Here is a 63,762-nt window from a genome sequence, read left to right as displayed (position 1 = left end):
TGGTGCCAGCCCATCTTCAAAGAGGTGTGAAAGGTTCCCAGGTGCTTTGTAGTAGAAACTGTAGTGGACATTTGGTGTGGGGCGAAACAGGGGGGGGGGATTAAAGGATATAAGTCCTGGATCTGAGCTCTCTAGCTCAGATCCTGCTTTACATTGTTACTCTCCGTATCACCTGGAATAAACTGCTTTTGGACTTTCCTACGGTCTCTGTTATTTCCACGTTCGAGAGTCTGACATTAGCGTCCTCTCCTAATTTGGTGTCATTTGTAGATTTGATTGGCATGCCCTCTATTCCATCATCCAAGTCACTGATAAAAATATTGAACAGCACTGGGCCCAGGACAGATCCCTGTGGCACCCCACTAGTCACTTCTCTCCAGGATGAAGATGAGCCCTTGGTGAGCACCCTTTGGGTTCGGTCAATCAACCAATTACAAATTCACCAAACAGTAGCCTTGTCTAACCCACATTTTACCAGCTTGCTTGCAAGGAATGGGAGGATCTTGTCAAAGGCCTTACTACAATCAAGGTATGCTATACCCACAGCATTAAGATATGCTACAGTAGCCTTTGTCTACCAAACTCATCATTCTATTAGAAAAGATATAAGACTAGTCTAGCATGACTTGTTTTTGAGAAACTCATGTTGACTTTTAGTGATCACGGTATTCCCTTCTAAGTGCTTACAGAATGTCTAATGAGGGCATTATACCCTACTGAGGACTACATCCCAAACACAACAATCCACACACACACCCTGCAAATCTCCGGGGTCCCAGCCCAGGTTTGGCAACTCTAGAAACAGGTATTTCAGATATTTGGTCATGTATTATATTGTATTTGTAAATTATTGTGTTTTATCTGATGGAAGCTGCCCTGAGTGCAAAAGGGGAGTGGTGGCATCTAAATGCAATTTAAAAAGACGGACACTACCCGTTTTCCAGGAAAGGACAGGAAGACTCTAATAACGATTCTGCTTTCTAGTGAAAAATTTGAAATCACACTTAAAATAGTTAAATTTGCTTGGATTGTGTTCAAAATCAGGAATATATGGGACAACTGACAGAGTATTGTATTATCATTAACGTGGGACTAATATTGTTTTAACCAGATTGACAGAGAAATGTAATGTTATTTATTTGCGTCTGAGATAGTTATATTTAAATTGATTGTACTATATCAGTATAAACGTGACAGATTTTATAACTATTTTAATCATATATTTTACTACTACATGTTATTAGCATTTCAGAATAGTTTACACAAATTGGCTTTAACATTTTAATCGTTTGTTGTATTTATTTCCCAGTTCTTAAGTCACCTATTAAATGTAAATAAGATCTCCTTGGAACACTAACTATTTGTTATACATGGGGAATTCTAAGTTTTATGGATGGTCTATGGCTGCAATAAATAAACATACAATACAATGAAATACCGGAGGAGATTCCCCCCTTTGGCCAGCACTTCCTAGACTTGGCCTTCTGCACTCTGTGGTGTTTAATGTGCATTTAATGTTTGTTTTGCTTTCTGCTCTTGGGCCAGAGTACAGCCTCCTGCATTTATGCTGCGTTTGCGAGATGCGCATGAGTGGGAGGACGCTGTTAGCCTGACATGAAACACGCTGACCCTGTTCCCCTGGAGCATGAAACGTACACCTTGTGGCCGCCGAGAGGCAGAGCTCTCTTGCTTGCTGAAGGAACCGCAGCTCCTGGATATTTGCCTTATTATTCAAAGCAAGAGCTGGGTGCAAGAAGGGACAGAACAAACCAGATTCTGGACCCATGAAGTCTTTCTCTCACTACTGTGCAACTGCAACCATACAGATGTGACATATCCAGAATTAAGGGGCGGGCATCAGCAGGTGGTAGCCACCCGGCACCCCCAGGTGAACAAGTGGAGATTTTCCTGTGCCCAGAAATGCTTCTCCAATCTTAACAAATCAAGTGGATGGTAAAAGGCATAGGGGAAAAGAAACACGGCAGCCAAATGGGAGTGTAACCTCTGTCTGTGGGTTCTGTGGGGCAGAACTTGGAATGAGTTTGCAACAACAAATTTTAAAAACAAAATGGTTTACTTTCTTAACATATAACATCAACATTTAACATCACACTTCAAGGTCCTGTTCAGGTTGCATTTTCAAGTCCTTCTAGTTACAGTCTACTGATAACTGCCAAGTCCATTTCTTCTTTGCAAGTGGGTTGGCTCCTGAAGACTCCAAGGGCTTGGGGAACAGGATTCAACATGGTGAAGGTTTCCAGGAGAACTCTCACCCATTACAACCACAAAAAACCCTGAAACAATAAAGTCCAACATTTACAACATAGCAAAAATAAACAACTACCTTCCCAGTAGTTCCCAACAACATTGCAGTTACCTTAACAAGGTGTTAAGGGCTTATACAACCAAGGTCCGAGTCTGGTAGCCTTGTCTCCTCCAAACCACATGAGCTCTGCAGCCTCCTCCTGCTTTGGGTCTCCACCCCTTTCTGGGTCAACCCATTCTGAGCATGGGGGTTACAGGAGCTCAGGGTTTTTGTGCTGAGGGGGGTGGTCAGGTAGCAGCTTTTGACTTTCCCTGAGAGTTCGGCCTCCATTCACTCTTGGACTTCCTCTTTATTGACTTTTACCCAAGAACTCATGATACCTCCTGACCCTGGGAAGGGGCCACAGAGGGCCCTTGTGGTTCTGTTGGGCCAGGATGTTGGCACTTGGAAGGGGCTGTCCAACTGCTGCCTAAGCCAAGGAGCGAGGGGGTCCCTTCCTCCTCAAGCCAGAGGAAGGCGAGAGAGCAGCTTTCCAGCCAATGAGCCACAGCTAGTTTCAGAAACAGACAGAGCTCATTCCAACCAGCCAGGGCCTCGTCAGCACCAGGAGAGCTGCTCTGGACTGGCGGAAACCAGGGTTTTTCAGGGGTCTCAGCCGGGAACATCAAAGGAGGGAGGCATAATCATTTCAAAAGAATTATGGTTACATCAACTACATCAACTACTCAAATGTTCCCAAATAGTGTTGGCTGCTCACAAGGCGGCCATCAGGTGAAAATGGATCCAAACTGAATGTTACAAAGCGTTGAGTGTCTCGATGGAGAGACGGAAACATTTGGCTTCCAGAGTACCCAGAGAAGTACCCAGCTGAAGAGTACTCTTGCAAAACTGTCCAGAGGTCCTCCAGGGTATCTGGAAGGCGGTTTGACATACAAGGAAGCAAATGTATATTTATTTGGTTGCACCCTTGGGTCCCACGCCCTTTCAGAGGTCCTCCAGGGTATCTGGAAGGCGGGACTGGCAGAGGGCCCGTCACTTGGCGGCCAGTCTGCAGAAACTCTTCTTGGCTTTTCACTCCCAACAGTGGGAAAACAAATCTACATTCAACCCCTGATCCTCCCCACCGATCCAGCGTGTGTTTTTTAAAAAGGTGCACTTTCATGCAGGTTCTTTACAAACATGTGATAAGGAGGACAAGGAGCGCCAGAACCAGGATGAGTCTGTGTTCGGCAGCTAAACAGTGGGGAGTTCTTGCTGAAACCTGGATATTTCTCGTATCCCACGATTAATTGACCGTGGGGAATCGACCCAAGTCCAACCCCCTGCCATGCAGGAACACACAATCAAAACACTCCTGACAGATGGCCACCCAGCCTCTCTTTAAAAACCTCCAAAGAAGAAGACTCCACCACACTCCAAGGGAGGGAATTCCACTGTCGAACAGCCCTGATGGTCAGGAAGTTCTTCCTAATGTTTAGGTGGAATCTCTTTTCCTGCACTTTGAATTCATTACTTTGTTTCCTATTCTCGGAGGCAGCAGAAAACAAGCTTGTTTCCCCTTCGACATGGCACCCCTTCAAGTATTTAAACATGGCTATCATGTGTTCCCCACCCCCCACCCTTAACCTTCACTTCTCCAGACTAAACATTCCTAGTCTCTCTTCATAGTGTCCCCTGTTTGGTTTTCAAGGCAAGAGAGGTGGTTTGCCATTGCGTGCCTCTTCATTGGTGGTTTTCATCTAAGTCTTCTCGGTGGTCTTCATCTAACCCTAACCCTGCTCAGCTTTTGAGATCTGACAAGATCAGGCTGATCTACGTGATTCAGGTCAGGGTGCCCCAGACACAGGTGGCTTAAAAGGGGATTAATCAGACTCATGGAGGGCCGGTGTCGGGGTGGTTAGAAAAATTAGACATGATGACTAAATGGAACCTCCATGTTCAGAAACAGCTAGCTTCTGAATCCCAGTCCCAGGAGGCAACATCATGGAAAGGCTTTGCCCTGCTGCCCTGCTGTTGGGCCTCCAGAAGAACTGGTTGGCCACTGGGTCGACCGGATGCAGGACCAGATGGATCACCAGTCTGACTCGGCTGGTCTCTCAGCACCACGAGGAAGAATTATGTGGAAAGAGTCCACTGAAGGGAACAGCTTCCACAGCTGGTCTCCCCCTCCTAAATGAATCCAGCCTCCTTTCAAAGCCATCACCTCTGGTGGCCCTGTGCCCCAAGCCACTGGTACAGAGGTGTGTCTAGAGAAAATGTAGCCTGGGGCAAACTCTTTCATGCCCCCCCATGGGCAGCTGCCCTCCCCCACCACAACCAAACAACTTTTTTTGCACCAGGTCATCTCAAAATGCTTTGAAAGGAGGAGGGGTGTGGGGGTGATCTTCCACCCCCCACGAAACTAAATGGCCACAGTTCGGGGACATTTGACCCCATATGTCCCCCTAGGCCACAGGTGTCAAACTCGTGGCCCTCCAGATGTTATGGACTACAGTTCCCAACATTCCCTGCCAGCATGATGCTGGCAGGGGATGATGGGAACTGTAGTCCAAAACATCTGGAGGGCCACAAGTTTGACACCTATGCCCTAGGCCAGTGGTGGCGAACCTTTGGCACTCCAGATGTTATGGACTACAATTCCCATCAGCCCCTGCCAGCAAGGCCAATTGGAGTGCCAAAGGTTCGCCACCACAGCCCTAGGCAGTACAGGCCCGCAGTGATGTGTTGTGAGAAGAAATACTGTATCTGTTTTGAATCTATAGCCAACAACTTTATTGCCTGACACACACACACACACCTGAGCTTAAATATTACGTCATCGTTCCCCCACCCCCACCCCGATCTTTTATTGATATAACCCTCACCCACCCCACCCTGTTCATTTTTCTCTTGAAGGGAACTGGGAGAAGCAAGCAGTTTCCCCACTGGCCACTAGAGGGCAGAGCAAGACTTTGCATTGAAATTTTACAACCACTTTTAGCTGGGGTGGGGTCAGGGTGTATGGGAAGGAAGGTACTTGCCCATATATTTAAAATTAATTCCATCCCCAGAAAAAAAAAAACACCCAGTGGTGGGATTCAGCCGGTTCGCACCACTTCGGCAGAATCGGTTGTTAAAATGGTACTTGTAAACAACCAGTTGTTAAATTATTTGAATCCCACCACTGAAAACACCGCCTCCCCTTCTTCCACGCACTCTCAATGTATTCCGGCTCCTGGTCTTTCTGCTAAGAGTAGGTGCAAACCGAGGATTAAGTAGGGTTGCCAGAGCCCTTCAATGGTGGGTGGTCTATCAAATCTAATAAACAAATAAATAAATAAACCTGGAGAAACAGATATTTTCCCCCTTAACAGCAGCTCAAAGAGACGTTGGCTGTTGTAGGTTTTCTGACACCCTTCTCCAATGTGACCATCGTCCCGGGACATTCACACTTTTTAACAATTAGTCACGGGTCCCGAGGCGTTTTTAAAAGTCCCGCGTTTGTTGTTAAATTTTCTTCAGTTCGGCGAACCGGTTGTTAAAGATTAACTTCAACTCCTTTGATGAATCTTCCTCAGTTCTGCAAACTGCCGGTTAATGATTAACTTCAACTTCAACTGACCCAGCAAGTCTGTTAATGATTAATCCCCCTCCCATCCATGGGAGTTAGTGGTGAGAGGCTCTGTTTTTAAAAGGTTTCTGCGCCTGCTTAAGGATCGCCTGCTTAAGGATCTCCATGTCGGGGTGGGGGGTGGGGGGAACAGCCTGGCTGAAGAGGATCAGAATTCTGCAAAGCAGGAGCCACCCGGCACATGAAGAGTTAAGGTGATTTCTGCTTGATCAGAGTCAAAGGAAGCCCCTCTGCGGGAGCAGGCGGCCTCGAGCAGGGAAGCCCCTCTGCCCGAGCAGAGGGGGAATGGCAGCAGCGTCCTGCTCAGGGCCGCCTGCTCTCACGGCGCAGGGGCAGGCGGCGCTGAGCAGGGAACCCCATCTGCCCCAGGGAGATGGTGGTTGGTTTCTCCCTCGGGCAGAGGGGGAAACGGCGGCGGCGACCTGCTCGGTGGCCTCCAAAACTCCAGCCTGGGTATTTTTTAAGCCGAGAAAGGGTTGTCATAAAAAAACCTCAAACAAATGCAGAGGCTGGAGTTCCCCTCTCTGAGAGGAAAAGCTGGAGCCCCCTTTTCCCTGAGAGGCTACCTCTCAGAGAGAGTGGCGCTCCAGACTCCTTTGATCCATCCACCCCACACCCCCATCAAGCTTTCTCTGCCCATGGATCACAGGGTCCATGGGCATTACACATAAAGAATGACGAATTCCTCCCCAACCTCTTTACTCCTAGCCTACCCCCTAATCTAGGAGGACAATGCAACGTGACACACACTTGGCAACTCAATATTTATAAACATGTGAATGAAATAGCCACTCTATAAAATCTAGTGCACAAGCACTTACAGGCATAATATGCAATGGTAATGTGAAATACACAATCAAAGATATACTAATAACAGATTGAATAGCTAGTATAGCATAAAGTGACTCCGTCCCTGGAGCATAATGGCCAGAAGAAATAAATTGATTCACATAAGTTCATTCATAAATAAGTTCATTCATAAGTTCAATGATGATCCAAAAAAGGCTCTTGCTCAAACAATCTTCCAAACGGTATTTTGTTGTCCCCCTTCTATATATTGTACGTAATATTTCCAGGTCCTTTGAAATCTTGACCACGATGTTTCCTTAATTCTGGTGGAGATCTTATCGTGTTGGAGATATTCCGTCATTTTCAGGAACCATTCTTCTATTTTCGGTACTTTTTCTTTTCTCCAACGTTGTGCTATTATTATTCTCGCTGCGGTGGAACCGTAAAGAAAAAAATCGTTATTAATATTTAATGACGTTTTTAATCCTATTCCTAGTAGGTACAATTCTGGGGGCGCTTCAAACGAAATTTTAAGTATGTCTTGTATTGCTCTGTGTAATTGTTTCCAAAATTTCCTTATTTTAATACAGTCCCACCACATATGTAACAAAGTACCTGTCTTCTTCTTACATCTCCAGCATTTTGGAGATTGACCTTTATATATCTTTGCCAATATTGTAGGTGTTAGATACCATCTATGAGAGATCTTTAAAAAGTTTTCTCTCAATTCCAAACTGGCTGAGAAGGTTTTGTGCAGTTCCATGGTTCCTTCCCAGTCTTGCAATTGAATTTCTTTATTAAAATCTGTCGCCCATCTTATCATTGTTTCTTTCACTATTTCTGTTTCTAAAATCATAGATAATAATAGCTTATATATTTGACTCAATTTCTTTTTCGGTCTAAGGAATGTTATCTGGTCCAGTTCCGTGGGAGTATTGCTTATACCCCACTCTTTTAGATCTTGTTGCAGTTGTTGCTGAATTTGTTGATACGTGAACCAGTGGCATTCTTTTCCCTGAAATTTAATTTTATCTCTTTCTTTCAGTCTTACCGTATTCCCTTCACATACAATTATTTCCTTGTATCTCAACCGAGTGCCATTGTTTGCATTTTGTAAATTCTTGCAACTTTCTAAACGTGATACCCAATAAGGTATCTTGTTATAGATTTTATATTTATATTTTCCCCAGGTCGTTAATAAAGCTTTCCTAATTAGGTGGTTTTTGAATAATGTTAAATTCCCTTTTATATTTGGCCATAGATATTCGTGCCATCCTGAAATGTTGTTATAACCTTCAGGCTTAAAAGTTCATCATTTTCTAGTTGTATCCACTCTGTTATCCGTACCAACGCTGCCGCGTCATGGTATGTTTTAAGACCTGGGAGTGCAAAGCCTCCTATTTCCTTTATATCTATCAGGGATGTGTACTTGATCCTGGGTTTTTTCCCATTCCACACAAATTTCGTAAGTTGAATTAAATTTTCATACAGTTAGGTGATAATATATCAGTCCCTTTCTGATCATACTCACCTATTTCCTTAACCACTCTTACTATACTTACCTATTCGTTTCTGAGTTCTTATCTTACTTACCCTTTTATCGAATTTTTCATTGGCATGTTTAGTGGGAAAAGGAGGCGGTGGGGAGAAAAAAAGAATAGATAAAAGAAGCAAGAACAAGACAACCACAACCACGGAAAGATGCGATAAAATATTCATATATAAAGTGTATAGCCTTATACCCTAGCCTTATGCAGCCTCGTGGGCTGCTTCATTCATTCAGTAATCGCCGGAGGAAGCAAGCAGCAGCGTAAGTGGGGTTGATTTGGGGGGGGGGGGCCTGGGGCTCTGTTGGAGGTTTGGATTTTTTCCCCTGGCAGGTGGGAGGCAGCTGCCAGCGACTGGGGTGGGATATCCTGTTTTTGTCCTCTTTTTTATTTTAAGCTGTGGGTGCCGACGTTGGTGTGTGTGTGTGTGTGTCAGTGGTCCCCTCCCCCCGTGCGCCGAGCCCACTGCGATCTGCGGGACCGCGGCTGGGAAATCCCTTCCTTTTCTCCCTCTTTTTAAAAGTTTTTTTTCTGTTGGGGAGGTTCGTGCCGCTGCGGGGACTGGGTGGGTGGGTGCCTGGGTGCTTGGGTGGGTGGGTGGTTGTTTCTCTCCCCTCCGGCGATCCTTCCAGGAAGTGGCTAGCTGCCAGGTGCCAGCTGGCTGGTTCTTGCTTCCCCCAGCTGGCTCGGAGCAGCCGCTGCTCGGGGGAAGGGCCTGATCCGAACCAATGGCGTTCGGATCGCACCTAGTTTGGAGGGGTTAGGCTCGGGCCGTTGGCCCTCCAGGGGCCCCCGAACTAGCTGGGGTCGGCCCGAATTGTGTTTCCTGCCGATCTGAATCGCCAACTCTATCATCGATATATATATTGATTTTAATTGTTTTGTGTCTCTAAGTTTTTCCCCCCTCCCCTCCCTCCTTCTCTATTTCTCCTTTAAAAGCAAGACATCAAACATAAAGCAAAAAAATAAAATCCTGCTTGCTCCTATTTCAGTCGGTCTTTCTTATTCTTTTCCACAAATTCCATCATACCCTAAATTCCATCTATAGTCAGTGTCGATTGTATATTACCTGCTTGTATGAGTGAAGGATAGCCCCTCCTGCTTTTCCTCTTGTCCCGGGCAGAAGGGGGACTTCAAGAAGGTCGACCTGCATGGAAGAGAAGGAAGGCAGGCAGACCCTCCCATCAGCTCTCTGGGATCGGACTTGGGACTGGACGGGCACGAGAGGCCAGACCTGCTCCTGGGTTGGTGTCGCAAAGCGGCAGGTGACCCGGAAGGGATTTTCTCAAAAGACCCCTCTTGGCCCTCCCTGGGGTCATGTCGGCATTTCCAAGCCCAGCCCCTGGCGTGGCCCTTGCGACCACCTTTAGGGAAAACAGGGCAACCAACCCTCGGCCTACTCGGGACCAGTCCGGTATGGAAGAAGGGCAGGGTGGCCCTCCCGAGGCCGCGGTCCCGTCCCCACCCCTGCGTCCCTGGAAAGAGGCCTTACCGGTCCTTTGGACGAGGGCCTCGATCTCTTTCGGCACCTGCCTGCCCGTCTGAAGGTCGTACAAGAGGGCGGCCACGTCCCCCTTCAGGTAGTCCTCCTGGGGAAGGGGGGAAACAGTCCAAATGACCTCCGGTTGGTGCGTGCCCAGGGCTGGGGTGTTTCCACCATGCCCCCCACCCCACCCCACCCCCCAGAGTGCTTCCCCGATGATCCACTCACATCCTGCTCGGCCAGGAGTGGCCGCGCCTGATTGATGGAGGCGTAGAGGAGCAGAAGGCCGGCCTCCCTGGTCCACCTCCTTCCCTGAAACAGGGCGTGCTGCAGGGCGGCCTCCTGGAAGCAGAGCTGCTGTCCCTTGCTCAGGTGGGCCCGGAACACCTGGAATCAACCAGTCAGCCATTCAGTCCTCTCCTCTCCTGCCCTGCCCAAAGCCAAGCACGGGCACGAATCTTCTAGACAGCCCAGCCCCCGCCTTCCCTCCCTCAGCCCCCTCCCAGAAAGAGACTCAAAACAACTCCTCCACCTCCGGCAGGGCCTGGTCTCTTTGGCTCCTGCCCTTCCACTCTGGGCCAGGTGCCTTATGGGGCCAGGGAAGTCAGGAAGGAAGGAAGGAAGGAAGGACCAAAAGGGACTCTTGTCCGTGGTCTCGCTTCACACCAGCGGCAAAGGGTCCCCCCAGGTCCCTCCCTTGAAGAAACAACGGCCCCTTTGCCCCCCCCTCCCCAGAGATGCCCGTCCAGCAGCACGGAAGGCTCTCCTTACCTCAGCGGTGGTGAGCAGGTGGATGCAGCTCGCTCTCCAGGGCCGCTCGGGGTCACGCGCCCAAGGTAGCCGCCGGCGCTTCCCTCTGAGCCCTGACAAAGAGACGGCAGGAGCTGAGGAAGACAGCTGTGCTCCCTTCGGGCCTGGAGGCAGGAACTGCCCTGGAGGCTAGGGTCTCGGAGCCCCCCACCCTCAGCCCAACAGGGACGCTCTTGCAAGGGACCATCTGAGCTCAGCGGTGTCCTTCTCCACCTTTCCACCGGAGGGAGGGGCTGGGGCCCGTGGGACATGCGGGAAGAGCATCGTCCGGAAATGCATCTCATCAGCTGTGCGGGAAGCAGCTCCAATGCTGTGACGGGCAGAGCTCAGAGTGGGTGGGCTGGAGGGCCCCCAAAGGCTCCAGTGGAAAGGGGTCTCCTCCTGCCCAGCTCACTCACCCCGCCGCCGGTGGAGAAGCATGGTGAGCAGCTGGCTCATCACTTCCCTGGCCTTCTGCTGGATGCCTTCTTCCGGGTCGGCCAGGGAGACCGCCAGCTGCACCACGACGTGGCCGAGGACGTCCTCCTCCAGGATCTAGAGGGAAGGAGACGAAGAGGCCTCCCTTGCGAATCCCCAAGCAGCATTGGAACTCGGAGCCCTCTGAATGGTCCCCTCCCTGACCCCACCCGGAGACCCAACACAGAGCGAAGAGAATGTCCCAGGGTCAGACTCCGCAGCCTTTGGGAAGAGTCTTCTGGGAGGAAGGAGGCTCGGAGAACGGAGGGCCAGTCCTCAGCAGCCCCCTCCAAGAGTTGGGGCAGCCCCCCCTCGCTTTGCTCTGCACCCCTCAGACACAAGCCATGCCAAGCTGGGGGGGGGGGCAAGGAGGACTTACGCTGATGGAAGGCAGCTCCCTCATGATGCCCAGGAGGTTCGCGATGATGGTTGTGGACCGGTACCTGGGCGCCTCCCAGTCCACCTGGGCCCAGTAGACCAGTTGCTGAGGAAGGAACCTCAGTCTCAGTGTTCTGGGCCGGCCCACAGCACGGCCTCCTTGCCAGACTGATGTCAGCCGAGCTCACCGAGGACTTTACTCAGATGCACGGAAACCCCCTGGGAGCAGACCCCGACACCCCTTTCCCCGTGGGACAGCGGCCTGCACACATCCTCTGCTTGCCTCCTCGGGCAGAGAGGCCGGGGCAGTCGTCTGCCAGCCTGGCTGGCCTCGGTTGTAGCGGTGCAGGGGTTGGCTGCTGCACCAGAGAGGGGCGCGTGGGGCCAGTGGCTCTTCCTCAGCCTCCTTTGCCTCCTCACTGGGGGGCTGAGAGCATCAGAAGACCATCTAGGCAGTCCTGGAGCCAGAGGTGGGATCCAGCAGATTCTCACAGGATCCCGAGAGGAGGTGACTAATGATTTGTGTGTGCCGAGAGGGGGTTACTAATGGGTGATTTTGCCGCGTGATTTTGGCCTTAGTTACAACCCTCCTCTCAGCAGTAGCGCGCAGAACTTGAAGCAGTCTAGCAGGAGGTGCACCGGTGTGCGTGGCAGCCTGCGCCTACATGCATTCGTTTCCCGCCCGAGGACCGGCGCAGTCATTTGCCACAGCCCCGCCCAGGAATGCCCGGCCAGGCCCCCATCATGCCCCGCACAGCCCCATTGGCACTACGCCACAGTTTGAATCCCACCACCATGGGAACCTGTTACTAAAATTTTTGGATCCCACCACTGCCTGGAGCGCTTGGGAGGACGGCAGGGAGAGACAGATGGGGAGGAGGGCGGGGCCAGGCAGAGCCCTTCTCCCCAAGGTGCTCCTCTTTGCCCCGCTAGGTTCCCATTTGCACCCAGCCTGCCAGGGGACCTCCGTCCCACACGGTCTTTCCTCCGGGAACTTACTTCGAAGATGGAGGCCAGGTGCCCAGCAGACGGGTCTTCACGGAGGAGGCCCCCGAGCATTTGTAGGAGACCCTCCTCAGCCGCATCCCCTGGAGCCTGGAAGGAAGAGGGAGCCCGTGAGGGGTTGCCAACCACCCCCACCCTCCCCTTCATGGAGGGCCCCCGAGGCCACCCACTCCCTCTCCTGCCGGAAGCAGAGCCCTAGAACCCTGTCTCCACGGCCTCTTCCTGCACTCCCAGACGAATTCCACTCCCCGTCCATTGAGGAGCTGCGTCTCGGTCGCCCCAAGAACAGCCGGCCCCGGGCCCCGCAGGACCAGCAGGCATGTCTGCCACCCTCTCCCCGGCAGGGGGACCGGCCAGTGACATACCTGGCTTCCCTCCTCTCCTGGGCCTGAGCTCCTGCCCAGCACCAGGCGCAGCGCCCAGGTCTCCAGGGACCGGCGCAGTGGAGCGCTGAATGCCGGCTGGAATTTGCTGGCGGGAAGGAAGGGCGAGCATTAGACTCTGCGCTGCAAGGGAGGGGGGTGCTAATTGAGCCCCCCACTCCCCCCTCAGGCCAAGAGCCTCCCAATGCCCAGGACACAGCAGCGCCCCTCCCTTGGGGTGGGGCCGCTCTCTGTCTGGCGGCCCCCGTCTTTGCTGCTTCCAAAGGTTCCCTCCCCAACAGACAGACAGACAGACAGACGTACCTCAGGCGCTCCACTGCGGCCATGGCCGAGAGCAAGGTCGGGCCCACCTCCAGCAGGGAGCCCACCATGATGTCCTGGGAGAGGGCAAAAGAGGGCAGGTCAGTCAGGGCTCCTTAGACCCCATTATCCGCTGGCTCCTTCCTCCCCCCCCCCCCCCCGAGAGCGGCACGCAAATCCTTGGTGGCTGTCTGGGCTTCTCCCCTGCCCTGCACTGACAACTTCCAAGGCGATACACGCATCTGCCCGAAGACCAAACCAGGAACAGTGGTCAGAAGAAACAGCAAAACCCCCACTCCAGTGGTGGGATTCAAAAATTTTAGTAACAGGTTCCCATGGTGGTGGGATTCAAACAGTGGCGTAGCACCTGTGGGGCTGGGCGGGGCACGACGGGGGCGTGGCCGGGAATTCCAGGGGCGGGGCATTAATGATTTCTCTGTTACTGTAAAAAACTCGTACTGTAAAAAAAAAAGTTCCTAATTTCCAGCTGGGATCTTTCTGTCCATAATTTAAACTCATTATAGCAAGTCCTATCGTCTACTGCCGACAGAAACAACTACTTCTCCTCTCATTGACTGCCTGTGAAATACTTAATTCTTTCAAATACTTAAGTTTGTTTCTAGGAATCAAAAGAAGGATGCTTTCCTTAAACAAGGAACTTTACCATATTTCTAAAACATGTTTTTAAAACAGCCCAATGGGGAGAATTATCCCGTTTTCTACCTTCGCTAACCAGCCACATAGGAAACAACAATATGATTTTGGGACCTAATGGAATTTCTAACGGAAAAGCAGACCCAACTAGTAACCCTCTCTCGGCACACACAAATAATTAGTAGCCCACTCTCGGGAACTGGTGAGAACCGGCTGGATCCCACCTCTGCCTCACTCACAGTCCAGTCCCGGGGCCTGCCCCCCCAGCTCCTCCCCACTAGCAGGCTGGCCCTCACTCACCTTGATGGCCTCCCCCACCACCTCTTTGCAGAACAGAAGTCTTCTCCGCCCTCCCTGGCAGGCGGTCTTCACAGCCTCAAGGAACTCCAGATGGCGCTTCCGGTCCTGCAGGAGGCAAGTGTGTGTGGGGGGGTCAGCGGGGGAAGGAGAGTCCCCGTGCCCCCAGACGTGCATGCTTGACCGACAGAGGCAGTCTGGCAGCCAGGGTCCTTCCCAGAGGCCAGCCACAGGGCCTTCAAAGCCTGAAGCTCTGGGATTGTGGGTAACCCCTTTGCTGTCCTGCATCCGCGGGATGTGTGATGCAGCCCCCAGACTCCCAAGCCTGTCCTTGGAACACGGAGGGAGTGGGACCAAAGGGGACCCTTGGAGATGCCTCGGGGCCGGCCTGCTGGCCCCTATCCCCAAGGCATAGAAAGCGCCCGATGACCTCGGGTGCTTCGGGGGAGGGGGTTACCTGGTTCTTCTCGCGCAGGTAGGCTTCAATGGAGTTGTCGACGGTCTTCCTCGATGGGGCAGCTGTGGAGAGAAGACTCAGTTACAGCCGGGAGAGAGTCCGGTATCCTCCCACCTTCCAAGGCCGCTACCCCTTCCGCCTGTCCAGGCTGGTTTCCAGGTTCCCGCCTCTGCTCTAGCGTCCCTGGTGGGGGGTCTCCACGCAGAGGTCGGCCGGGCCAACTCTTCTCTGCCCATCTCCTTGGGCCTCTGGTTGCCCACTGCAGGGCAGCACCAGCAGCTCGTCGGCCCGAGGGAGGAGCTCCGCCAGGAGCCGCACAGAAGGTCAGTGCCTGTGGTCCGCGGTAGCCCCGTGGTCCCCCAGCACCAACAGTCGGCCGGGGGGGCACACAGGTGCACCGGAACGGGTGGCACTGCAAAGGGGGAGGAGTCAGAGTCCCGCTCTGGCCGAGTGGGTGGAGTCTCCTGCTCAAAGCTCCTCCTCCTCCCAGAAACAGCTGTTTGGGAATCATCTGTTCTCATCTGATGGTGTCCCTGGGCATGCGGTGTCTGCAGCTGGCCCTTCTGTTGTTCTAGGTTGGGACCCACAACGCCCTTCTCTAGACAAGCGCCTCCTTTCCCCCTCCTTTGAAATCAGCCCCCGAAAGGTTCAGCCTTTCCACACACACATCCCGCCCACCAGCCGCAGGCCAATCCCCCCTCCTCGTCTTTCGTGACCCCTCGCTCTGAGAAAAGGAGCAGTGAGTCGCCACAGCTGCTACCGAAACCAGTGGGGTCAGCTGGGAAGGCGCCTCTCGCTATTGGAGCCTCTGCAGCCCAGTCTCCTTCAGAGATACTCGGGGGGGCGGGGCACCTGAGCGTCAGGAGTGTGGCCGTCCTCCGTGGTTCTGCCTCTTCCCCCGCCCCTCCCTGTTGGCCATCCCAGGTGAGCCTTTTGCAGCGCCTCACCTGCAGGCCGCTGCCTGGGCTCTTTCCCCACAGATGCGAACGTCACTTTCCCTCTTCTTCGCCCAAAGAGGGCTCGCAGGCGTTGAAGGCTAGAGGAGAGGAGAGCAGAGAGAAGCTGGGGATTGGGACCCCACGTCCCCAATTCCCCACCTCACTGAAGGAGGGGTTCACTCAAGGGGGGTTCGGGTCTGCCGGGAAAGCCGGATCCTGAGGTTGTGGGGGGAGGGAGGGCGGGGCCAAACAGGGAGGGGAGCAATATCCCTGCTTACATGTTGGCTAGCTGGGCCGCCATCCCAAACAGGTGTGGGTGTTGATAGTAGGCCTTTGGAGAAGAAAACCTCTGATCCATTGAATCAAACCTCCTTCTCCTCCAACTGTCTCCAGCCCACAGAGCTTCCCCGGAGAGGAGGGGGCCACAGCAGCACAACACTGAGCCTGCCGTGGCAACGGCCCCCACCCGACATTCTGTTCCATTCGGTTCAACTGCCACAGCCCCCACCCCACCCGCAGGGTGCTTGTTGTGGGGGGGGGAGGTAGGGAAAGGAGCCGGTCAGCCCCTTTGAGCCTCTTTGCAGGAGAGAAAGGGGCAGCGGTGGGATTCAGATAATTTAACGGCTGGTTGATGACAAGCACCGTTTTAACAACCGGCTCTGCCGAAGTGGTGCGAACCGGCTGAATCCCACCACTGAAACTCTCTCTTTGGAAGGGACAAGAAGAGCCCCAAAGATCAATGCATTTGTGATTGTCGTTTAGATCGGATTGAGGCATTCCACCTTGTACTGTCCTATGCATTCCCATGTCCGGAATGTATATCTTTAAAACATTTTAGCCAAATTATCAGGTACTGAGGAGAATAAAGGCTAAGTTATAATCTGCAATATCGTACAAATGTCTTCGCTCTTAAGGCTTTGGTCTTTCATTTGTATGTCAGGTTTAGCGTTAAATTGTATGTGTGTGTCTCTTTGCTGATTTCTTATTGCCTCAATTTGAAGAAGAAGAAGAAGAGTTTGGATTTATATCCCCCCTTTCTCTCCTGTAGGAGACTCAAAGGGGCTGACAATCTCCTTGCCCTTCCCCCCTCACAACAAACACCCTGTGAGGTGGGTGGGGCTGAGAGAGCTCAGAAGAATTGTGACTAGCCCAAGGTCACCCAGCTGGCGTGTGTGGGAGTGCACAGGCTAATCTGAATTCCCCAGAGAAGCCTCCACAGCTCAGGCGGCAGAGCGGAGAATCAAACCCGGTTCCTCCAGATTAGATACACGAGCTCTTAACCTCCTCTGCCACTGCTGCTCCCAAGGCCATTGCTACCCAGTAAAGACTGACTGATTGACACTGTCACCCTCCTGTCAGCTCCTTTTCACACCAGGGGCGAGGGGGGCGGACTCCTGCGGCTGCCCCCACCACATTCCATGCCATCACGGGGATTTCGTTTCGTTTCTGCCCCGCTTTTCTCTCCAGGGGAGCCCCAAAGTGACTTTCCACCATCTCCCCTTCTGCAGTGTATCCTTGCAGCTATGGAGGGTGGCCATGGAGGTCTCATGGAATGACTGCTGATCTCCAGAGATAAATGTCCAAAGCAGGGCGAGGCTGCTTTGGAGGGCAGGTTCTGGGGATAATGTGTGTAGGGGATAATGTGCATAGGGTAAGCATACACGTCTACAGCTGTGCCTATAAATCTACATGCAGATATAATTTGTTCCTTAATTCCACACACACATTATTTGTTCTTTTCCATCTTATTGTGTTTTATGATTCTATTATCATAATTAATTGGAGATAATTAATGGGATATGTTATTAATTATATTAATAATACCAGCACTATGTGCTAGATTCTCCTTTAAAACAAGGCGTCTCTTGCAGAGGAAAACTGGCGACCCCAAAATTTCAGGGTAACTTTCCCCTTCAGGGGTGGCCAACCTCTGGCACTCCAGATGTGCATGGACTACAATTCCCATCAGCCCCTGCCAGCACGGCCATTGAAGTCCATGAACATCTGGAGTGCCATAGGTTGGCCACCCCTGCATGGGCAGTGGGCTCAGTCAAACTACAAGACCCAAGATGCAACGCGCTAACTCGCTTTGCCGCGGTTAAAACCGGAAACGGGTGGACTTTGCATGTATTAATACAAGAAGGACAAGCTTTCCTTTGGACAAGGAGGAAACAGTTGGTCTGTTTAACGCTGCTCTTCAGTGCCCCCACCGCTGGTGGTCAGAGGGCAGTATTGCAGCTAGCAATATAAAAATGATCAGACAGGAATCAATGGGGCCCCACTGACAGAGCTACCAATTTTGGCCTGGATCTTAGTTTGATAATCTTGTCACTCCGTTACCCCTAGCATAGCTCCCTGCTTGCTTCTCCCTGCAACCTCTTCATCCAATCCCTGAAGATGATATTTAAGCAGCAGTCGGTGTCAGGATCGAAAGAACTCATGCTATGGCACTATGTATGGGTGTGAAAGTTAGACAATGAAAAAAAGTTAGCAGGGAGAAAACTGATTCATTTGAAAGGTGGTGTTGGAGGGGACTTTTATGGATACCACGGAATACCCACAAGACAAACCAGTGGGTTCCAGATCAAATCCCTACAAGCTAAAATGACTAAACAGAGGCAATTGAACTTTGGTCATACCATGAGAAGACAAGAATTCCTGAAAAAGACAATAATGCTAGGAAAGACTGAAGGCAACAGGAATAAAGGAAGACCCAACCAGAGATGGATTGACTCTAGTTTGCAAAACCTGTTAACAACAGGACTTGGGGAGGACATTGTTTCATGAGGTTGCCATGAATCGGAAATACTTGGCGAACGTCTGCAGCAAAATGGAAGGGTAGAATGCCGAAGTAGTTTGATGGATGCATTTTAGAGTAGGAAAGGTAGGAAAATGTCATTCACGGCTGCTCTCCTGGGTTAAAAGCCTCCCTGAACATAGAAAACTCAACACAGCAGGCAAAAGGGGCCATTTCCCCTCATGGGTTAGTTTTCTAGTTGCAGGGAGTTTAAATATGAAAGAGTGTTAAGGTCACATTTTTCCAGAAGAAATGTAATCCCTTCTCTCACCTTCTTTCCACCTTATTCTGCCTAGCCTACTTTAGCAGGGATGTTAGTGCTCCAGGTCTACCCAGAAACCCGCCTGTAAAACATAAGACAAGAAAAGAACTACCAACCAGGAGAATGAGAGAGACAGAGAATACATTGTACAGTTTACAATACTTTGAAATGCTGAACGTGCTCTCCAATGGCTGAGCATTCATTTGCTTCTAGCGCTGCCACATTACCAGATAATTGGTTTAAAAGTCTCTGAATACTCAGGCATCATTCTAAAACTTGTCGTACTTTTTATTATAAAAGGGTGGGAACGTGAGCCCCTAAAACAGTGATGGTGAACCTTTTTGAGACCGTGCCCAAACTGCAACCCAAAACCCATTTATTTATCGCAAAGTGCCAACATGGCAATTTAACCTGAATACTGAGGTTTTAGTATAGAAAAAACGGTAGGCTTCAAGGCACACGTTACTCAGGAGTAAGCTTGGTGGTAGTCAGTGGCTGTGCTTTGAAGCAACTGTGCAACGCTTTGAATGGGTGAATCACGACCCTAGGAGGGTTAACTCAGAAGCAAACCCCATTGCCAGCAACCGAGCTTACTTCCAGGTGAAGGATCATGCTTTCCTGAAAATCAGTGGGGTTTAACAGTTTTACTAACTGCTTCCCCAAAACTAGGTCTTAGGTTTGATACTAATAATCTCCCTGAAATAATTACACTATTATCACTATTATCACATATCTCCCTGAAATAATTACACTATTATCACATGACGAACTCTGTGCACGCGTGCCCACAGAGAGGGCTCCGAGTGCCACCTCTGGCACCCGTGCCATAGGTTCGCCACCACTGCCCTAAAAGAAGGCTTCCCTCCTGTATGGGAGCTCTAATGAACCCCTCAGTGGACAGAGCACTTCAAACAGAACAGAGTCCTTTCCATTCCTTCATTACAACCCTTTTGTCAGATCCAAATGCATGTAACTGATGAACCGACTAACTGATATGATTGATCAGCTTTAAACATTGGGCAAAAGTGATTGGAGTTATGAATGACCTCTGCGAAAAATGTCTGCCTTTCCTCTGGAATGTGCAAACTATACGCACACACGCATGCCCTCCAGACGAGCTCTCTCTGCGACCACTGTGATCAGACACCTTGAGCCCATTGCAGAAATGGCAGGAGATAAACATTTTAAATAAGCAACTAAATGGGGGGTAAATGAATGGCTGTTGTGCCCCTGGACTGTTCAGTAACAAGACTTCCTGTCCATTCTTGGCTGTCCCAAAGAGAGGATCCCTCATCCTGGCCGGGAGACACAAGAGGAACGGGCCAGAACCGTCCAGATCAAGGATGTAGGTAAGGGGGGGGGTGTCCTGGGTTCAACCCCTCCCATTACACGTCCGAAGCTCCCCCCCCCTGGTTTGTGGTTTCTTTGTATTTTTAAGTGTTTTTTCACTTTTTGGCCAGCAGGGGGTGCAGTTTTTAGACTAGCGGCACCAACATTTCAGGGTATCATCAGGTGACAATCCTGATGATACCACCCAGGCTTGGTGAAGTTTGGTTCAGGGAACCCAAAGTTATGGACTCCCATGCCCCCATCCCCCATTGTTTCCTATGGGAGCTAATAGGAGATGGGGGCTTCCCCTTTGAGAGTCCGTAATTTTGGACCCCCAGAACCAAACCTCACCAAACCTGGGTGGTATCATCAGGAGAGTCTCCTAAAGATATTCTGACATTTTGGGGCTGCTAGCTTAACAATTGCACCCCTGACAGCAGGCACCCCCCCAAAAAAATTTCCCCAGATTCTCCTTTTAAATCCATCCACTTTGGCATGGATTTAAAGAGAGAATCTGAGGTCCCCAGTTTAAACATTGAAAGTGATGCTGTTTCAGGGTGGGGAATAAACCACCCGAAAATAGCATCACTTTCAATGTTGTTTTAACTAGGGACCCCAGATTTTCCCTTTAAGGTGGATTTAAAAGGAGAATCTCGGCTCCCTAGTTTAAACGCCATTGAAAGTTTGTTTAATTTTTTAATTTGATCTTAATCAAAGTTTTAATTGTTTAGGATGAATTTGTATCATCTATATTGAAATGTTAATTATTTTGATTTATGATGATTATTGAGAGGAAAAGAAAGATAACGTTCGAAAGAATTAGATAAAGCTCTTAGGAAGAAACATAGAGATCAAATGAGACAGAGATTATTGATTAAAGTATGATGCACATATACTAAAGGTAAATTAACTCCTGAGTTACAACAAGGAAGTCTACTCATTTTTTTAAATAGATTTTTTCTCTTTTAAGATGACATATATGTGTTAGGGGGAAATTATGATGTTGACTGGTGTCAAAGATTGACTTGACATGTATGTTTGTTTTTTGTATGTGCAAATAAAATTTTATTTAAAAAAGACTGACTGATTGACCCAGTCATCCTCCCTAGCTCCTCCCTAGCTCCTAGTTTAGTGCAAAAAATTCCACATGCTTGTGGCAAATGGCATAGTTATGTTTTCTTCATAGTTTTAAAAATGTTTCTTTTGCTGTTGCAATCACAACCCTGGTCGAGTTTTCAAGGTAAGAGACATTCGGAGGTGGTTTGCCATCGCCTGCCTCTCCGGCACGACACTGGTATTCCTTGAAGGCCTATTATCCATGTACTGGCCAGGACCGGCCCTGCTTGGCTTCAGAGATGGCTAGGTGGGGGGAGGGGGGTATCAGGCTAGCCTGAGGCTATCCAAGTCTAGGTGTTGCCATAGTGATGACAGTAAACAATCTTGCATCACAATACTTCTGTTGGGTCATCCTCACTGGCCATTTGGTCTGTTCTTACTGTTCATTTGAGCTCATCGTGAGAGGTAGGGAAGTCCTCAAATGGATATTAGCAGCAAAGACTCCAGCCTCAGGCCCTCCTGCCACATCAGGGGGGTGAACCACATTAGCCAAACCGCTGTTGTGTGAAGTGTGGAGGTCAAGGGTGAGAGCCCTCCTGCCTGCTAGGGATTCATGCAGCTTGGTCTTTTTCTGGCAGCTGAGTGTTGCTGAGGGTCCTTTGAAGGTTCACCACCTCAATGTCCCATCCATCCATTTTCTTTTCCCTTTATAGATGATAGCATCTTACATGAGCACAGGACTTTCCAGGACCACTGTTCCCAGGAAGAGGGCCCTGAACTCAAAGTGGTTCTCAATCCTGTGGGTTGGGACACCAGGGGAGTCGAACGACCCTTTCACAGGGAATTAAGCCTAAGACCTCTCTGCACTAGTAAAAATGGATAAATGTTAGGGTTGGGGGTCACCACAACTGCGGCAGCTGGATTAGAGGGCTGACAAAGGTCTATGTTGAGAATTTTTCCAATGCCCAGCCCTCCTCAAAACAATCTAGGATGGCCACGAAAAAAAACTGTCCAGCTGGCTTGGAGAGGCTTCTGCACCCATTCCCCCTCCAGCAATCTCTACACCCTTTAGCACACTTGACATTGTCCCATCCCAAGTACTAGCCAGGACTGGCTTCCCAGCTGCTTAGCACTTCCCAGACATCCAGAGAGATCAGCAGGCTAGCCTGGGGCTACTTGAAGTCCTGGCGTTTCCATAGCAATGGCAGTGAAACTAATCTTGCATCACAACACCTCTGTCGGGTCATCCTCACTGGCCATCCTGTTGGGCTCATCCACATTGTTCATTGGACTTTCCATACTTGTTCATTTGAAGCTCATCTTGGCGAAAACGTAGGAAAGTCCTCCAAGGAAAGGTTCGCATGAGACTTCTCTGCCCTTCCTGCAAAGGAGTCCCTCTGCAGAAGTTGGAAGCCAGGGGCAGAAATCCCAGTATTCCTCCTTGCATTTGGGATTATGCCTTGGCTTTTTTTAATAGAACATGCTACTAGGGAGGCTCCATGTTTTTTGCTCTGCTCAATCCCACCCCCCCCCCCCGCGCCCCCTGCTCTGTCGGCAGCTATTGTTTATCCTTTTCTGGCCATTAACCTTTTTACCAGTGGTGGGATTCAAAAATTTGGCAACAGGTTTCCATTAGTGGTGGGACTCAAAATGAGGCGTAGCCTCACGGGGCTGGAAGGGCATGACGGGGGCGTGGTCACATTCCTCGGCTAGGCTGTGGCACGGAGGCAGGGCATGTGCCTCTGTGCAGTTCATGGGAGGAATCTCCAAACATTAATAAACACATCTCCTTTTCTCTCCCCACAACAAACACCTTGTGGGGCAGCAGGTGGGGCAGAGAAAGTGGGGAATCAAACTCAGTTCTCCATTTATGCCCAGCCCCACATGTTAAGCATACAGGGGCTTCATGTGCTCCCCCCCCCCCCGGCCATCAAGGCCATCCAAAGAACTGCAGCCATGATATTAGGGATGGGGAAGTGTGAAGCTTGGATTTGCACATTACCTTTAAGGAGTCTCCAAAGGTCCTTTCAGAGGTCCTCCAGGGTATCTGGCAGAGGGCCCGTCACTTGGCGGCCAGGCTGCAGAAACTCTTCTTGGCTTTTCTGCCTTTAGCAAAACTTCCAGTTTCAAGTGTTTATCCACACATCGTCACATTCCAAAACTTTTTAAAAGAGGCACTGGGGGGTTCCGTCCCCCACTCCCAATGTGTAGAAAATAAGGACTCTCCGACTACATTATTAATCCCATCCGAGCGTGGAATTATGGCAGCATATCTTCGTCTGCTGATTAATCCCACCCAGAGGAGAGCCTCTGCTACTGCAAGATGTAGTGTGCTGCCATCAGCTCTGCTGGAGGGAAGATTTAAGAATATGGAACGTGCTAAAAGAGTTTGTTCATGTGATAGGATCACGCCGAAAACATTCGAATTTATTCTTCTGTTTCGGTATGCCCTAAGAATAAGATTACGCATGAAATGGCATGAATTCCCTTTTCGTAACAAAGTTCCCAGTGGCATGAGTGTTATAAGATACCCAATCTCCTGAACAGCTCTGATGTGCTCTTTTGTGAAACTGTTGCAAATTTTATACTGGAAATTAGTAGTTTTAACTGCATTTCTTAACCTTGTTTTGTTTTAAAATTTTGTCCTGTTTTGTATGCCAATAAAGGCTTGTGTTGTGTGTAGAAAATAAGGAGGCCCTTAGAAAGGTGCCAACCCTTTTCCAACTCTGCTTTGGGTTCAGTCCCTGGACTCAGCACGGGGCAGCTCTGTCTGGGCTTGTCTGAAACATACTGGTGACGATGTGGGGCTGTTTGTGGAAAAGGCATCGGAACCCTGATGGAAAGACAGGTGCCCGCTCACCATGGGAATAACGGACCCCGCACTGGGCTAACGTCTTTGGGGAAGTGGCAAATGCCCGCTCCTGTTAGCAAAGTAGAAAAAAGAGAAGGCTGCCGGGGGGCAGGGGGATGGGACATGATTAAGGTGACCAGCCGTCCCGCTTTTGGCAGGACACTCATGCTTTTCCGCAATGTGTCCTGCGTCCCGCGGGGTTTTTTAATTGTCCCGATTAGGGAATGCGCTCCTGCGGCCACGTGCGCCTCCCGCGCTGCCGCACTGCCTTCTGGGGCGCTCCCCTGTTTCCCGCCCACAGGAACCACGGAGCACCGCAAAAGGCAGTGCGCTCCTGCGGCCACGTGCGCCTCCCGCGCTGCCGCACTGCCTTCTGGGGCGCTCCCCTGTTTCCCGCCCACAGGAACCACGGAGCACCGCAAAAGGCAGTGCGCTCCTGCGGCCACGTGCGCCTCCCGCGCTGCCGCGCTGCCTTCTGGGGCGCTCCCCTGTTTCCTGACCAAGGAGCGCCGCAAAAGGCAGTGCGCTCCTGCGGCCGCGCGCCGCGTTACAGGAGTAAAAATCTGGTCACCTTAGACATGATAGAGGTTTATAAAAGTATGCATGGGATGAAAAAAGCAAACAATTTTTCTCCCTGCCCCAAACTATTAGAACTCACGGGCTTCCAATGAAGTCAATTCAAGGCCAACAAAAGGGAGTATTTCTTTACATAGTGTGTGATTAAAAGGTGGCATTTGCTGCTAGTGGGTGTAGAGAAGGCCATCAAGTTGCAGCCGACTCATAGAATCATAGAGTTGGAACAGACCGCAAGGCCATTTCCTTACTGAGAAATTAAAGCCAGATGCAACCAGGTTTCAAAAGAAACGGCACCTTTTCACCCAGGTTTCACCTTCCACACTGCAGCGTGTGTGTGTTGAGGACATCGAGGTCTATCACGGTTTCAAACAGCGCAGCACTCCCCATGATCGCACGATCGAAACCGCAATCTGTTCAGCGGCTCTTTCTTCCTCGTCCTGATTGGCTGTTGTGCTGAGTTGGGGCGGGAACTTTTTTAAAAACTTTTTTTTTCGTGCTGTTATGCATGCGTTGATAGAACAGTAGATTTTTTTGTGCTAAGCTATGTTTCTGCACGGCTTCGGCACTCTTTACCCACGCAGCTGTGCTGGCACGAAATTTGAGTTTCCAGTTGGCACAGAAATCATGTTCCACGCAGCCACGTTTCAACGTAGCCTCCACCAACACAAAAAACAAAAAAAAGGGCTGCATCACTTCACGCACAGCCAACTACACTCTGATTGGCTGGAAGGCTCCACATCACTCCCAACAGTGGGAAAACAAATCTACATTCAACCCCTGATCCTCCCCACCGATCCAGCGCGTGTTTTTTTAAAAAGGTGCACTTTCATGCAGGTTCTTTAAAAACATGTGATAAGGGGGACAAGGAGCGCCAGAACCGGGATGAATCTGTGTTCAGCAGTTAAGCAGTGGGGAGTTCTGGCTGAAACCTGGATATTTCTCGTGAGTATCACACTATCAATTGACCGTGGGGAATCGACCCAAGTCCAACCCCCTGCCATGCAGGAACACACAATCAAAACACTCCTGACAGATGGCCACCCAGCCTCTCTTTAAAAACCTCCCAAGAAGGAGACTCCACCCTCTCCGAGGGAGTGCATTCCACTGTCGAACAGCCCTGATGGTCAGGAAGTTCTTCCTGATGTTTAGGTGGAATCTCTTTTCCTGCACTTTGAATCCATTGCTCCGTGTCCTAGTCTCGGAGGCAGCAGAAAACAAGCTTGCTGCCTCTTTGACATGGAATCCCTTCAAATATTTAAACATGGTTATCATGCCCCCCCCCCCCTTAACCTTCACTTCTCCAGACTAAACATTCCTAGCTCCCCAAGTCTCTCTTCATAGTGTCCCTGTTTGGTTTTCAAGGCAAGAGAGGTGGTTTGCCATTGCTTGCCTCTGTGCAGCAACCCTGGGACCCTCGTACCTATGAGACCGTCTGGCCCCATATGTCCCACGTCGGTCCCTGCGGTCAGCAGAGGCCAACTTGCTGGTAACCCCCGCCCCCTCTATGATGCGGCTGGCCTCTACCAGGGCCAGGGCTTTTACGGCCCTGGCCCCGGCCTGGTGGAATGCTCTTCCTCCAAGCTGTCCGGGCCCTGCGCGGGATCTGCAATGAGTTCCGCCCAGGGGCCTGCAAGACCGAACTATTCCTAACCGGGGCTTTGGGTGCAGACCAACCCGGCTGATATCGATTGAAAGAGCTTAAGAAATATTCTGAGACCCACTGTCCCCCCCCCCTTTTTTAAGAGGAGTTTTAAATAGCTGGATGCCATCTATTTTAAATATTTAAACCTACTTGGATTTGGAAATTGTATGCTGCATTTTAAATTTTTTAAACTTCTTGTTTTATTTGTCTGTTGATGTTGTGCACCGCCCTGAGCCCTCCGGGGGAGGGCGGTATAAAAATGAAATAATAAATAAAAATAAATAAATAAACCCAGAACTGCCTTGCTGGTCTTCATCTAAGTCTTCTCGGTGGTCTTCATCTAACCCTAACCCTGCTCAGCTTTTGAGATCTGACAAGATCAGGCTAATCTACGTTGTTCAGGTCAGGGTGCCCCAAGCACAGAGGGTTTAAAAGGGGATTAATCAGACTCATGGAGGGCAGGTGTCGGGGTGGTTAGAAAAATTAGACATGATGACTAAATGGAACCTCCATGTTCAGAAACAGCTAGCTTCTAAATCCCAGTCCCAGGAGGCAACATCATGGAAAGGCTTTGCCCTGCTGTGGGGCCTCCAGAAGAACTGGTTGGCCACTGGTCGACCGGATGCAGGACCAGATGAATCACCAGTCTGACTCGGCTGGTCTCTTAGCACCACGAGGAAGAATTATGTGGAAAGAGTCCACTGAAGGGAACAGCTTCCACAGCTGGTCTCCCCCTCCCAAATGAATCCAGCCCTCCTTTCAAAGCCGTCACATCTGGTGGCCCTGTGCCCCAAGCCACTGGTGCAGAGGTGTGTCTAGGGAAAATGTAGCCTGGGGCAAACTCTGAGTTTCATGCCCCCCCCCCATGGGCAGCTGCCCTCCCCCACCACAACCAAACAACTTTTTTTGCACCAGGTCATCTCAAAACGCTTTGAAAGGAGGAGGGGTGTGGGGGTGATCTTCCACCCCCCACGTAACTAAGTGGCCACAGCTCGGGGACATTTGATCCCATATGTCCCCCTAGGCCACAGGTGTCAAACTCGTGGCCCTCCAGATGTTATGGACTACATGATGCAGGCAGGGGATGATGGGAACTGTAGTCCAAAACATCAGGAGGGCCGCGAGTTTGACACCTATGCCCTAGGCCAGTGGTGGCGAACCTTTGGCACTCTAGATGTTATGGACTACAATTCCCATCAGCCCCTGCCAGCAAGGCCAATTGGAGTGCCAAAGGTTCACCACCACTGGCCTAGGCAGTACAGGCCCACAGGGATGTGTTGTGAGAAGAAATACTGTATCTGTTTTGAATCTATGGCCAACAACTTTATTGCCTGACACCCACAGACACACACCTGAGCGTAAATATTACGCCATCGTTCCCCCACCCCCACCTTTTATTTATATAACACTCACCCACCCCACCCTGTTCATTTTTCTCTTGTAGGGAACTGGGAGAGGCAAGCAGTTTCCCCACTGGCCACTAGAGGGCAGAGCAAGACTTTGCATTGAAATTTTACAACCACTTTTAGCCGGGGTGGGGTCAGGGTGTATGGGAAGGAAGGTACTTGCCCATATATTTAAAATTAATTCCATCCCCAGAAAAAAAAAAAACACCCAGTGGTGGGATTCAGCCGGTTCGCACCACTTCGGCAGAATCGGTTGTTAAAATGGTACTTGTAAACAACCAGTTGTTAAATTATTTGAATCCCACCACTGAAAACACCGCCTCCCCTTCTTCCACGCACTCTCAATGTATTCCAGCTCCTGGTCTTTCTGCTAAGAGTAGGTGCAAACCGAGGATTAAGTAGGGTTGCCAGAGCCCTTCGAGGGTGGGTGGTCTATTAAATCTTAAACAAATAAATAAATTAACCTGGAGAAACCGATGTTCCCCCCCAAAGAGACCTTGGCTGTTGTTGGTGGGTTTTCCGGGCTACATTGCTATGATTATCACAATGAATGGCAGGATGACCATAGTGGTTTAAAATAGGTTTATTTACAACTAACAAAAGAACTACTAGAGCAGTTACCAGGTCACAGATGCTGTCAGTCTGATCTCTCCCAGGTCAAAGTTCCAACTGCTTTTCCCAGGTCGCTCGACTCCAACCATAAATTCAAACACTTAAAGGCCACAGACGTGATATTTAAGCTCAGGTGTGTGTGTGTCAGGCAATAAAGTTGTTGGCCACAGTGTGTCACCACAGTGGTCTGGTAGTTTTAGCTCCTAACATTTGGTCCACATCTATGGCTAGCATTTTCTGAGGCAGGTCACAATGAAATGTGTTTCTTTCTGTGGCAGTTTGGAGTTTCACCCAGACACATGCAAATGTGCCCCTGTGAGGTGGACAAAACACAGACCCCCACCACACAATCATTCCACAGTGTGTCACGGAGCGAGACACAGCTCATCGTGACCTGCCTCTGAAAATGCCAGCCATAGATGTGGGAGAAACATTAGGAGCAAAAATTACCAGGTCCTGGCCCAGAAAATTCTCAACTGCCAGGAATGTGTTTGAAGGGGGGGGGGGGGGGGGGTGTCAAAATGTTCTGCTTATACCTGTGAGAGTTGGTTGTGCACTTGTGTTCTAACTATTACATTAGGAGTTTGAACTACCAGACCAGAAAACTCACAACAACCAGTCGATTCTGGCCTTTGCCAGTGCATTAAAGAGATGTTCTTTACCAGGTGATTCTACCTGTGTTTCCCTGAAAATAAGACAGGGTCTTATATTAATTTTTGCTCCAAAAGATGTGTTAGGGCAGTGATGGCAAACCTATGGCACGGGTGCCAGAGGTGGCACTCAGAGCCCTCTCTATGGGCACGCGCAGACAGAGTCCCCACCCCCACCCCCCACACATTTAGGCTGGCCTGGGCCGCTGTGCTCGATTATTAGCATTAAACCTAAGACCTAGTTTTGGGGGAGTAGTGTAGGTAACCCTGTTAAGCACTGTTAAACTAAAGCGCAATCCTTTACCTGGGAGTAAGCTCAGTTGCTGGCAATAGGGCTCGCTTCTGAGTAAACCCTCCTAGGGTCGTGATTCACCCGTTAGAAGAGTTGCACGGTTGCTTCAAAGCAAAGCCATCAACTACCCCCAAGCTCATTCCTGAGTAACGCACGCCTCGAAGCTAACCATTTTTTCTAAACAAAAACCTCAATATTCAGGTTAAATAATAAATAATAAAATAAAATAAATTACCACGTTTTGGCACTTTGCGATAAATAAGTGGTTTTTGGGTTGCAATTTGGGCACTTCGGCCTCTCCGAAGGTGTTAAGCCATCGCTGTGTTAGGGCTTATTTTTGGGGATGTTTTATTTTTTCCCATGATTTTGCGCCTCCCACGTGACCAGATCAGCTGCACCGGGGAATCTGTAACTAGGGCTTATTTTCGGGGTAGGGCTTATTTTCGGGGAAACGGTATTTATCCCCAAGGCACAAAAGCTTCTGCTGCCAAATTCCACACATTCAAGGGCAGGATATTTTTTTGTGGGAGCAGCAGTGGCGTAGGAGGTTAAGAGCTCGTGTATCTAATCTGGAGGAACGGGGTTTGATTCCCCGCTCTGCCGCCTGAGCTGTGGAGGCTTCTCTGGGGAATTCAGATTAGCCTGTGCACTCCCACACACGCCCGCTGGGTGACCTTGGGCTAGTCACAGATTCTCGGAGCTCTCTCAGCCCCACCTACCTCACAGGGTGTTTGTTGTGAGGGGGGAAGGGCAAGGAGATTGAAAGCCCCTTTGAGTCTCCTGCAGGAGAGAAAGGGGGGATATAAATCTAAACTCCTCCTCCTCCTCCTCTTTCTTCTTTCTTCTTTCTTCTTTCTTCTTTCTTCTTTCTTCTTCTTCTTCTTCTTCTTCTTCTTCTTCTTCTTCTTCTTCTTCTTCTTCTTCTTCTTCTTCTTCTTCTTCTTCTTCTTCTTCTTCTTCTCCTCCTCCTCCTCCTCCAGGTTGTTGGCAATCCCAGGTCCCTTGTATCTCCCCCTCGGAGGAGAAAGTGTTCAGCCAACAAGATCTGCCCTGAGCCGTGTGGAGAAATTCCGGCCTTTGTTCTTCCATTCAGGGTGGGGGGAGCTCCCCCCGAGAGCCCTGCTGAGCCAGAACCTGAAGCCCATCCTGTCCTGGGTGTGGTTTGTCAGACAGGGGCTCCGAGACGCTCACCAGGAGAGGAGCACGCCTCCCCCCACCCCACCACACGCACAATTAGGATTGCCAGCTCTAGGTTGGGAAACGCACATGCATCTGTGCACACGTGCCTAAACAGCCATGCACCAGTTTTGCTGCTCCAGAGAGATCTCAGGAGGACCCATCGGCCCAGGCCAAGCTTGTGTGTTTTGTGCCATTTTTTGACCTGCGTTGGGATAGGGGAGCAGTCTCATTCATCACTATCATTATCATGAGTTGAAGCACTGCTTCAGAAACAGTGTGCCTTCCATTGTTCTGGGAGTGTGTAACCCTCATGCTCAAAATGGGTTGACCCGGTAAAGGGTGGAGACTCAAAGCAGCAAGAGGCTGCAGACCTCATGTAGTTTGGAGGAGACAAGGCTACCAGACTCAGACCTTGGTTGTATAAGCCCTTAACACCTTGTTAAGGTAACTGCAATGTTGTTGGGAACTAGTGGGAAGGGAGTTGTTTATTTTTGCTATGTTGTAAATGTTGGAGTTTATTGTTTCAGGGTTTTTTGTGGTTGTAATGGGTGAGAGTTCTCCTGGAAACCTTCACCATGTTGAATCCTGTTCACCAAGCCCTTGGAGTCTTCAGGAGCCAACCCACTTGCAAAGAAGAATTGGACTTGGCAGTTATCAGTAGACTGTAAATATAAGGACTTGAAAATGCAACCTGAACAGGACCTTGAAGTGTGATGTTAAATGTTATATGTTATGTTTTTAAAAATTGTTTTTAAAAATTGTTGTTGCAAACTCATTCCAGGTTCTGCCCCACAGAACCCACAGTTAGAGGTTACAAGTGCACATCTGTTTTGCGCAAAAACAACAGCCATGTGTGCAGCAAAATGGAGCCTCCATATTCAGAGGCATTGTACCTCTGTCTACATTGTGTTGGGAACAAACCACAGCAGGCAGGCAGGCAGGCAGTGCCCTTGTCTTGCCGACAACAAGAAGCCTTCCAGAAACACCAGCCTGGACTGAATGGACCTCTTGTCTGATCCAGGAGGACTCTTCTGTCCTTCTCCTGCTGCTGCTTGTAGACTGGATGACCTCCTCCTCCTTTCTCCAGGCGTGCTTGGGGGCAGAAGCCAAGTCTCTGCAACCCCGTGCCCTCTCCGGAGCTCCGTTCCCAGGGGTCTGGACTGCCCCAGTTCTGGCTGGCCGGCTGTGTCTCCAAGCCAAGGCTGGAACCAAAATAATGCTGTTATTTATATGATTCTTCCAGGAGTTTCTCAGCTTGTAAATGGAGAGTTGTTTTTTTTCCATGCCAAAATTGGACATGCCAGATGGGCCTCGTGTAGGTCATTCGCTCTGCCCCGTTCTCAGTTTCTCAGGCCTGCTTTGCTGACCTACTTCGAGAGGCATCATTGGAACAAACAGGTAACACAGGATGAGTGCCGTTCGGAACAGCATCTTTCTGGGCCACCCGGGCTTTGGAGACAACCGCTGCCCGATCCCAAAAAGCTCCTCCTGCCCTGGGATTTCCTGACCTCTTGTTCTGCCTGTCAGAAGGTTTTCTTTTCTTCCCTGGCCAAGCCTATTTTCTGAAAACACGTGGCCGGTGTCAGGAAAGGTGTCCGTGGGTGCCATGTTGGGGACCCCTGGATTGGACACTCTCGTGGGTTGGTCTTGCTGTGAGCAGTGTAGCAAAAATAAACTGATGTGATTAGTCTGGTCCAGCCAGGCTCGTCTCCGGAGCGGCAAAATGGCTGCATGGTTGTTCAGATGCAGCAGCTACCTGCCTCTTGAGCCAAGATCCCATAGCTCAGTTCAGACCCCCAGCTTGCTTTTGTCCCATTGATGCAGGTTCTGGGTCAGTGACTTCAGGACAGACAGATCAGTGCTTATGGAAATCACTGGCTCAAGGGGAAAGCCATGAGCTTGCATGTCTTTCAAAGGGTCCTGGACAAATGCATGGGAGGTGGGATCCAGCAGGTTCTCACAGGTTCCCGAGAGTAGGTTACTCATTATTTGTGTGTGCTGAGAGGGGGTTACTAATGGGTGATTTTGCCATGTGATTTTTGCCTTAGTTACGCCCCTCCTCTCAGCAGTAGTGCGCAGAACTTGAAGCAGTCTAGCAGGAGGTGCACCGGCGTGCGTGGCAGCCTGCGCCTGCGTGCATTTGTTTCCCGCCCAAGGACCGGAGCGCTGGCCCCGGCCAAGCGGGGCCTTGCTAAGCAGCGCCCACTGCCCAGGAATGCCCCCGCCTCGAATGTCTCAGGCCACGCCCCGTCATGCCCCGCCCAGCCCCATTGGCGCTACTCCACAGTTTGAATTCCACCACCATGGGAACCTGTTACTAAATTTTTTGGATCCCACCACTGGATGTAGCCATCCATGGATCTCAGCCATTGTGCTCAAATGGAGCCTCCATGGTTGGAGGCAGTGTACCTCTGAATATCAACTGATTCAGGAGCAGCCACCATGGGAGGCTTTGGCCTCTCTGCCCTGCCTCAAGACCTTCTGGGGACATTTTGGTGGCCACTGTTGGAAACAAGATTCTGGACTATAGCTGGACTTCTGGATATATCTTACAGTGCTCTGCTTAGGCTCTTAAAGTATGGCCACTGTCTGTGCAGACCAGAATGGCAATATTATGTAAAATCTCTCCGATTACACGGGGCACATATGTACTCTGTTTTGTATTTAGACTGAGACTCTGGACCGTTTAATTCCAAATTCCCCTTGAAAGGCAGGGTGCGTGGCTGGAATTTGCTCCGATGGCCCGAGGGATTTGTTTGGATGATGTGGGAAGAACGTGAGGAACACAATATGAACAAAGACAGAAAAGGAATCTTTCATTTGGAGGGGGGGATGGGCTGTGCGGGACTTGTGTGGACTGGAGTATCCTTGTTTTCATCCCCACACAGGCCTGCCCGTTGCACAGGAATTACTGCAAATGCGGACACACCAAACACCGACGCTGCTGGTATCAGACGATATCAGAGCTCCGACGTTCACCCATTTCTTGAACACCTTCACTCACTTTGTGTGAGTTGTGTATTAAGTGTCATCAAGTTGTTTCTCATGGCGACCCTGTGAATTGATGTCCTCCAAAAGTCTTGCTGAGGTCTAGCAAACTGAGGGCTGCATATTCCTTGACTGAGTCCATCGCATGGTGTCGTCTCCCTATCTGAAACTGTTGTTTCTTCCACCATTTTTCACTCTTTCTTCATCTATGTCCCTTTCCCCACTCACTGTTTGCTGCGCATTACTCTCGCCGAGTAGCGCGGAGTCCAACTGCACTCCCCACTACAGGGGCGGCTACAACGCAGCCGCCCCGACTCTGCTGCTCTTGCGCCCCCTCAGCGCGGGTCATTCTGGCGCTGCTCAAAACGGCGCCTTTTGATGACCCCGCACAGGGTGCAGGGCAGTGGGGAAGCCCGGGGAACACGACCCTCACGCTAAAAAGGTCCTGGACCAGACGAAACAGACGTCATTTTGAAAGAGGGGAAACGGCCTAAATCTAACCCAGCTTTCCTTAGAAGATTTTCTGCATATAGATTAAACAGGCAGAGAGATAAAATGCATCCCTGTCTGACACCTTTGCCAGTTGGAAGCTGTTCCGTTTCCCCAGGCTCTGTTCTAACAGTAGCTTTTTGTCCAGAGTACAAATTGTGCATCAAAACGATCAGATGTTGTGACACACCCATTTCTTGGCTGTTCTACTGCCCAGGTATCCACACAAGAAGAAGAAGAAGAAGAAGAAGAAGAAGAAGAAGAAGAAGAAGAGGAGGAGGAGGAGGAGGAGGAGGAGGAGGAGGAGTTTGGATTTATATCCCCCCTTTCTCTCCTGTAGGAGACTCAAAGGGGCTTACAATCTCCTTGCCCTTCCCAACCCCCCAAACAAACACCCTGTGAGGTAGGTGGGGCTGAGAGAGCTCTGAAGAACTGTGACTAGCCCAAGGTCACCCAGCTGGCGTGTGTGGGAGTGCACAGGCTAATCTGAATTGCCCAAATAGGCCTCCACAGCTCAGGCAGCAGAGCGGGGAATCAAACCCGGTTCCTCCAGATTAGAGTGCATCCGCCCTTAACCACTGTGCCACTGCTGCTCCTAACACTGTACTAACACAGCTTCACTTCACAGATCTGACATATAGCCTAATTTTAAAAAATTAAAATCAGAGAGTTTGGCCTGGAATAACTCTGCATAGGATTGTACTATAAATCATGTGTAAAGTTACATTTTTATGTATTATTCTATTAAGTGCTAAGTGTTTGGCATGGCCGTCCGTACAGCTACTACTGCTGTGGGGTGGGGGGCATTTAAAGCACTCTTCCTCTGTTCAGAGACACTCTTGGTTATCTATCATTCCATGGGTGGCAAAAAAAATCGGAACAGATTTTTAAAGGAAGCTCAGTGGCTTCCGCTCCCGTAGTCGGGTGAACCCGCTGAGGGTCAAGCCACAGAGAAAATCGTCTCGAAGATTTTGGTTCCCATGACACAGCGGCACAGTATGAGTAATCTTGCTTGTGGGTTGCACCGAGCCTTAAAAAGGCATAGCACGCCTCTGGCCCCAGATGGAGAGCGGGGATTGAGTCAAATCCTGATGCTTCGAAAATTGCTTCATCACTCGGGTGGGAGCCCTCGGTTTTTTGCTAACTTTGGGCAAAGAAAAAGCCAGAGGAGGAGAGAGAGCGCGGAGAAGGAAAAAATGAGATCTTCCGAACTCACATTCAGGAAGTGCTCAGAAAAAATCTTGACCTTTGTATGACACGCTCGAGGCACAAGAAAAGAAAATGCGAGCCACGGAGCATTGCTTCTTGTTAGGTTATTTTTTTAAAAAACAGGCAACCGGATCAAGCCCTGGGTTGATTTCTGGTTCTCGGTGTCGAGCTGACTTTTCCAAAACCTGCAGCAGAGACAGAAATAAACTTAAACAGTCGTTATTCTTATTTCGAGCAAGTGAGGGGGCCGCGTTTAAAGAACTCCCACCAGGGAGCTGGTAAATTCGAAACAGGCCGTTCCGTTTTAAAGAGGAGACATTAAATTTTGTATGTGACGTGCCTGTTTTGACACAGATGGGGGATACATGACTGGTCGATTCTTGGGGGAGTTTTTTGAGGTTTTTTTTTTAATTTAAGGGCTAGAAGGCTACGGAGGTTTGGAACTGATACTTCTGTTTGGGAAAAGAAAAAAGAATCTGGCCTATCTGATTTCAGGGGTAAACTGAAGCGGGGGGGGGGCGGGGGAGTACATACATTCAACTCACAATGAATTCAGAGTCATGATGGAATTCCAAACTATATTTCATGGGGGCTGGAGTCACTCTCAGAATGAAAATAATTAGAGGTACTCTTGATCTTCTCAGGAAAAAGGGTCCCACAGGTCCACATTTGGGGGAGGGGGCGCGCTTAAGTCTGTCCTGATTAAAGAAGTCTTAGCTGATTAATGTATGGATTTTAATAGATTACATGTTCATTTGTAACCTCAGCTGGTGGGTTCTGTGGGGCAGAACGTGGAATGAGTTTGCAACAACAATTTTTAAAAACAAAATGGTTTATTTTCTTAACAAATAACTTATAACATCAACATTTAACATCACACTTCAAGGTCCTGTTCAGGTTGCATTTTCAAGTCCTTTTATTTACAATATCTACTGATATTGCCCAGTCCAATTCTTCTTTGCAAGTGGGTTGGCTCCTGAAGACTCCAAGGGCTTGATGGACAGGATTCGACATGATGAAGGTTTCCAGGAGAACTCTCACCCATTACAAACACAAAAAGAAACCCTGAAACAATAAACTCCAACATTTACAACATAGCAAAAATAAACAACTACCTTCCCAGTAGTTCCCAACAACATTGAAGTTACCTTAACAAGGTGTTAAGGGCTTATACAACCAAGGTCCGAGTCTGGTAGCCTTGTCTCCTCCAAACTACATGAGGTCTGCAGCCTCTTGCTGCTTTGAGTCTCCACCCCTTACTGGGTCAACCCATTCTGAGCATGGGGGTTACACATGCATTTGCACATGAGTAAAAAGGGTGGTACTGAACTAGAATGTGCTCGTGTGGAATTGCTTCTTCTGCACAGGATTTCCCTTCCTGGTGCATCTCCCAGTGGCCCAAGGCTGACTCCCAGGAGCAGATTTTCAAGAGACAACAAGATCTGCAAGGAGAAGGGTGACCAGGCTATGTAGAACCTCCACATTCAGAGACAATGTACCTTTAAATCTCAGTGACTGGAAAACAGGAGGCTGAAGCAGACCTGCACTTGGTTTGATGCTGCAGGGCTTTTCTTCTTCTCTGAAGGGTGAGGGGCGGTGTGCCCAAAGATATATGTTACCATTGCCATCTGGAGCATTCTTTCCTTGATCTTTATGGCTTCACAAGCTTTGTAGATAACTAGGCTTTCCCTGACACCCTGTGGTTGTTTGAATCCTGTCCTTTTAGAGAGTGCCTATGCATGCTCTCTCATGCTTGTTAAAAATGCACCATCCTACTGTTCTCCCTGATTGGAAGACAAAGACTTCCTGCATGTTAGAAGGGAGAATGCCTCTTCTCAGATATCGCCTGCCAAATGTAGTTGTCTTGCATGGTCGTTTGGAAAAGTTTGTTTTTTTAATTTGCTGCCCAACGAAACTTGGGAGGCACATTTCTCATGGATGTAAACGGTTCTTCCCCATGGTAGCCAGCTGACTAAACGTTGCATATTCTGGCACTGCTTCAGAGCTAAATTCAAGCAAACAGTGTTTAAAACACTGCTTTTAAGGTGGCTTCTCAACAGGCTGTGCAGACTGGTGTAGTGAACTCTGACCTGGAGGGCCCGGACGAGCCCGATTTCATCTGCTCATAGAAGCAAAGTCGAGTCAGCCCTGGTGAGTTCTTGGATGAGAGACCACCCGGGAAGCCCAGGGCCACTGCAGAGGCAGGCAATGGCAAACCACCTCTGAATATCCCTTGCCTCAAAACCCCTAAGGGCCGTGATAGGTCTCGAACTTTAAGCCAGCCGACGGACTCTATTGTTGATGAGTAGCGTTTGTTGATTCAGCATGGAAGCACCAAAGCCAGTTCTGACAAACCTGGCCTTTGTCCCTCCCCTTCATCCCCGAAGCAACTCTCCCCTCCCATTTCCCCAAGAAGTTGTCCCCGGAGCCCAGGCCCCCCAAGGTTGGTGGCAGATAACATGGGAGAGATACCTGGTTTCCTGCCCCCAAGAGATAACGAATGCATCTCCATTTCCCATGGGACCAGGGTGTCAGGGGAAGCCTAGTTATCTACAAAGCTTGTGAAGCCATAAAGATCAAGGAAAGAATGCTCCAGATGGCAATGGTAACATATATCTTTTAGCAGAATTGTTGCAAGCAGTTACACTGAGGTAGGAATGCATCTCAATCACATAGATACTGTCCCCTTGACACGGGGTCACCATGATTCGGCTGCGACTTGACGGCACACCACCACAGATAAATGCGCCAAATTTGCACAAAGAAGATCTGCCCAAAATGTAGCTTACAACTTGAAAGGTGCGTCTGGAGAAACCAGCACCTCCCCTCCCCCACACACATAAACATTCCAGCTGCCTCCTAAAAATTGAAGGTGAGTGGACAGGCGCACCTCCCTGGAGAGGCTCTTCCATAACCACGGGGCTACCACTAAAAAGGCCCTCTCTCCTGTGCCCACCCAAGGAGAATCTGTGGGCGATTCCGCAGACGAGTAAAATAGGTTTGACCCAGTTCCCTGAGAAGGGTACTGACCTAGGTCGAAGCCATTGTTGTTCCCCACTGCAACCAGCTTGATCCCAGCTCGGAGGGCGGGATCATCCTGTGCCTCTTCGCCGCTCCGTTCCGATTGGCTACTGTTCTACGGCCATGCTCTGTCTATCCCCACACACGTTATTTTAAAAAAAACTGCCACAGGAATGGAGGGACAAAGGTGGCGTTTTTTGATTGGCCAGCTGTACGCATGCCCGAAACACTCCGCTGTGATTGGCTGAATGGGGGACTCCTGGCACCAGAGATTCCGCACTTTACTGGAATCAAGCTGAGTTCGAGCGTGGTTCCCTGAAAAAGTAGTCGTTCCCAACTGGAGTCGGAAACTTGACCGTTACACAGGGCGAAGCTGGTACAAAACCATGTCGATCCCAGTGGTTGTGCGGAGCACTTAGGTCGAATGCAGCTCGAACTTAGGTTGATAACGCAAGTGCGGAATCGACCTGTGACTGGTGGGGCAGTGAGGAGTGCCTCTTCCTCCGGGGAAAAATGTCTAGGTGGAGTACAATTCCCATCAGTCCCTGCCAGGCCATGCTGACAGGGGCTGATGGGCATCGTAGACCATGAACATTTGGGGCGCCAGAGTTGGACACGCCTGGTCTAGAAGGAGACTGGTCCCAAGCCATGCAGAGCCTTGAAGGATCTGCTACGTCTTCTGCAGCCACTAGTGCTGGAACACCTGGGGGGTTTTGTTGTGGGCAATCCATGCACAGGAGACGCTGAGCCCTGCCTGGCCGCCTTCTCTTTCCAGCCACTACCGTTCCCCTCCCTGTGGAGGATTTAGCCAACACGTGTTTTCTTTCAAGAGAATAATTGCTTTTAGAAGGGAAAAACACAAAACCGGCCCCAGTGCATTCCTGAGCTGTGACTTCACAGTAGACCGCTGTACGAGACAGCAGCATTCAGTTTTGAGGTTGCCAGCCGGGGATGTGTGCGGCTGGGGAGGGGGATTGCGTCGTCGTCCCCCCCCCCCCTTCTGTCCTTTATTCAAGAGGATTGATGTTTGGTCGATGAGATCTCTGAAGCTCTTTGCTCACCACGCTTGACCTGAAATCCTCAAAGTCCAGCTCGGTCTTTGGTGCCTCCTGAGATTGATTTTTGAGTCACCGAGTAGAAAGGGGGAGAACAGCCTCACCAGGAAATTTGGGGTTGTTAAGAGGAAGATGTAACAGACTGGCCGTGGGATGTTTCCCTTTCAAGTCTCGTTGAAATGGCTCAGAATCGTATGGTGCTCACGCAAAGTTATTTCAGGAACATGTTCGCGCTGAAACGCCACTGCATTTTTCTCAGTGATGTAGTCTTTTCTTTGTGCCAGATTGTCTAGTCCTGTGATTCGCCCCCCCACCCCCGTTCATGTTAAACTTGTGTTTATTGTGACAGCTTAACCCTTTCATACAGGGAACACATGTCCACAAGAACAGCACGTGAATTTAGAGACTCTTGAAATTACTAAACCCCTTTATTATGCAGTGCAGTTTTGAGAGGGCTAAATATTTTTAAAATAAACCTTCACTCCCAGCAAAGAAGTGGCTACCTGGGGGTGGGGGGGGCTGGTACATAGGCAACCCCTATTCTCATTTGTTGCCAGGTTTTCCGCAGAGATGACTTTTGCGCAGGATTAGAACACAGAACTTCAGGAACAAGAAGAGGTGCAGTTTGGGCCTCAGTGTCTTGTCTGACTCCCTTGCTTCCCTCTGAGATTTAAAAAGCAAGGTGTTTTCGTGAAGTTTCTCCTTCTTCCCATTATCCTCAGAACTGCCCCATATCCAGCCAGGAAAAGAAGAGGAGGAGGATAAAGAGGAGGAGGAGTTTTTATTTATATCCCACTTTCTTCAGCCACAACTGGGAGCAGCAGTGGTGTAGTGGTTAAGAGCAGGTGCACGCTAATCTGGAGGAACCGGGTTTGATTTCCCGCTTTGCTGCTGGAGCTGTGGAGGCTTATCTGGAGAACTAGATTAGCTTGTGCAACACACACCAACTGGGTGACCTTGGGCTAGTCACAGTTCTTCTGAGCTCCCAGCCCCACCCACCTCACAGGGTGTTTGTGGTGAGGGGGGGAGGGAAAGGAGTTTGTAAGCCCCTTTGAGTCTTCTTGCGGGAGAGAAAGCGGGAATATAAATCCAACTCTTCTTCTTCTTCATAAGGAATATAAAAGCGGCTCACAAACTCCTCCCCTTCCTCGTTCCTCCCCCCACAACAGACACCTTGTGAGGTAGGTGAGGGGCTGAGACTGTGATGGCGAACCTTTGGCACTCCAGATGTTATGGACTACAATTCCCATCAGCCCCTGCCAGCATGGCCAGTTGGCCATGCTGGCAGGGGCTGAAGGGAATTGTAGTCCATAACATTGGGAGTGCCAAAGGTTCACCACCACTGAGAGAACTGTGGTCAGCCCAAGGTCACCCAGCAGGTTTCATGTGGAGGACTGGGAAAACAAACCTGGTTCACCAGATTAGAGTCTTCCTCTCTTAACCACTACAACACTCTGGCTTTCTGAGGATAGCACAGTCCAGAGACCACACAGCCTCGGCTCACTCCTGATCATCGGCAGGGGTACCAGCTCTGGGTTGGGACATACCTGAAGATTTTGGGGTGGAGACTGAGGAGGGTGGGGTTTGGGGAGAGGAGGGGAGGGGAGGGGCTTCAATGGGAGACTCAAGGAGGCTTCCAAACTCCTCTTCCTTTGGTTCTGGCGGGTTTTCCGGGCTGTGACCCAGCGAGAAACAGACTTCTCTCTGTGATGCACCTCTGAAGATGCCAGCCACAGAGGCAGGCAAAACGTTAGGGACAAGATCCACCAGACCACGGCCACACAGCCCGGAAAACCCACCAGAACCAGTTGAATCCGGCCGTGAAAGCCTTCGACAATCCTTTTCCTTTCCCCACAACAGACTGGGGCTGAGGGAGTTCTGAGAGAACTGTGACTCAAAGTCACACAGCAGGCTTCACGTGTAGGAGCGGGGAAACAATCCAGTTCACCAAATAAGAGTCCACCATGTCAGGTCCATGCCTGTCAGTGCTTAGATGTCTTGCTGTGTGGGAATTGCAAATGTTTCCTGTAAATGCTTTCCTGTTTCCCTCTCCCCTCCCTGGCAATTCCCTGGCGCCAGCCCTCCTGCGGGAAGGTGCGAACGTTCCCAGGTTTCTTGAAGCTCTGTAGTGCAAATGTTATACACTTTGTGAAACACATTTGGTGGGAATCAAATGGGGGGGGGGGATTGAAGGATATAATCGGCTCATGTGGAAGAGTGGGGAATCAAACCCGGTCCTTCAAATTAGAATCTACCACCCTGAACTACTATACTACGCTAGCTCTCCTAAAGATCGAAGCCAGGTGCACCTACCTGGGGAGGTTGTGTAACTCAAAAGCTGCCCGCTAAACCCAGCTCCCCCCTCCATCTTTTCCCACCCAGACCCTAAAAATTAGTGATGTTTCTGTGTTCCACTTGAGCAAGTACCCGTGGCAGGGAGTTCAGTAAGAACAACCACGAGTTTTTCTTCATCCCAGCAGGGCCCCTGACAGCCCCGCTGCCCTTTGTTGGTATCATAAAAGACGATTGGTAAATGTATAAGCTCTTACCTTGTCTGATCCCCACCCACCCATCTTTTTCTCAAGCTAAAAAACCCCAAATTTCTTCTCTTAGGAAAGGTGCTCCAAATTAGTGAATTATTTGGATTGCCCCTTTCTGCACCTTTTCCAGCTTGCTAATTGCATTGAAAAGAAATAGATACCCACTTACTTGAATTGGGCAATACCCACCTGTGTGAAGTTAACCTATTTAAGGATTCCTAGAAGGTTCTCTGTATACTACTACACCTTGTAGTATGTCCTGTATTCAGTGCTTTTGGAACTGTGAGAGTTGCTGCGTTGATTTGGCATTGAGTTGCATGGAATTACAGTACTATGGAATTATAGTACTATTTCTATATTGTGTTTGGAATACTGTACAATTTAGTTTTGCTTCCTATTGTCATAGTGCAGAGAATGACTTCTGTACCCAATGGTCATAGCGTTCTAGTGAGGAAGAGTTCGTGGAAACGTCTCATTATAGCGAAGGGTGTTTTAGAATGCCTCATTTTTTATATTTTTGCACTCCTAAGGTGTACAGGTATTGCAAACTGCTAAGTCCTTCAAGTATGTGGACAGTAAAGGACTGTACACAGCAAAACAAAAAGAACTCATAGATTATAATTGTTCCTAGGTATACAGTTGTATTTTCTGTATATGTGTATTGTTAGTGGTTTGTATTTTTGTAACTTTTGGCATTTATGTACATTCATAGCTGTTTTAGACAATAGACAACAGCGCACTTATTTTCACTTTTCAAATCACTTAGTAAATTAGTAGTAAGTATCAAAGTTTGTGTGTTTGTGTTCTTAAGCAGCAGGACTGGCGGTGTTTTTTGTTTATTGTATTGTAAGGTGACCAGATTGTCATCTTTGTAAGCTGGGACCCGGGTGGGCAGGCAAGCGGGTGGGTGGGCAGGCGGCCACCCGCGCATGCGCACGCAGCCGCAGGAGCGCACTGCCTTCTGGGGCGCTCCCATTTCCCGCCCTGAGGCCACGTGCGCGGGAGGCTGCCGCACTGCTTTCTGTGACAGGGCGGGAAACCAGGAGCGCCCCAGAAGGCAGTGCGGCAGCCTTCCAAAAACCGGGACAGTTCAAAAAACCCGCGGGACGTGGGACAAATTGTTTTAAGGCGGGACTGTCCCGTCAAAAGCAGGACGTCTGGTCACCATATTGTGCTGCTATTTAGTATGCTTAGGTCCTATTTGTGGTGTGTGTGAAGCCAGTTACACACTCTCAGCCTTGCCGACACTGGTGAGTATTTAGATGGGCGACCTCCGCGGAATCCCAGGCATGTGATCCAGAGGCAGGCAAGGGCAAACCAGCTTTCACCGTCTCTTGCCTTGAAAACCCCACCGGGGGTCACCGTAAGGCAACTGTTACTTGACAACAAGAGAACTCCATTTTCCTCTGCCTGCCTGGTCTCTCCTTTGCCAAACGAAGAGGTTGCCCTAACCATTACACACCCCTTCCTTTCCCCACCTGGCAAGAGGAGGCCTGGGCCCACAGCTGAGCAGGAGGCTGTGCTGACTGGCAGTGAGCGGGTGCCGGCGAGGCTGGTGGCCAGGGTGAATTGGGGCTTTGTGCAGCTGCTTGGCCAGGCGGTGCCAAGCACCAGGGGGTGGCTGAGCAGCGGAGGAAAGCTGCGTCTGCCCAGGCAAGCAGAAGTTGTCACTGCCACCACGGCCGGAGCTGCCCCCCACCGGCTCCGAAGGCTGGTTCTGAGCAAGCCCAACAGGGGAGCAGTAGGAACAAGCGGGGGAAGCCCCCAAATCTAGACGCTCTCAGCGGGTTTTCCTGCATCACACAGCTCAAGCGGCAAAGCGGGGAAGCAAACCCAGTTCTCCAGATTAGAGTGCACCTGCTCTTAGCCACTACACCACTCTAGGTATCCCCAGAGCTCAAAGCAGAGGCTCTGCCATGCCAGGGCCGACCCTCCCTCTTTCTGTCCCGGAGAATAGATATAGGTCTAAGCTCTTATCCTTGCTGAATTGCACCATGTTCACCTCCACCCACTTTTTCAGTGTGTTCAGATCTCATTGGGTTCTATCTTTGTCTTCTGGTTGCGTTCGCTGCTCCCATTTCTTGAACATTTCCTTTGTCTCCCTCAGCTCATCATGGAGTTCTCTGTGGTCCACGTGGGACTCTTGGGTCCCCCCCCCCTTCCACATTTCCTCCTTTTTCGATTAGCAGTGGCTGCCGCAGTGTCTTGCCCATGGTGGAATGACTCTCCTCCTGCCTCTGAGTTCATTCAATTCTGCCCTGCTAAAATCTAACGGACTTCCTTGGTCACCCCCAGCAGAAGGAATTCTAGGAGGACACGGTCACGTTCCTCGAAGGTCCCCACCACCTTCACTCCATCTACCAATTCTTGCCTGTTGGTCAATGGTTGATTCCCCACAGGGGCAGGACACTATATAACCTGTTTTGGGGTGTGTGTGTGGGGCGCTTTGCATAGGTCCCATCCCCAAACAAGTCTGTCTCATTTTATTTCCCTCAATCTGGGATTTTTTGAAAAATCGCTAAACCAGCAAACCTTTTGAAAAATCGCGAGTTGGACAAAAGAACAAGAGTTGGATTCATATCCCCCCTTTCTCTCCTGCAAGGAGACAAAAAAAGGGGCTGACAATCTCCTTGCCCTTCCCCCCTCACAACAAACACCCTGTGAAGTAGGTGGGACTGAGAGAGCTCAGAAGAACTGTGACTAGCCCAAGGTCACCCAGCTGGCGTGTGTGGGAGTGCACAGGCTAATCTGAATTCCCCAGATAAGCCTCCACAGCTCAAGTGGCAGAGCAGGGAATCAAACCCGGTTCCTCCAGATTAGAGTGCACCTGCTCTTAATTACTACGCTGCTGCTGCTCCTCCACTGCTACTCAAAAACAGCCCAGCTGGAGGCGCTTTATTTCCCTCCCATCCACCGTGCCGTCAGGGAGAATCCACCTGCCATTGCAGGGGAGGCCCCCTTTTCTCTGATTTTGTGTGTTGCCCCTGTGTAGCTACACAGGTGCAGCCGGTCGTATTGTGGGACAATCAGCGTGGCCGTGGGGGTTCATTTCCGCATGCCTGTATAGCTGCACATGTGTTGCAGCAAATTAAAAAAGAAAGAGAGAAGCATCCCCGAGTGAGTGCTGTTGTGAGGATGAAAAGAGAGAACCGTGAGCTGCTTTGGGTCTCTGTTGGGAAGAAAGCAGGGGACACATGAAACAAGTGAATAGACCGAAGCAGACCCCAAAGGTCAGCCATGCTGTGTGGCCAGAAGGAGTAGAAATCTTGTTGATCGTGACAGCTGGGGACATTGTGGATGGTGTGAGCTGGGGTCAGGGAGAGAGTCCAGGTTTTTGCCAAGGGAAAGCAGAACTGAAAAGCCTTTGGAGATGATAAAGCGGCTCCAGAGGCAAGCAACTGGACAAAGGTGCGTCTTTCTCTTGCTGCCTGCCTGGGACCCAGTGGAGGCCGAGGGGCCGGCTGGTCTCTCCTCTCTGTGGCTCCGACTTCCTCTTTTGCTGGGACTCCCTTGACAAGCGAAGCTCGCTTTTCTCTCACACAGTGTGCGTGTGTTTGTGTTTCTGCAGGCCAGCCAAGGAGATGGACCCAGACCGGCCATTTCCCTCTCCATCTGGAACACATTTGTTTTGTCTTCCACAGCAGAAGCCTGAGAGCGCCCCAGCCCCAGCAAGCTTGCAGGGGCTTTGCAGTGCCCTAGTAGGGATGCCAACCTCCAGGTAGGGTCTGGAGATCTCCTGGAATGTTGACTGATTTCCAGACAACAGAGATCGGTTCCCCTCCGGCAAACGGCTGCTCAGACTCTACATACAGCAAACCCAAGAGGACCAAATGAACCAAAGCTGCGTCAACAACAAAGAAAAGATTTCTTATAACATAATTATACTGTTATCATTGTTACAAGCCAAATACAAGAGACAGTTATAAACCAGGGTTAATTTCACTCTTAAAAAAAATAAACTGCTTCAGCACAAAGCGTTGAACGTCCTTATTAAGGTAAACAAGTTGAAGTCCACAAAAGAAAATCCTTTAAAGCGTCTGAAATCAACATCTTTTTAAGCTTCTCAGTACGGAGTTTACAGTTGCTGCACGTTGTATAATTGGGGTAAAATAAGCTTGTAAATCAGCCCAGCAGCTGGTGTAAATACAAGCTGAGTGTCAAGGAGAAAACTGTTTAAGCCCCACACTGTTGAGCTTTGAGTTGCACGGACTGGATGGCCCTATGTCCCCCCCTTTCTCCTCCCCCCTTCTCCAGGGTCCACACTCAAAAATCTCCAAGAATTTCCCAGTCCTGATTGGCAACCTTGGGGGGAAGGGTGCAAGCGCCCCCCCCCCCCACTACTGATCCCCTTCTCTGTGGTCAGGGTGGCTTTTAAAATCACTGCTGTTGGGGTGTGAGTTCAAGTCCTTCTTCTCCTTGAGGGTCCCACCTGGGCTCCCAGAACACAGGTGTCAGGTGGGCTTCTCTTGAGACTGGCCACCCATCTCGGCCCTTTATGTCCATGCTTTTAGTAGGACAGCCTTGATGGGTGGGGGAAGGGGCAGGATTTGGATGCTCTTTGAAGGGGGAGGTGAATAGGGAGAGGGCAGGCAGAGAAGGATGGGTGCACTGTTGATTTGTGTGTAGCCCCCTTGCCACAAGCGGACACACCCTCCCTTCTCAGCTCTGCAGAGATCCACCAGACCACGGCCACACAGCCCGGAAAACCCACAACAACCTCATTATATCTTCGTGAAATGAACTACAGTTTGCTTCCTCAGGATGGTATCATCAGCCTTGCTTGCTTCTGCAGTGGCACTCCAGATGTTCTTCTATGGCACTCCAGATGTTCATGGACTACGATTCCCATCAGCCCCTGCCAGCATGGCCAATTGGCCATTGCTGGGGGGGGGGCGCTCTTCTCCAGTTGCTGTAGCCACCTTCTGCCCAGCCAGCAAATAATATCTTGTCCTCCTCAGGTCATGAGAACCAGCATAGTGTAGTGGTTAGAGGTTTGGACTACGATCTGGGTAATCCCCGGTTCGAATCTTCATTCCGCCATGTCAGACCCTGGGCCAATCACACACACTCAGACAATCTGCCTCACAGGGTTGTTGTGTGGACAAAACGGGGGGGAATGGTGGGCCCCCATTGGAGACAACGGTGGGGTCTAACCAAATAAATCAAGCCCAGAGAAGCTGGCAGCCAGAGTGGGACGTTTTGCAGGCGCTCAGGGGAACGCCCACCCCTCCCCCAATTCCAGGGCGAGGGTCGCTCGCTCTGCAGTGGGAACTATCTGGGGACTGGGGGGGGGGGGAGATCCTGCAGGGGGAGGGGGTGCCACGGAATCCACCCTCCAACAGCAGCCATGTTCTCCAGGGGCACCGATCTAGTCGGCTGGGGATCAGCTGCCATTCCAGACGACCCCCCAGCGCCCTCCCCCCTAACGATGAACAACGGGAGGGGGGGAGAAAAGGAGCCCCGGTGGGCTCTGCGCCGGTAGGGTTAGGATCGGCGCGCAGCGTGGCCATCCGCTTATTGGGAAGCGGCCCAGATTCCCAGAGCCGGGGAGCAAAGAGTTAACGCCCCCCCCCCCCCGCCGGAGCATCTGTGTTCGCGCAGGAAACTGCCCGGCAGAAGGGGGGCGGGAGAATGCGCGGGCCCCCTCCCTCCCCCCCTCCCCGTCGGCCCGCCCCCTCACCCAGCCCCTCCGGCGAGGAGCTGTCGCGGGGCTCTGTTGCTCGCCCGCCGTCCGCGGAGAGGTTTCGGCCGCTTCCCAGACCTCCCAGCGGGTCCCCCCCCCGCCCCCGCCCCCGCCGCCCCCCCCAGACATTAGACGCGGAGAACCAGCGAGCCGTTTGCAGGATCGGGGCGCGGGGGGCGTCTTGCTTTGTGCTTGGAAAGGTGGGGGGGGGGAGAGAAGGGCAGCGCGACCCCCATGCGGGCGCCCGGGAAGCCTCGCTGGACGACCCCCCGCCCCCCCGCCCCTCCTGCCCCGCCCCCCAGGTCGGAGGGCTCCGCCGGTGCTGCCACGACCCCGGGCGCGAGGGTGGGGGCTGGGCAGCGAGAAGCCCCCTCCTGCTGATGCCCCCCGCCCCGGGACACCGAGAGGCGAAGAGCAGGGGCCAGAAGGTAAGGTCGTTTCCCGTGTGCCCCCCACCCACCCCCCAGCCCCGCGTGTTGGCTCAGAAGTCACCCACCCCACCCACCCCTCAATCCAGCGTGCCTTGCACCTCCCTTTGCAGCGGCAGGATTCCAGCCCGGCGAGCGAGAGGCTTCTGAGCATGCACCGAGTGCTTTTTTCCTCTCTGGCGCCGGGGGTCCCCGGCTCGCGGCTTGGGACTGGCCAGGAGCAGCCTGCTTCTCCGGCGTCTCCTGAAGATGCCGCCACGTTGCCGGCTCCGAGGAGACCCACCCGAGCCCACGCTGTGGAAGCCGGGGCGGGGGGGCGCTCAGGATTCGCACCGGCCCCTTCTAGGAGCGCGCCCGTGAGCGACGCGGGAGTCGGCTCGCTGGCCTTTGGGCGGACTTCACATTGCCCAGAGCCCCCCTCCCCCGCGACATTTCCTGCCCGCCCCCCCCCCCCCCCCCCCGCGGGAGAGAGATGTGCCGGCCGGGGCTTTGATCCCGGGTATTGCCCAATTTCGCTGGTGCCTGCAAGGGCTTTGGGAGGTCGTAAACTTCATCCCAGATTTCTGGGGCGGGCTTGGGCTGAGCTCTCTGTGCATGGCCAGAGGCTCTGTGGGTGGCGTTGGTTCTGCTAAGGCAGAGCCGATCTTCTTCGGTTGGGCAACTGCCTCTTTCTCCCCCCCCCCCGGAGCAAGACACCCCCCCCCCCAAGAAATTCTATGGGGTGGATATCAAGCAGATGGATCACCTTTGTGACCTACCTTCCTGTACCCTTTTATCCCAGATGAAGTTCCATTGAACTGAATGAGACTCACTTCTGAGGAAGGTGCATAGGGTCGGGCCATTCTCCCACTCCCGGAGGTTAAAAGATGGGATTTGGGGGAGGGGGGCTCCTGGTTTAAATATCTGCTCGAGGGTCAGTGGGATGTGTGTGTGTGTGTGTGTGTTCATGTTTGTGTTCTTGAGGACACAACAGTTCTTTGTTGGGATTAATTCATGTGCAGTGAAAGGGCATGGTTTTATTGGGGAACTGTTGTCCTGGATTCAAAACCTCCCATTTCCCAGGAGGGCAGGAACTTTGGCGAGGAAGAAGACCCAACACTGATTTATTTGGGGCTGGAAGTGAAGCCAGGGCCCCATCTCTCTTTCCCGTCCCTTGTTTCAGGGGCATTGTGATAATGATGGGGGGGGGGGGGGTGTCTTTTCATCCTGGAGAGCGGAGTTAGGTCTGAGCATGCTGTGTGAACTAGATAATTTTGCAAACCCTCGCCCCACTCAGACTGGTCCCGGCAAAGGTTGGGGGCACATTGGCTGAGCTATGGTGGGGGGTGTTGTTGGTGAGCGATGAACAAGAGCAGGCGGCAGTTGTACTTTGACTGCAATCTCCAAGGTTCGGAGAGAGAAAGAGAGGAATTGGCGGGGGGGGGGGGCAGCCCCCTCTGATCAATGTCTCTTGTAAGAGCTCTGGATTTGGCTTTCATTGTGTGTGTGGGGGGGGGGAGGGGAAGAATCTTGTACCCAAAGTCTGAGGGATCCACTGGGGGAGCATGTGATCTCTGTTTTGGAAGAGACCTGCAATTCAGAGAGCTGGGTATGGAACCACAGTCTTAAATTGGGTGGGTATTATGTGGTGGCGGAGGGAGAGGAAATGGCTAGTATGGAATTGGGGGGGGGGGTGTGTTTTCTTGACCCGGAATCTGCGTTGGGAAGGCATTTTGCAGGAAGCGACAAATCCAGACACAGAAGGGGCAAGAGAGCAGGTCTGAAATTAGGGGAAAGGGTGATTGGGGGGGGGGGGTCCAGCTGGAATTTGGCAGGGAGGGGGTATTTTCCCCATCTGGCCTACCTGACCAAGAGGATGAGAAGAAGCTGAGAATAGGCAGCATCTTCAGGAATCATCGCGGCAGCCTGCCCAGCTCGGCTTGCTGTGCCTGCCGAAGCTTCATAAAATCCTTTCCCTTCGGGCCAACTAGTGGGATCAGGCTGCATCACTCTGCACGTTCTCAGATGCATTCATTGCTGGCACTTCACATCATCAAGAAAAGGTGTGTATCAGCCCACTGGGAAAGGTGTTGTGGAACCAAGCCGGCAAGGAAGTGGTGCTGTTTTGTCTTGGAGCCCCAAACCCCCTTCAGCACCCTGGAATTGGAAGTAGCGAGGATTGAGCCCCTCTGTACATCCTCAGAGACACTCTTTTGGGCATGACTCATTGAGCTCTGAGCATTTGAAAGCAATCTCTGAAGCCAAGCCCCTTGTATATGTTGGGAAGCTTTTTGGCTTTGTTTCTACTTGTTTTGGAGCAACAGGTACCAATAAGCTTAACCTCCAAGAGCCAAGGCAGTCTATCTCTCAATTCCAGCTGCTGGGAACACGCAAGGAATAAATATGATCTCTCCATCTTGCTCGTGAGCTTCTGACTGGGGATGTTTGCATTGTGATGTGAAGCTGCAGAGAAAACCCCAACGCTCAACAGCAACACCTCCCAATCGGAACTGGAGCGCAAAGGATGCCGGACCCAGGCAGCCGTGGTCGAAGGACTGGCATGATTGGACCCCAGAAGCAGTGTAATATTTGGTGTCAGCTCTGCTGAGGCATGGTTTTGGGTGCTGGATTGCGGGTTTTGTGGTATGCAGCCAGGGGCCGTCTGCAAAATTTGGGCCAGGAAATGACTTGGCTGGTGTAGGCTGAATTTGCCGGCTGCCTTTTGGTTGGGAAAGAAAGCCGGCAGCTTATCTTGAAACGACCTGCCCATCGTGGCTTCTTACTGCCCTGGAAGCCTTCCTTGGTGTTTGCTTTCGCACCCCACCCCCCTCCCAAAGAGTGACGTTTCCAGGATGACCTACTTGCCTCTGTGAGCCGTTCGTTCCTTTCAGAAATTGTGAGCTGTCTCCTCTGAAGCTTGATGCCTGTTCCTGGTCCCAACTGAGTTCCTTGGTGATGCAAGAAACCTCTTCTGCCCGTGCTCAGAGGAAGGCTTTATTCTTGCTCAGTTATTGGATTTTAAAAAGTGGTTCTGGAGTTGAGCTCTGGCTCAGCGAGGACTCTGGAGACGCGGCTGCTGCCAGCCAAAACTGCCGATTGGCCGGCTCCTTCAAGCTTCCCAAATGCGCCGGTTCCAGACTTTGGAGCCCTTTTCTTCTTCCAGATGCACCAGAACTAGCTGAGGTCATTCCAGGACACTCTGCAACAGCAACCGACTGGACGTGGAGGCATCTCTGGGGCTGTGCTCCTCCTCTGCAAATCTTCCCCCTTTTTCAGAAACTGAAGCAATACAAACAACCACCCTTCTTCCCTGTTTGGTGAAGCCTGCAGGTCTGTTTGGGGCAGATCCCTGGAAGAGAGTGGGCAGGAGACTTGGGTGTGGAGTCTTTTTTTTAAAAAAACCCCTCTCTGTTTGGGAAGGGAACGTGGCAGCGGAGCAGCTCAATAAGAGAATCTGAGATCTCAACCCTTCCTCCCCCTTAGAGCAGAATTCTTCCATTGCATCAAGTAATTCAGTCATTTTGTTCTTCTACAGGGCAGAGAGCCTTCTTTCCCCTCCAGTCACCACAACTGGGTTTTTATTAAGTCCTACACACCACACTGACTCTTTTTTTCCCTCCCCTAGAAGAGTATAAAATAGGAAGCCCCAAATTTTATCCCAACATAGCCCCTGTCTCTGGAACTTGAAGAATCCCTTTCATCTTTGATCCTCACTCCCTAACACAATGCAATAAGAGGCTGGACAGCTTGAATCAAATGTCGGTCAGCCGGTCACCACGCCACCACAGCAAAACAGAAGCAGTGTATTTCTGCATGGCAGGGGGTTGGACTGGGTGGCCCTTCTGGTCTCTTCCAACTCTATGATTCTGTAATATTTTTATCCCCTCCTTTCCTCCCAGTAGCTCAGGGAAGAATACATTGTTTCCTCCCCTCCCCATTTTATCCTTTTGATCCCTGCTCTAGTCTAGCTTTCAGACTGTTTCCAAGGGCGGCTCAATACATAGTGCATTACAGCAGTCCAGTCAAGAGGTCACCAGAGAGAGAATGAGTTGCCCACCTCTTTCATGGCAGAAAGACGCATTTGAACATTGGCCTTCTTAATCCTAGTTTAATGCTCCAACCACTTTGCCACAGTAGCGTGGACAATAAAGGCTGTCTTTTCTGCCTTGTGGCTCTCCAAGCAAATATGAGATGGTGTAAATGCTCACTGAAAACCAACAACATGTAGAAGACAGGCAGAGATTCAATAATGGCATTAATAGCACCAGTTTGGTGGCATCGCCGAATTCAGGGATGCGGCTCCATCTGAGAGAAGATCTCTTCAGGCCAAAGCCAAAACCACGAGTTGTGCATCCAGAGGCAAACAGGCAATTTGTGGTATTCATGAGGGCAGCCACAGGCCACTGCGGAGTGGCTGCATCTTGCTCCAGCCCAGCTTTCAGGCTTCCTCCAAGGGCAGCCCCATACACAGTACATTACAGCAGTCAAGTCAAGAGATCACCAGAGCACACAGAACAGCAACCAGCTCTCTCGTGTCCAGAAAGAGGAGCAACTAGCCAGCCACAGGGTCTATGATCCAGATCAAAGCCAGTACCCCTCTGTGAATGCAAAAGGCACTTACGAAACTCACTGCCACAAGATGTAGAGATGGCTGCCAAATCGGATTAGGCAAATGGGTGGAGGAGAGGTCTGTCCATTTGGGGCTGAATGCCCTGCATTCAGTGTGCCCTCTGGGGATATCTGGTTGGTCACCGTGGAGAATGGGATGCCACAGGGGATAGACCTGCAGTCCAGTGCAGCCAGGCTCTTCTTGTCCCCCACCTACAGTAGACGGACCCCTGAATCCAAATCAAGCTGCCAAGCCATGGCCAGAGCTTCTGCAAGAACTGGACTGTTTCAATCTATTCACCCTCCTCCAGCCCACGACAGGAGTCAGCCATTCAAAGCTGGCTCTGATGCTAGAAAAGATGAAATGGAGCCACATCTTGTCAGCGAGCCGATGGCTCCCAGCCCCGAGTGACCTCACCTGGTGGCTGCACACAGACATTGAAAAGCACACCTGTGAAAAGGAGGGGGGCATGCTCTGGCTGCAGACAGCGTCTCTCTTCCTCTGGCGCCTTTGTGGGCACAGGCACAAAATCTGCCCAGTGGCCTGCTCAGAGCTCTCTGCCTGGGAAGCAAGCATTTCCACCCACTGTGTTGTCGAAGGCTTTCACGGCCAGAATCACTGGGGTGCTGTGTGGTTTCCGGACTGTGTGGCTGTGTTCTAGCAGCATTCTCTCCTGATGTTTCGCCTGCATCTGTGGCTGGCAGCATCTTCAGAGGATCTGATAGTAGGAAAGGAAAGCAAGTGGAGTGTATATACCCGTGGTGGCTAACCTTTGGCACTCCAGATGTTATGGACTACAATTCCCATCAGCCCCTGCCAGCATGGCCAATTGGCCATGCTGGCAGGGGCTGATGGGTCCATAACATCCTGGAATACAAAATTCCTTCCTGCCACTATTATATACTGTGAGGTCAATAGGTGAGGCCATCAGAAGATGCCAGCCACAGATGCAGGCGAAACGTCAGGAGAGAATGCTGCTAGAACATGGCCATACAGCCCGGAAACCACACAGCACCCCATTTCCACCCACGCCAGCGATGCAGGCCTGTGCCCCGGGACCTGTCTGGGGGACCTTCCGCATTCCAAGAGGGTGTGCATTTCTCTCTCTTGCTTCTCCCCACCTTGCCAAAACCACTTGCCTTCCCAGGAGCGGCCGTGGTCTGGTGCTCGGCTTTCTGCTCGGCATGCAGAAGGTCCCTGGAACCTCCAGTTAAACGGAACAGGCAGCCCGGGGGGCGGGGGGGGGGATTGTGTGTGTGATGCGAAAGACCCTCTTCTGCTGGAGGCTCTGGAGAGCTGCTGCCAGTCAGAGCAGACAGCACTGATTCTGGTGGACCAGGGCTCTGATACAGTCGAAGGCAGTTTCAGGTGTGGGCGGTTTGGGGAGAGACTCTGGCTCAGGGGTCAGGCAGGCGGAAGAAGAAGAGTTTGGATTTATATCCCCCCTTCTCTCCTGCAGGAGACTCAAAGGGGCTGACAATCTCCTTGCCCTTCCCCCCTCACAACAATCACCCTGTGAGGTAGGTGGGGCTGAGAGAGCTCCGAGAAGCTGTGACTAGCCCAAGGTCACCTGGCTGGCGTGTGTGGGAGTGCCCAGGCTAATCTGAATTCCCCAGATAAGCCTCCACAGCTCCAAATGACAAAGAATCGGCCCGGTTCCTCCAAATTAGATACACGAGCTCTTAACCTCCTACGCCACTGCTGCCAGGAAGAAGGTCCGGAACTCAGTCCTGGAATCTCTGTTCAAAGGACCAGGCAGGAGGTGAGGAAGACTTTGCCTGAGACCTCGGAGAGCACTAGAAGACCTCAACTCCCTGAAGCCCCCGTTTGGCACGCAGAAGTTCCCGGGTTCGGTGCCCGGCAGCATCTCCAGTCAACAGAGGAGAAGCCCCAGGCAGGCGGTGTACTTAAACGGTCCCTCTGCCCGATGCTCGAGAGAGTAGACAGTAAGGGCCTTGATGTGGGTCGAGGGTCGACTCAGCGCAAGGCAGCCCTCTGTGTTCCCTGAGTGGAGCTCCATCCTGTTCCTGATTTCGGAAGCGTTGGCTTGGCAGGCCTTCTGGGGAGACCAGCTGCCTCCCTGCAGCCTGTTCTGGAAGGTAACATTTGCCGAACGCGCTCCAGATTGGATTTTTGAAAAGAAAATGAACAGTTGTGTTTTTTAAAAAAATGATGCCTACCGTCCCTCCGCCTCTTCCTCCTCCCCCTCCCAGCTGCTTTACTGCATTCAAAGAGGGTTTTTTTTTTTTAATTGCCTCTCATCAGCTTCCGTTTTCAGCACAATTAACTTCACATAATTTCTACATGATGCAACTGGGGGTCCATTTTTCTACCAATCCAGCAGAACCTGGTTAACTGTCCTCCAAGAATCTTGTGGCATTTAAGCAATAAGTAATTAACCTTCACTTGGGCACAAAAACTGAACTCTGGCTAGGGTTGCCATCTCCAGGTGAGGACTGGAGATTACCCGGGAATTACAGACTACAGAGATCAGTACCCCTAGATCAGTAGTGGCGAACCTTTGGCACTCCAGATGTTATGGACTACAATTCCCATCAGCCCCTGCCAGCATGGCCAATTGGCCATGCTGGCAAGGCTTGAAGTGTAATCCTCTTTATCTGGAGGTCCCTAGACCCCTAGATGAAATGGCATCTTGAGGGCAAATTTAATGGTATATCATAGATTCTAGAGCCAAAATCCCTCCCCAAATACCCCCTCCACAGACACTCTCCCAAAATCTCCAGGAATTTTCCGGCCAGGTTAGTATCCCTGGTATTGGCCTGGGGGGCCCTCCTCTTCCCATCCCCACCCCGGCTATTGCTTAACTTCGTTCAGCCCCGGCCTACCCTTGACTGCCCACGTCCATACTGGTGGTCCAGAATGCGGTGAGAGTCCACATACAAGACCTGTCCTCTACTGTCTGCCTTGATAACCCGGTTGAATTTTGGACTGTTTTCAAGGTTTGGTGTTAACCTTCAAAGGCCTTGAGTGGTCTGAGACTGTCGCATTACCTCGGGGCCACCTTTCTCCATGTTGCCCTTGGAGGACTTTTCCGTTCCTCCAATCTGCTGGGCATCTCCAGCCCCAGAATATATAGGTAGCTTCCACCTGATTACTTCCCACCTTTACAGTCCCTTGCTCCTACTGGGTGGAATGCTTTACCTGCGGATTTTAGAGCTCTGCAAAACATTACCCAATTCGAGGGCATGCGAGAGACAGTGTTTTTTTCCATGGAGAAGCTGTGCATGCTTTGTGTCTGGGCAGAGATGGAACGGATGAGGTCTTCAAGACGTCCCCAGGGGTTTAGAAACAATGGTTGGTTTTTTCCAAGTCGGAAAAAGAAGATAGTTTATAACTGTGCACATGTAAGGGCTATTTATTTATTTCTCTGTGTATTGATCTTCCAGCTGCTTTTCCCACGCTCAGAAAAGAATCAACCTGAGAGCAGGTAAATGTACATTTTTTTAAGAACAACAAAGATTGAACAGCTAAAACATCCTTTCTTCAGTTAAGGAGCAGCAATTAGTAGGAGGTTAAGAGCTTCGTGTATCTAATTTGGAGAACCCGGGTTTGATTCTCCGGCTCTGCCGCTTCTGAGCTGTGGAGGCTTATCAGGGAATTCAGATTAATACAACACACTTACCTACACACGCCATGGCTGGGTGACCTTGGGCTAGTCACAGCTTCGGAGCTCTCTCAGCCCACACCTACTTCACAGGAGTGTTTGTTGTGAGGGGAAGGAGACAGAGATTGTCAGCCCCTTTGGAGTCTCCTGCAGGAGAGAAAGGGGAATATAAATCCAAACTCTTCTTCTTCTTAAAATGATCGTTGATGGCGTTCAAGTTGGTTTTGTATTGAGGCATGTGGATCAGGGAGCAGGGAAGGGCAGTACCTTAGAATAATAGAACCATAGATTTGGAAGAGAGACAACAAGAGCCATCCAGTCCACCCCTGCAGAGACACACAATCAAAGCTCCCAACATATGTTCATCCAGCCTCTGTTTAAAAACCTCCAAAGAAGGAGACTTGATGTATTGTCGAAGGCTTTCATGGCAGATTCAATTGGTTGTGGTGCATTTTCCGGTCTGTGTGGCCGTGGTCTTGTAGATCTTCCTAATGTTTCGCCTGCATCTGTGGCAGGCATCTTCAGAGGTGTATCGTGGCTCACTGTGGTCTTTTTCTCAGCTCAGCTCTGGGGAATGGGAGGAATAATGATGAAGAAGAGCTTCTCTGACCATATAGAAGGCCAAGGCCCTTCCAAGCCAAACTGCAGCCAATTACAGGCGACTAAGGCCCGAGAATCCAGGAGATGATCCAGGAGATAAGAATCCTGCCGAGATCTGAAGAGGAAGGAAATGGCCATCTTCAAATATTTCCGCTTTCATTTAACTGCAGATGGGGAACTCTTGCTTTGGGTGAAAACCAAATCATTGCAAAAGACAAGAAGTTCCCACCAGCATTGGGGAAACATTTGGGGGTTGAAAAGATGTGTTTATTTCTGTGGAGGGACCCTTAATTGCCTGCCTTGCATTTTGCTACGACCCCAAACAGTTTTATGTTGGAAGTCCAGTAAGCTTTGGATTGGTTCGGAAGTGAGATGCTTCAGCAGAGCGGGCTGGCCTCTCTGGTGCCGAGTTATCGTTGTGAAATTAGACCAATTCATCCAAAGACAAATTGGACTGAAACCTGCGTTTGTGGCCACTCTTGCAGTTGAGAAGGGCTTGGAACTGCCCCCCTCTAACGAGAGGGGAAAAAACCAGTGGGGAAAAACAACAGAGGAAGAGCCACAAAAGGCTGTTTTGGGAAGCTTTGAAGGAGTCTGTCCCTTAAGAACATAAGAACAAGCCAGCTGGATCAGACCAGAGTCCATCTAGTCCAGCTCTCTGCTACCAAGAGTGGCCCACCAGGTGCCTTTGGGAGCTCACAGGCAGGATGTGAAAGCAAGGACCTTCTGCGGCTGCTGCTCGGATCACCTGGTCTGCTAAGGCATTTGCAATCTCAGATCAAGGAGGATCAAGATTGTGGGAGCCATAGATCAGCTTCTCCTCCATAAATCTGTCCGAGCACTTTTAAAGCTATCCAGGATCGTGGCCATCACCACCTCCTGTGGCAGCATATTCCAAACACCAATCACACGTTGCGTGAAGAAGTGTTTCCTTTTATTAGTCCTAATTCTTCCCCAGCATTTTCAATGAATGCCCCTGGTTCTAGTATTGTGAGAAAGAGAGAAAATTTCTCTCTGTCAACATTTTCTACCCCATGCATAATTTTATAGACTTCAATCATATCTTCAATCCACTGGCAATGAATAGATAGAGAGGACGGCTGATCAGAGAAGTGTCTCTTTGGACTGACTGGCTTGCCTGTTCCTGGCTTACAATCCTGCCAGGTTTCCATGCCGCTGGTACCAACTTTCTCGTTCAGAGCTGGTGGGAGAGACTATCGCGCTGCACTCCGCCATCAATGTGGAACTCTTGTGTGGGAAGGGTTCCAGGCGCACTTCCACTCTAGGGAACCACAATGGGCTGGAGAAGAATGAAAGGGCGTGACCAGCTGGCCTGCTGAATTCTCCCTTCTTAAGCAAAATCCCCGGCTGTTGGAGCCCGGAAGCTTTAGAGCTGAGCTTGCAGCCCGTTTTCTTGGTGAAGGCTCAGTGTTTCTCGAGCAAAGAGTTCGTGTCCTAAAAGTTTCCGCGTTACTCCAAGATATAAATCTGAAATTAAGCAAAGGATTTGGGGCTCGGAACTCTTGCAAAATACCATCGGTTCCGAACATGATATTGGGGTTGTCAAACTATTTGACTGATCTAGAGTGTTGCGGGACTGCGGAGTTGAATGTGAACACGGCCATACAACTCAGAACACGTGGAACACTGAAGCCATACAACAGAAAACCCACAACACCCTAAGTGATTCCGGCCCGTAAGCCTTGACAAAATATTTGACTGACCCATTGGTTTAGAAACACAAGGATGACTTTCACATTGGCATTGTCAAAGTGTTTTGCCTAATTTATTGATTCCCAAACACGGGATCATTCACTCCAGCCCATCTAAAGGCGGAACTACTTTCAAGACAGTAAAATAGGATTCGACCCAGTTCCTGAGAAGGGTACTAACTTAGGTAGAAGCCATTATTCCCCACTGCAACCAGCTTGATCCCAGCTTCCGGTGGAATCATCCTGTGCCTCTTCGCCACTCCGTTCCGATTGGCTACCGTTCTACGGCCATGTTCCGTCTATCCCCTGCGTTATAAAAAAAACTGCCACAGGAATGGAGGGACTAAGGTGGCGTTTTTTGATTGGCCAGCTGTACACATGCCCGAAACACTCAGCTGTGATTGGCTGAATGGGGGACTCCTGGCACCAGAGAACCCGCACTTTACTGGAATCGAGCTGAGTTCGAGCGTGGTTCCCTGAAAAAGTAGCAGTTCCCAACTGGAGTCGGAAATTTGACCGTTACACGGGGCGAAGCTGGTACAAAACCACGTCGATCCCAGTGGCTGTGCGGAGCACTTAGGTCGAACGCAGCTCGAACTTAGGTCGATAACGCAAGTGCGGAATCGACCTAAGTATTCTTCCACCTGCTTTATTAGACGGGAGAAGATGCATGGTGTGCCGCTTCTTGAGCATTCATGTCCGTGGGCTGCTGGGGAAATCGAAACAGCTGGATTCGTGCTGCTCCATTACACCTTCTGTTATGACCTGAGATAGATATTTATTATGCCTGTCCTCCAAAAAATCCTGGGACAATCAAAATTCCTAGCAGACCTTGAGTCTGAAAACTTGGGCAGAGTTGCCGGATCGTGTGCAGCTGCCAGAGTCTCTCGAGGTGCAGCATTGGTTTAGAGACAATTGCCTTTTAGAAAATTTGCACATATATTCTTATAACTGCTCTGATAATATAAGTTACGTTCTGCTTGTCCGTGGCCTTAATAAATTAATGATGGATCAATCATGTGCCAATTTTTCCCCGGCAGATGCGATGAGAGAGGGTTTCCACTTCCTGGTCCACATCATGTGGCGTACCTCGCACACAGGCCCCGGGCCTCCATCGCCTTGGCAGAATCCGGCCCCCTTCCATTCTCGGCCTGTCCGCCTGAGATCTGCTGAATGGTCTTGGGCCAGGGAGGGCTGAATCTTCCCCCCCCCCTCGACCCCCGACCTGCTGCCACTCTTGAATGAAGGCTTTGTTTCTCAGAGGCAGCCGTGCCTCTTTGCCCTCCCGGCTGCAGGATGGAGTGACGCATCCCCTCCGTTTTTACAAGACTTCCACAGGGACAGCTGGAACAAAGAGCTTTGTGTGGGGCGGGGGGGGGGGGGGGCGAGTCCAGGCTCTGCAAAGAGTTGGTGGGTTAGCCAAGATTTGCAGATTGGGGAACCGCAAGTCTACTAAAAAAATATTTTGAACAGGATGCAAACTTCCCTTGTGGTCGGAGCGTCGGGAGTGCCCCGCTGGGTCGGGGCAAAGGCCCGCCGAGTCTGTCCTCTCTGTGTATTTGCCTAAAGCTACGTCAGTATAGTGGCCATCATGTGGCAAGGAGTTCCACAGGACGATGTGGGGGAGGACTTTCTGTGGTCTGTCCAGAATCTGTTGAAAACACTTGGCTGCCTCGGCCCATCAAGGTCTACGTTGTCCACAGCTCTGCAGGGCTGAGGTATTGCCTGCTCAGACTGGCAGCCGCTCTCCGGGATCTCAGGCCGAGGGACTCTGACGTCACCTCCTGCCTGGACTGAAAGAGGGACTCTCTCTCGAGGGCCACTGAGCTGCAGCCCCTCCTGTCCATTATTTTTGTTTTGGGGTGAACTTCAGCCGAAATCCCAAGAAGGAAGGGACGGACCCCCAGCCACGTTCTCTAGCCCATAACCCTGCAGAAACCTCTGCCCTGTTCCTGCTCCCTCTCTGTTTTCCCCTATAGCAGTGGTGGCGAACCTTTGGCACTCCAGATGTTATGGACTACAATTCCCATCAGCCCCTGCCAGCATGGCCTGGCCATGCTATGATATGAGAATCCATAACATCTAGTCTGGAGACCGCCACCATGGCCCTATAGTGAAAACACCGCCAAACGCTTCCGCTTTCTGTCACAGGGAAACAGCTGCAGCCCCTCTGTCAGGCGGCAAGTGAACCAGGTGGTTGGACCTGTGGAGAGGTTGTCAGGAGGGGGCGGACACACATCAGCGCTGATGAAATGGCTCCCTTGCTGTTTATGTCTCTTCACACATTACCTGGGTCCAGGGCTTAGGGCTGCCAACTTCCAGGTGGGGCCTGGAGATCTCCTGGAATCACAGCTGATTTCCAGACAACTAAGATCTGTTCTCCCTGGGGAAAGTGGCCGCTGTGGCGGGTGGGTGGGCCCTGCTGAGAACCCTGCCCTCCCCACACCCTTCTCTCCTGAGGTTCACAGCTGGCAACTCCATGCTGTCGAGATCTGACATCTGTTCCCACACACCCCCATCCCCGTGGTAGCTACGCCACTTTCTGGATTAGAGAGATTTGGGAGCGCAGTTTGGGGAGGGGGGTGCCGTAGGCTCAGCAGGAACGAGGGGCCAAAGTTTCCACTTCCTCCAGGGGGAACGGACCTCTGTCGTCTGGAGGTCGGTTGTCATTCCGGGAGATCTCTAGATTCTACCTGGATGTGGAGGCTATATAGCAGTGATGGCGAACCTATGGCACGGGTGCCAGAGGTGGCACTCAGAGCCCTCTCTGTGGGCACGCACAAACAGAGTTCATCATGTGGGGGGTGGAAAATCACTCCCCCCACACACACACATCTAGGCTGGCCTGGGCTGCTGGGCTCGATTATTAGCATTAAAGCTAAGACCTAGTTTTGGGGAAGCAGTGTAGGTAACCCTGTTAAGCTCTTAAACCCCACTTTGATTACCATGCAAAAGAACTAAAAGTGTGATCCCTTTACCTGGAAGTGAGCTTTCGGTTTAGCACAGCAATGGGGCTTGCTTCTAGGTAAACCCTCCTAGGGTGCATTGATTCACCCGTTAGAAGGGATTGCAGTTGCTTCAAAGCAAAGCCAACAACTACCACCAAGCTTTCTCCCGAGTAACGCACGCCTCAGAGCCAACCGTTTTTTCTTAACTAAAACCTCAGTATTCAGGTTAAATTGCCGTGTGGGCACTTTGCGATAAATGAGTGGGTTTTGGGTTGCAGTTTGGGCACTCGGTCTCGAAAAGGTTCGCCATCACTGGTATATAGAAATTGGTTTTCTGAAGGAAATGGCTTCTTCAGAAGGTGGACTTTGTGGCATTTCCCTCTGCGGAGGACTCTCCCTTCCCCCGGGCACCACCCGCCAATCTCCAGAAACTTCCCAACTAGGGTTGCCAGCAGAGGCGTACCTCCCATTGGGCAAAGTGGGCAGCTGCCCTGGGCGCCACCTTGTGGTGGGCGACAAAATTGCAGGTTTGTGAGGGATTTTGTATTTTCCAGTGTTTTCCGTTTTGGCCTGCAGAGGGCGCAGATTTTAGGCTAGCAGCACCAAAATTTCAGGGATTTTTGGGAGACTCTCTGATGATATCACCCAGGTTTGGTGAGGTTTGGTTTAGGAGTCCAAAGTGTGGACTCCCAAAGGGATGCCCCATCCCATTGTTTCCAATGGGAGCTAATAGGAGATGGGGCTACACTTTTGAGGGGTCCATAACTTTGGACCCCTAGACAGACTTCACCAAATCTGATTAGTATCATCAGTAGGGTCTCACGATACTCTGAAATTTTGGTTATATATATTGCACCCTGACAACAGAGCACCCTAAATTCCCCAGATTCTCTTTTTAAATTCCCTCCCTTCCCACCAATGCTTGTTTTTCGTTCTTTCTTTATGTATCCTCAGATTGCCTAATATAAGGGTTGTTGTTGTTGTTGTTATTGTTGTTATCAAATCTACCCCCCTTGGCATGGGATTTCCAAAGGGAGAATCTGAGGTCCCCCCAGTTTAAACACTTCATTTTAAACTGATGCTGTTTAGAGGGTGGATTCCAGCATCACTTGTTTAGCCAACTTTAGAGAGCCCAGATTTTGGAAATCTCCACCTTAAAGAGGAGAATCTGAGCCCCCCCCAGTTTAAATAACATTAGAAAGTGATGCTGTTTCCCCCAATTGGGGAATGGATACAACACCATAAAATGTTTTCATATGAGTAATAAAACATTTTAGAAAGCATTTTGAAAATGTTTTTCAAATATTATTTCGGACTGTGTGGTATGGCCCAGTACTTTATGTTCAGATTTGTGAGTTGGGGGGATGTTCTATAATGTGATGGGTGACTTTGAAACGACCTGGTGGGAAAAAATAATTGTTTGGTCATGTGGTGGGGAGGGTGGCATGCCCATGGGGGGGGGGGGCATCAAACTCGGGACTTGCCCCAGGGCTCAAGTTAGCCTAGAGTAGGCAAGCCTCTTTCTGGTTGCCAGCTCCCATTTGGGCAACACCTGGAGATTTGGAGGTGGGTCCCGAGGGAGGAGGCTCCGCGGGGGGGGGGCGTGTTGCCAGGGAGCCTGCCCTCCCCAGCAACGGTTTTCTCCAGGGGAACTGATCTCTGTTGCCTGGGGATCGGCCTGCAGGTGGGAAGATCCCAGGCCCATACAGAGGTTAGCACAGGTTGGTCAGGACAGGGAGGTCCCGTTTCTGTCAGAGTCGCTCATTGTCTCCTTCCTTGCAGGGCGAGTGCCAGAGACCCCTTCACCATGCCAGAGGGAGCCGGCCAGGGCAGCACCAAGAAAGGAGGCAAGGCAGGTCGTGCCCTGTGCCCCTCCCATGAACAGGAGGAACGGCCGAGAGGCCTGTCAGTGCAATCCCTGTTTCACTTCCCAAGTCCGGCACGAAAATCTGTCTGGCTTTCCAGTATTTCCAATGAATTTTGCTTTTTTCCCGCCCTTGTCAGCTGCAGTGCTTTAAATGCACGTTTGAGGAAGGGGGGGAGGGAGGGAGGGGGGGCACAGAGAAGGTTCCCCGGGTTTTCTTCTTCGCGCATGGCCTCCTCCCAGAATGCACTTCGGCAGAAACCACAGCTTCAAAAGGTGAGGGGGGAAAAAAGCCACAAAAGGCTGTTGAAGAGCCAGCCGGGCGCATTTTTTGTGTGAAAATGCAGCTCAGAGCGCAGGGGTGGGCGAGTGCGTGGGGTTGTGGGGGCAGGGAGGCAGGCGGTGGATCCGCCCCAACTGAATTGGTCCTTCAAATGTGAAACTAAACACCATCCGCGATGTGTCCTGAGCGTCCTCTTTGGAGAAAGTGGGCAGATGCGCCGCCAAACCTGACAAAGGAGCCTCGAAAGATAATGCCCTGAAACCTGGTTGGTCTCTCAACGCACCTGGACTGGGGATCTAACTGCAGAAGTGACTGGTCTTTCCCCTTGCAGGACCCCGACCCTCGTCCGTCTCTTCGCTGGGTGGCATTGACTCCAACATGGCGACGGACCCCATTTTGGGGAGCTGCAACCTCTGGTGAGCTGCCGGTTCTGCTTCAGACAGCGACCGTCCTGTCGGCCTCAGCTCCTCGTGCCGCTTCCACCGGCTTCTCTGCAAGACATGCCGCAGGAGCACCTTGTAGCAGCAGCAGCCCCGGTGGAGGCTTGGGGGCTGCCCACCTCTGCACTCCACACAATACCAGAATGGCAGCGACATCAGCCTGGACCTCACCCCGCTGACCCTGCTGGACAGTGCATTGGGAGAGGCCCGGCAGGGTTCCAAGCCCTGCAGCTGGAGCAAAGAACGACGGGCGACGCTCTCTCA

The 63,762-nt window shown here is 50.9% G+C and overlaps 2 protein-coding genes across 2 annotated transcripts in view; one reads left to right on the top strand and one right to left on the bottom strand.

Annotated features, from left to right (window-relative positions):
* Positions 1 to 6,915: 6,915 nt before the first annotated feature.
* On the bottom strand, positions 6,916 to 31,633 carry LOC125435568. Its single transcript, XM_048501761.1, has 17 exons — positions 31,397 to 31,633; positions 23,609 to 23,738; positions 16,746 to 16,894; positions 15,383 to 15,471; positions 15,196 to 15,287; positions 14,436 to 14,497; positions 13,982 to 14,086; positions 13,031 to 13,104; positions 12,710 to 12,815; positions 12,339 to 12,434; positions 11,341 to 11,445; positions 10,904 to 11,039; positions 10,467 to 10,558; positions 9,924 to 10,082; positions 9,705 to 9,801; positions 9,282 to 9,359; positions 6,916 to 8,259 (listed from the first exon to the last, which is right to left on the bottom strand). The coding sequence occupies exons 1-16, from the start codon at positions 31,631 to 31,633 to the stop codon at positions 9,346 to 9,348; spliced, it is 1,743 nt and encodes a 580-aa protein (XP_048357718.1). The 3' UTR covers positions 6,916 to 8,259; positions 9,282 to 9,345.
* A 15,359-nt stretch (positions 31,634 to 46,992) lies between these two features.
* The window catches only part of PLEKHG2 (pleckstrin homology and RhoGEF domain containing G2), a 64,200-nt gene continuing 47,430 nt past the window's right edge, over positions 46,993 to 63,762 (top strand). Inside the window, 3 exon segments of the mRNA XM_048501760.1 lie at positions 46,993 to 47,438; positions 62,694 to 62,767; positions 63,390 to 63,762. The exon segment at positions 63,390 to 63,762 is cut by the window's right edge and continues 79 nt beyond it. Of these exon segments, the coding sequence (XP_048357717.1) occupies positions 62,719 to 62,767; positions 63,390 to 63,762 (422 nt within the window). The 5' untranslated portion in view covers positions 46,993 to 47,438; positions 62,694 to 62,718.

The sequence above is a fragment of the Sphaerodactylus townsendi genome, linkage group LG06 (assembly GCF_021028975.2).
Source record: "Sphaerodactylus townsendi isolate TG3544 linkage group LG06, MPM_Stown_v2.3, whole genome shotgun sequence".
NCBI lineage: Eukaryota > Metazoa > Chordata > Lepidosauria > Squamata > Sphaerodactylidae > Sphaerodactylus > Sphaerodactylus townsendi.
Note: the sequence above shows the minus strand (reverse complement) of the source record. Positions and strands in the feature narration are given on the sequence as shown.

Coding starts and splice junctions, on each gene's coding strand:
- LOC125435568 (XM_048501761.1), bottom strand. CDS start 31,633: ATGGCACCCACGGACACCTTTCCTGACACCGGCCACGTGTTTTCAGAA. Junction 11,040..11,340: donor GGGAGCTGCCTTCCATCAGC/GTAAGTCCTCCT, acceptor CCTTCCCTCTAG/ATCCTGGAGGAGGACGTCCT. Junction 10,559..10,903: donor GCTTCTCCACCGGCGGCGGG/GTGAGTGAGCTG, acceptor TCTCTTTGTCAG/GGCTCAGAGGGAAGCGCCGG.